The sequence below is a fragment of the Passer domesticus genome, chromosome 3 (assembly GCF_036417665.1).
Source record: "Passer domesticus isolate bPasDom1 chromosome 3, bPasDom1.hap1, whole genome shotgun sequence".
NCBI classification, from domain to species: domain Eukaryota; kingdom Metazoa; phylum Chordata; class Aves; order Passeriformes; family Passeridae; genus Passer; species Passer domesticus.
The window spans coordinates 35942160-36014188 of NC_087476.1; the positions used below are offsets into that span (position 1 = coordinate 35942160).

The 72029-nt window shown below is 42.8% G+C and overlaps 1 protein-coding gene and 2 long non-coding RNA genes across 6 annotated transcripts; 2 read left to right on the forward strand and 1 right to left on the reverse strand.

Annotated features, from left to right (window-relative positions):
- Window positions 1-8127: 8127 nt before the first annotated feature.
- Window positions 8128-9827, forward strand: LOC135296353 (uncharacterized). The gene is made up of 2 exons (XR_010358416.1): window positions 8128-8374; window positions 9662-9827. It is a non-coding gene; the product is annotated as an uncharacterized LOC135296353 (long non-coding RNA).
- Window positions 9828-25640: 15813 nt separating this feature from the next.
- Window positions 25641-59903, forward strand: HTR1E (5-hydroxytryptamine receptor 1E). Of its 4 annotated transcripts, none has more exons than XM_064412595.1 (5): window positions 26283-26584; window positions 41824-42037; window positions 42131-42185; window positions 42308-44052; window positions 56547-59903. In XM_064412595.1, the coding sequence occupies exon 5, from the start codon at window positions 56730-56732 to the stop codon at window positions 57822-57824; it is 1095 nt and encodes a 364-aa protein (XP_064268665.1). In that variant the 5' UTR covers window positions 26283-26584; window positions 41824-42037; window positions 42131-42185; window positions 42308-44052; window positions 56547-56729; the 3' UTR covers window positions 57825-59903. The 4 variants fall into 4 exon arrangements, with proteins under 4 accessions (XP_064268668.1, XP_064268665.1, XP_064268667.1 ...); XM_064412597.1 differs by having other exon boundaries at window positions 41912-42037; XM_064412598.1 differs by lacking the exons at window positions 26283-26584; window positions 41824-42037; window positions 42131-42185; window positions 42308-44052 and adding an exon at window positions 25641-25792.
- LOC135296355 (uncharacterized) lies at window positions 52846-56606 on the reverse strand. The gene is made up of 2 exons (XR_010358417.1): window positions 56495-56606; window positions 52846-53409 (listed from the first exon to the last, which is right to left on the reverse strand). It is a non-coding gene; the product is annotated as an uncharacterized LOC135296355 (long non-coding RNA).
- Window positions 59904-72029: the final 12126 nt, after the last annotated feature.

A 72029-nucleotide genomic window follows, 5' to 3' on the forward strand; every position in this document is an offset into this window, starting at 1 on the left:
CCATTCCAGTTCCTGTCCTTCCCATGCCTCATAAAATGAAATAATGATACAGTAAAGTGCAGCCTCACTAGGAGATGTCATAGCTGTGATAGCCTAATGAGCTTGAAATGACTGAAGAGTGTCAATAGATGAAATCTATTGTGGGAAAATTGCTAATGCTCAGCACAGCAGGGAAACACTTTCTGAAATCCCAGAATGTTCATCAGTGACAGTTCAGACTGTAAATTCATGCAGTATAAAGACATATTCAGTACTCTAATAAAATATTAAATAAAAGGAGTACTAAACAAAATCATGTAAAGTGTTACAAAGCAAAATGTACTTCAGAAACTTTGGGGGTTTTTTTAGAATTTTTCTTTGTAACATAGGATATTAGAGTAATTAAGTCCTCAGAAGAGCATCTAACAACTTCTTCTGATTCAGACACATGGCCAAGCTTTATATGTTAAAACAGTTTCAAATCAACTAAAAAACCTCCTGCACCTCAGTAGTAGTCCTTCTGAATAGGGGTGAAGGCATCATGGCTTGATTTTATTAAAGGTTCTTGTGTTGATTCAATTGCTTTTTCATAAAGAATCTAAGGAACATATGTTCAAGACTGTTAAGGGATGGATGCAAAACTAGGTGCAGACCCTGATCCAGGGGACATGCAATCCAAAATTTACCATCAGAATGAAGGGTTGGGAACTTACTGTTCTGCCTCTACCACTGCTGAATTCACTGAGCTGGTGGGTGGCAGGCAGGACACAGGGAACAGCCAGACAATCTATCAGAATTGCCGTTTCTTGTTGCCATAAAAGGCAGTAACATCACTGAATGCACAGACCCAAGTTCAGCACATGAGATAGTCTTAAGCTCTGCTTAGCATTAGAATGGTCCCATTTGATGTATCAGACCTGGTATGGGACCCTGTGCCCAGAAAAGGCTTGGGTGACTTGAAATATGCCAAGAAGACACCAGTGAGTATGGCAGGAGATCCAGAAACCCTGTTTGTAAAGATTTAGAGCAATGAATTGAAGAAAGATGGGAACTGTTGTACCAAACACAGTTCAGACACCAAGAAGAACCCAAGAGGAGAGTAGACAAGCATTGCCAGGGATTGACAGATATGCAGGTGAACCAGGATGGAGGTAAGAGTAGGGACCAAGAAGCCCTGATGATCCCCCAAAGCTAAGGTACCACAAAAGTGGAGCACCACAAAGGGCAGAGCATCTGCTTGCTCACAAATCTGCTGGCCAAAAGGCCAGACCAGCCCTTGTCCAGACCTGTGAGCAGGCTGTCCCTGATGAGAGGGACAAGGGCACGAGACAGTGGTGCTTTCCAAAGATCAAAGCAGAACCATACCATCCATGGTCTCAGTGCAGAAAAGTCAGTGCCATCCACCTGGGGGCTGGTACTCAGGATTAGCCACTTGATCTTATTGAAACTCGGAGCACACTACAAAGGCACTAAGAAATTACTCAAAAACCATTACTGCTCTTTTGGTGTAAGCAAGGAAAGGAATTCAAATTAGAGCCTGAGAACTGGGTCTTTTAAAATATCTCTAATACACACATCCTTCCTTCATAGGACTGCTTCACTTTCAGAGCTGTGTCTGACAAAAAAGCTGGTCTCCTTGACAACAACATGAAGCCTTTTAGACAGAGTGATCGTGCTGCATGGCTCTTCACAACTTCCAAGACACTGCTACTGGACAGAGAGTACTCACTCAAAATAGGCAGACTTCTATTGCATGTTCTTGGCAACAATTCCCTGTGCAGCTTTCCCTGGGCAGTGATATGGGCTAGAAACCAGGGGAATGTTAGGACAGTAAGCGAAATGTTTTTATTTAGGATCAAATAAAGCACCGTGGTGCACTGCTGCTTGTATTTTTTTTTAACCTAAGGTCCTTACCTGTTTATTGTTCTAACTAGGAGTGAGAAGCATATAAATACATTGTAAGAATTCTTTCATATTCATCTTTTACTAGCAAAGATCTGTGTGATTCCGTATATCACACAACACTGAGGTTCCAGCTCTTGGCTTTTTTTCAGACACTTAACTCTTTTTTCCTGCTTTTCATCCTGATGTAAAGAACAAGCATAAATGTTGGCAAATGGAAATACAGAAAATACTGAGAGCTTTAATCTGGATCCTTTAATTTCTGTCACCCAGTTTTGCTATTTGTGTACTACAATAATATTGATATGCAACAGTGGAAGTGGGATAAATTTAATTAACACTTTAACAGTGGAAAAAGAATAAATTAATTAACACTTTTCTCATTTTTGAGTGCAAAAAGCTCTGGAAGGGAATATTGTCATCTATGAGTTTAATTGCTTTTTTCAATTTTATTAACATGACAGGGTACTTGGAAAACTAACTAGGTATTCAACTGTTTCCACATTTTTTCAGCTTTTATTGAAATGCCTTTGTATCAGTATAAAACAGAACAGAATAATTTTTAAAAATTCTGTATTTTGCTGTGTTTGCTCTGAGAGGAAACCAGCTTTATAAGCCATAAGTAATTAGATCTCATTTTTAATAACTTGCTAACATCAATAAAGTCATCAAAATTTTTTGCCTAATTCTGAAAACTGCATTTGACATCAGGACTTGAAAGGTTTTGGAAACCAGCAGCCCCACAGATGGCACAGGCAAGCAGAATCTTCAACCTCTGCCTCCTCCTCCTCTTATTTAGAAGGCCACAGAATGGCTGTTCCCATTTGCTCAGCCTTGTGCTGCTGCTCAGCTCTTTCTTCTGTCACCTCTGGTCTCTCAGGGATGAATAGATATGCAGAACAGAAAATCTGGTGTTAAAACAAGTCTGTCATACATCCTCATATCGATTCCATCAGGACCTAACATTGCTGGTTAGTGACAAGATCAGGGCAACAGTTTTCCTTTGGTTACTCTGAGCTGGACATTGTTACTAAAACAGAAATTGGGTCAATGAAATAGGAGAATTAGCCAATAAAATAATTCAATGCACTGGGACATATATGTAAATAAAGATGTAAATTAAATGGTTTGTAGAAGAAAGAGCATGTTTAAGAAAAGAGTATCTGAAATTTGCTCAAGGTTAACATCTGCTATAGTGGCTGGCTATTTTCTTCTCCCAAACCAAGAAGGTGATGAATGCAAAGAGGATAAGAAAACATTTGCAAGATTTAGTTTCAAAAAGTGTTTTTCCTTAAAAAAAAAAAAAAAAAAAAAAGAACAAAACGAAAAAAGCATTCAGAACTCATTCCTCAATTTCTGCCCTGGTGAGCCTGGGACATGCTTTTGACAATAATTAGTCAGATCCAGTAAATGTAATGATTAAGCTTTATCTAATCTCAATCCAAACTCACATTCAACGCTGGAAAGAACTTGATCCTGACAACACAAAGTCCCTCCCAGGTTTCCATGCACAGCACAATGCAGTGCCTGAATCAGCCCAGCCAAACAACCTCCCCATACCCAAGGTGATCCATTCAATACAAACTGACAGAACAATTGTATGTCTCTGTTTAGGTCACTGCTGCTCACTGCCTCCCCTGCACCCCACGGGGCTCTTTGCCCTGCAGGTCTGCTCTCAGCTCTTCCCTCTATGGAGCTGAGAGAGTCATCAGGTACTGTCAATAAGCAAAGGATTCTCTAAATGCAGAGGCACTACAGTGATGCTGGAAGCTCATTTACTTAAGAAACCTGTGAAGGTGCATTTAAATGTGGTCCAGAGACAGCAGGAAAAAATCTCATAATCCAAACTAAGGGGAGAAATAGCATACTGCAGTGGAGACAATGAAAGACTGGCATGTGCATCCAAAACACCCAGCCCTACCCTGCCCCTAATGTTCCTTGTGGAGGAATGATTTGTACATACTCCTTTCTTTGGTCTGAAGAGTACAGATCCAAGAGCATTTCCATTCTTCCTGCATCCCATTGTTTCTGCTGTCACATCTCTTCTGTCATCACCCTGAAACTGATATCATGCTGCACTCACTGCAGCAATCACAACTGTTATTCTACTCTGAGAGCTGTATTCATCATCAAAACTTCAGGAGTTTCAAAGACAAATGTTCAGCTTGGCAGAGACAAATAAACCAATATCTCTGTTTCCATGCTTTTATATAAAGCTCCTGTTAATGAGAATGCAGAAGCAATGTTGTGATTTTTCTCAACATTGTTTCATTGCTAAAGGAGTTGGGTCTTTTTTCTGCCCTCTCTGCTCCCTTGCTTCCCAGAGGAGAGAAAAACAAACATACAGATTCCACATGTTCCCTATGGGATGGGGACCCTCTGAACAGAGAGCTGGAGGAGTCAATGACAGCAGTTTCCAGATATTGTGGCCCACACACAGATGTCAAGCTGGACAGTTTCCCATAGAGCTCTCTGCACTTACACTATTTAATCTGTGAGAGAAAAAAACACTCAAAATGGTCCTGAGGATTATTACCTGTCCTCACCAGTGCAACACAAATGAGAGTTTGGAAGCCATCACCTGAAGGATAAAACAGAAAACCTGAAGCACTAGTGAGCATGTGTCTGAGTACAGCTTCTCCATGTATTGCAAGGCCTTCAGCAAAAACTTAACTTCATTTATTTTTATAATCTCAGCACTTACAGACCCTTATACCTGAGATGTTCAGGCATATGGGATATGGCTATGGGCTGGATAGCCAGCTGACAAAGTGGAAGGTGAAAGATGTTGGAACCACTGGGTGCACCAACACACAAACACAAAGAGCAACTCTCATGAAGACCAGGAACTGACTCCTGTAGGGAGAGGATACAGGAATAAATGTGATGATGAAGACAGCTGGGTGCATCCCTTTGTTTTCCATCTCCATGTGCTGGAATCCTTCCTTTCCACTACATCATTCTGTTCCTCCTAGTAGTTTGAAGTATTATTACTCACCATTTTCTGGCACCTTTCTCATTTTTTTTTCTGTTGTGCACAGCATGGATTTTCTTTGTTTCAGTTCTTCTTTTTTGGCCCAGCTTTGTTCCCTGTCTCTTCCTGCATAAATTTACCCTGGTGGCTGGCCACTATATAAAATATTGTAGGAACAGGATGTTCCTTTTAAAAATAATTAAAGATAGAATGTGAACAGCTGATATTCTGGCATTTCCACCAGGAAAAGAAACGGGGGAAAGCTCATTCATTGCATGTCTATTTTAGATGAAAGTTGTGCTGGACAGAAGCCAGGTGGTGCAGTGACCCCATGTATCTCCCAAAGATTTCATTTTTCACAGGCTAGGACAAGAAGCATTCCCAGAGTCACCCTCCCACACGAGTGAGGGCAGAAATCAGTCTGCTTCAGTAAGGTCTTTCAGTCTTTCTGTGAAAAATTATATGCACTGCTGAGTCCACTGCAGCAACCTGGCTTCTTGTGGGATTTCAACTCATTCTCCCACCAATCCCCTAGCCCCCAGGGCAGTTGTGGTGTGCACGTGGGAAGCAGGACATGGACAGAAAATTTTCTATGAGCATGACTTCGACAAAGACGTGTGGATGGTGGTGTCATCAACCACCAGTGTGTGAAGTCTCAGGGCTAGGCAAAACCAAATATACAATCTTTGGATCTACAGATGGAAGAAAAGGATGAAAAACTGGACCAAGCCCACAAGGAATTATGAGTAGTTTGAAAGATATTGAGGTGCCCTGGGAGTTTCTAAGTTGTTAAACAGACGTTAAGCATATGTCACAAGCTAATCTTACCTACACAGAGAAGAGACACTCAAAATAAGCAGCTATTTTTAGCCTAATTGCAGTCAAATAGAAAATAAATGTTTACAAGTTTACTGCAAAGAGAAGCTAAGCACTATAACATTTTCCTAGTGTTAATGGTAGCTGCTCCAGGACCAGAATTTTTAAGAAGAAATTAAGTGCCTTTCCTTAAGTGCTGAATATTTCAAACAGTGATTAACCTAGGATTGCTCTCCAGTCTGTGCAGAGCAGCACCATAGGAGAGGTGATCACTGCAATCCTTTCAGGTTTATACCTGACCACCTGTGCTTAATAAAAGTGTATCCTCAGGCTGCCTGGTTGCATATGGTGGATGTCTTTACATGGTGTGCAAGATGTGTCTGCTTTTCAGTGGGTGGGATCTGAATCAGAAACAATCTGCCTCGGAATTCCTGAGGCTGAGGAGCAGCCTGAAAGCCCCCACAGGCATTAACATGTAAAACGGGGGAAAAGGCACAAGGGCCATGGACTGAAACACTGCTGCTCAAATGCTTCCTCCAATGGAGCAGTGAGAGCTGCTCTGAGGCCCCTCTGAGCCAGACTGGCACTTGGGATCCCAGCAGGCTGAAGCCACACTGCAATTCACTGTCACTGCTTTGCACAAGCGTCATGTGAGCAACCTGATGAATGGATGGCAAAAAGCAATTAGGCTGAGGGATAAGTCAGGTTTTCTTCTTTATCAGAGCATTCACACTCTTTGCTGTGTTTCCCCTGTCTTGTTAAGTATTTCATACTGTATGTTAAACAGGGATATTGGGAAACAGAGGTGCTCTGGTCTGTCTTTATAGAAAATGTATTAGTCATGAAGAACACAAGCAATTGTCATCATCCACTCCACTCTTGCAAGTTCACCTATTGTGAAAATGTCAGAGTAGGCTAATTTTATGCATAATGTATTTGACCTACTCCTTTTACTCAGATGCACTTGAAGCTATTCAGCTGATCCTAAGCAAATCTTGCAATGAGCACTAAATACCCAGTATTATTGATTTATGGTTTTATTGCTCTATATATGATTATAACTGTTGAACACTGTTCAATAGGTCAAGTACCCTCTTTGTTTAATTAATTTTTGCCATAACCAGTAACCTCAAGGAAAGCTGGTGGAAAAAATATAGAAATATGCAGGCTGCAAACTTCATGGAGCTAAGAAGGAATTTACACTTCCTTTACATCCTGCATTAATCTTCCATCATATCCTGAGACATACACATTGAGTGTTTTTCTTTGGTTGGAGAGAGGCACAGAATTGGAATGTTACAAAAATTTCTGTTTCTTTGTCACCTACAAATAACTGGATGTTTAATCACAGATACACACACACCACACGTAACACTCCTGGTGTCATTCCCTCAGTGCAAGCATCCACCCTCCACATTCAGGCAGCTCTGTTTTGCTTGCCCATGATACCAGCCAGTCATGCTGTATCCAGCCACGTGCATGCTTCCAAAAATGCAGCATCAGGCTGAGGAAGACCTGAGAGATTTTGCCCTATAGCTAAGTACACACCTGGGCTTCCTTTTGAACAAATACTGTGGCTTTGACTAGAAGACAATTGACAACAGGGCTGTGCCAGGAGGCCCCTGCACCACAAGCAGCGATCCCATTCCTGCAGCACAGCACCTCTGGCAAGTTTCAGGAGGTGTCAAGGACTGTAACAACTCCAGTGGGTCACCTAGTGCACCGTGCAATGTCTCACAGAAACTGCAGTACCCAGCCCTGTGGGCATGTCTGAGACAGTGGATTATGCACAGACATCCATTCCAATGTGTTGGAGGATTCATTAGCATCCTGCTGGGGTCCAGTCCCAATAAAGCTGCCCCCATGCTCACACAGACAGGGCTCCATTGGCAGGAAAAGCTGAACCGTGTCAACCCCCTTATGCCAAAAAGCAGCATGCCTCTCAGTGTGGACAGGACAATTTTCACATGGCAACCCTGAAACAGTCAGGTTAACAGTCAACTTATACATCTGATCTTTTGGAAGTTTCTCAAACACAATTTTTAAACTTGTTTGCTCTACAAGGCTGCAGTTTTTCAGTATACATTCAATTGCTCCACCAGTGAAAAGTGAAATGGCATCTTTGTTACATTCTGCAGCAGAACACACTCTGCATGCTTCCTTTTATTTATTTTCACAGATAAATTATTAGGTTTTCTACCTCTCAGGCACTATTCTGTTGCTGTCTTGTTGCAAAGGTTTCATACCTTCTCAATGATATGTCACGAGCAGCTCCTCACATCACTAACTCCTTCTTCTCAACGCAGCCAACAAACTCCATCTCTCTCTTTTTCAACCAGCCAACCTGCTCTTTTATAATACCCCCTTAACCGGATCCAGCTGTGGCCTGTTAAGGGCAGGCTTGTTCTTCATTCTTGATAATTAGCACAGCTGTAACTCTTTAGGGGTGAGATTACTTTCACCACTATCTCTAGTCTCCTGCCTTCTATCTATCCACACTATTCAACTTTAACTCTTCCTTGCAGTCGCCCAGCAAATTCTATTGCATTCTTTTCTTATTTATCCTTACTTGATTCTCCCTTGAATGAATGTTTAACAGCTGGCCCTGAGGGGAGTACCTTTCTTCTCTCTTTCTTCCAGAAAGGGAATGAGAATTAAACAACATGGAAGGAAAGAGAAAGGTCCAGACATCCTCTTTTGCAGGTAGGAAGGTCACTGTGACATATTGAGATTTGCCTCTTGTTTTATACCCTCCTTGGACAGACAATTCTTGCAAATCCATAAATCTTTACAAGCTGATGTTTCTTCCTGCACTCTGGCTGGGTTGTTTCAAGCAGGTGCCACACCATCCTCATAAAAAATATATTGGTGACTTTCAGCTGCAGGGATCTGCCTGGCAATGGCAAATCCTCCTGTAGTTTCTGCAAGTCCCTCTAACCCAGACTCTGGCTCTTTCTGTCCCCTCTGCCTGCCATGGCCTGACCATAGTGCTGCAGCTAGAGCTGTATTCCTGTCCTCCTCCTTCCCTCCATGATTTTTTTTTTCATTTCCTGATGCACAGATTACTTCAAATCCCATTGACTCTTCTATCCTTGTTCCAGGGTGTCCTCTCTCTACTCACATCTCTATGCATCTTGTTTTTCCCTTGCCCCTTCTATTACTCTTCTAAAATGTCCAACCCACTCAATTTTCCATTCTCTCAAGCTGGGAATATCTTTTCTTTCACCTTCTCCAGCTCCTGGGACATTTCTTCCCTCACATAGGGTCACCTCCTTTCTTCTCCCTTGCCCTTCTTCAGCCCAGTTCTGATGGCTGCAGCAGTAAACCCCATGCTGGTCCTTTGCCCCTCCATCTGCATCTTTTCCATCCTCTCCATCTGCATCCTCTCATTCTGCATCTTTTCATCCTACTCAGGTGGCATCTCTGCATATTGAAAGCATGGCCCTCCACAGCTTGATTTCCAATAGATTCTAGACTTTAGTCAGTCAATATTTTTCTCTAACTGCTCAATGCTGCCTCTGAATGGGCCTCTTTATATAACTTAATTCTGGTTCATTTCTTGAGAAAATTTCCTTCAAGCGAGTACTTAAAGCTTTAGGTTGTATCATGCTTGCTCCTGAGTCATGGTTCTGACAATTTACTTTCAGTGAAGTTGCTGGATTTAAGGATATTGCATTTCTTAGCAGGCCATGAGGCTTTTTTTCACCTTCATATTTTTACTGAATTTAATTGAATTTCTGAATTACTGAATTTCTACTGAATTGAATCAACAATTGATATTGTTGATGTGTTATTCCAAAAAAAGGCATTAATAGAACCTTCTAAGGTAATTCTTTTGCAAGAATCTCCTTCTTGCCATGAGAGGAGTTTGTGCTAACCCTGGCATCTTTCTCTGGTCTGTTACAAAATACACACATTATGAAGATCCTGTAATGAACACAAATTTTATTTTTTTTTAACTTTGTACCAAATACTTCTTTTTTTCTGCAGCTCTTGTATTTCTGTGTACCTGTGAGTGACTGTGAGCCCTCATCTACTACTAACTGCAATGGGCATGTTGTGAAAATACATCAGCATGTGTCTATTAAGGCTGAAAGCAGGAGGTGGCATTTGTCCCTGTACTTTCTAACAAGACCAGAACTCTAGTCCAAAAACATCATGTCAGGGAAAAACAGCATCGCTTTTCTAGCTGTTTTACTTGTTAAAACTTTTCAGCTAAAGATGCAGCTGTAAACAGACAGAGACTTTGAAAAACTCAAGACGACAAACTTTCTGAAAGTCAAAGGAAAAACTGGATGAAATATCACTAATATTTTAAGACTTTGGAGACAATAGTATTTGCTGCAATATGTTTACTTCCAAAAAGAAAAAGGATATTACTGTGACTTAAATAAATTTGGTTAATATACTGTTTAAAAGAACAGATAATAAGTCAGAGGGAAAAAAAACCACCTGAAAGTCAGGAAAGTATTCAGAGAGAGCACCAGTTTTCCTAAGGCAATGAAGTGTGCACAGGAAGTCTGGAGAGTGTGACCAAAATGTGCAGCTTTTTTTTTTTTTTTTACTTTACTAAATGCAGGGGTATATCAAATGGAAAATGATGATTCTTGGGGAATAAATTATGTTATGACAAAAAGAAAAAAAGAACTCAATTACTTGAGGTTCTTTGGACTGCAAGTTTATTTTATTCTGGTTTTCTCTTGTTCTGAGTGTTATGAGAAAGGGACTTGATGCAACAAGGTTGGATCCTGTGCAAGCACCATTTGTGGAGAAAAATACAGAGATCAGGGGAAACTCTTTGAACAAGACCATGAAGAACATGAGTGCCTGGTCCATGGATAACATTAGGATGTCTGACTGCTGTCAAAAAGGGAGCAGTGGAAATTACAGTGAAACCTGAGCCCAAGTCTGGAATTTGGAGATTTTCTCATGAGGTTGTGAAAGGAAAGCCTCCAGTTTTCTGGGCGCTGATTTGCTGGGAGGCTTGTTTGATAGAAGAAATGACAAAACAACTTTTCCTCAAGACAAGGTAGGTAAGCAAAACATTTTATTGCAGAGATTAAGAACTTCTTGGCCACAGGAGATGCCAAACCTCGTCCACTTTGTATTAAGCCTTTGAAAGTCTGACTTCACTTTTTTTGGATGGGCTTTTTTTACCCTGTAGGTACTGCAGCTTCTGACAGGCTGGAGCACAACCCACAAAATTTTGTCTCTCATTGGTCCTGGCTCCAGGAAGATTCAAGGGGAAGATTACTGGAAATGGGGCTTCAGGAGGCCAACTGGGCCCTGTGCCATTGGAGAAGGATGTCCAGGAGTGATATCCAGAAGCTGGGACTGCCTGAGCTTTGCTGCAATTCCACCCAGCCTCACATGGGGTAATCTCCCTGCAGATGACAGCAGGTACCACGCTGGCAGTATGCAGGATTGGGATGATGGAGGATTGCAATGCCTGTGGGTCTGGAATTCAGTCATCACTTTGATCCAGACTGATGCAGACAGCACAGCTGCACCAGAGGCTCTCAGCCACTGGCATGGAGGTGTTGCTGTGATGTGCTTGTGCAAGAAGCACATGCCATCTTCTGTAGTCCTCCTAAAATCTTAAGGACCTGTTTGCTGATTAACTTAAAATGCTGTAAGCTTTTACCCTCTTTAACAAACAGTAATGCAGAGGGTCGGGTTTCTCTTGGAGTGCCTAGAAACACCAGCTGCTGTATGTTTCAGGTGGCAAGGGATGCTCCACCTTTGCACTCTATCACTATTAGCAGCAGAGAAAGGATGGCAGTTCTCTGGAATGGGAATTCTAAAACAATCACCAGTTCATTAAACATAGGAAGAGAAAGGACTATAAATATTGACTTTCTTTTTTTAATTCTGTTTGGCTTATCCAGAAATATCACAGAAACCACCAAGTGACAATGGTAACTTGTATCCCATGGCAAGTCCACACCTTCCCACTACTGACAGGAAAAGGTATCAGGGTGGCTAGCACAAACCCAGCAGTGGCAGCAGACAGGGAAGCGATGAGAAAGACTTCACCTACAGGTTGACTGTAGTTCTTTTATTTGATATTTTCCCCCATTTTCCTTCATCTGGCTTCTGATTTATTCCTCAGCTGGATCTGAGGTGACCTGTCATTTCCAGGCTGCAAAGACAAGAAAATGTACACTGCTTAATCACACTTCTAAATGGACCTTGTCACTTTGCTGAACTGCATGCATTGAAGATGTCTCACTGTTGCAGCTAATTCCCTGCCCAGCACAAACAGCTCTGGCCAGCTGGCCAATGTTCATAACTACCTAACATTTATCCCATCTAATTCCCAAAGTGAAAGCAACTTTGCAGTTGGTGCAGATCACTACCAGTTCATTTCTAGCAGAACAGCTCATCCAAGTGCTAATAGAAGCTGTCTTTGATTACCAGTATAGTCATGGAGATTTAGACTCCAGTTGAAGTAATTATTTCCTTGACCAGCATAGACAAAATGAAATGGTGTTAAAGATTGAAAATGCATGGAAGAATATTTTCATTAAAAACTGAATATAACCATTTACCAATTTTAATTAGACTGGTATCATTTTCATTGCTCTAGTTAAAGCTTTACTGGTATTTCTGGTATAAGTAGATTTCCATTTATCATAAAATCTCAATATACATTTGCAGTGGTGAGATAAAACTTGACAGAGTGTATTAGCTTGCTTTTAAAATGTTTTTTTAATGCTAATTTAATACATATTCAGTGTAAGTAGATATTTAAACCCAGCTTTGTGAGGAATTAAATGTCCCTCCTCTAGAGCTGTGTTGTATTAGAGAATCTTTTTAGCATTAACCAAAGGAGTTTCCTGCCCTGAAAAATATTTTCTGAGTTTTTAGGGTTTTCACTACTTTCTATGTTATGATGAGGTCAAGACTGTGCCAAAGTTATTGACAATAACAAATACCAGCAGAATAATTCGCATTGCCTTCAACTAGCTGGAAATGCCAGCATCTGATTCTCTCTTTTGGTGGTGGAAAAAAATGTAAAATGTGTTTCTGATTCTCTGTATCTGTAGTCCCTGGCTCACTACAGTATTTGGGGCTCAATCCTCAGGACTTCTTGCACTGCTGTGTCCCTTGTTGACTTCCACACCAGTCCTCCCAGGGTCTCTTCTCTAGATTTGCACATGAATTTTGCCTGTGAACTGAGACCTTTTCCTGGCCTGTGGGCATTTGCCACCAGCTATGGTCCAGCCACAGCAGCTGTAGTCCAGTCTCTTCACCAAGGAGCTCTCCTCCTCATCACAGTCCTCTGCACACTGCTGGAGGTGTTCTCCACAGTTTCTGGGGAAACACCTCTCTCCAAGTGACCTTCTAATTGGATAAAAAAATTCCTATGGCACTTCATTGTGCTCCTTTTTGTCCACTCACACATGCTGTCTAGGCATCTCTTGCACTTTCTACAAGCACTAACAAGAGGCTGTAACTATTTCTGAGCACAGTCTGACTGTACCAGACGGCTCGGCAGTGTCCCAGGCTTCAGTGTGCAAGTGAGCAGAGGCTGTGCAGGTTCACCTATGAAGTAAAGACCAAATTTTTGTGTAAGCATGGTGATGGGCAACCCCATTTCTGCTGCACAAGGGTAGTGGCTGCACAGGTGTTGTCAGCTGCAGGTGGAGAGTAGAAACTGGTCTCCATGGAGTAAAACTACATGTGCCAGCCTTCAACTGAGCTGTGTGCAGAAAGACAGGAAGAGAGCTTGTAGAGCAACTGTCCAGTGTAGAAACATTTCTGAACTGAGGAAGGTGGTGCTCAAGGAGAAGCAGCAGACAAACACTGAGGAAGGCTCAGTCAGAAAAAATATCTCTTCTTCCTTTCACACATCTTGGCAGTCAGTGTCTTCTGAGTTTGCATTTAAAGAACACTTGTTTGAGATTTTTCTATGTATTTATTAGGAAAAGAGAAAACTTTGGAATTATGGCAAAAGCTCTCCTTTCATCAGACACAATGGAGTGAATGAAAATATTTTGCTCAGCTCTCCCAGTTTCTTTTCTTTGCAGGTAGCAGTGAAATAACTCCCACAGACTCAAGAGTGATGCCTATGCTCAACTGAAGATCTGAACCAGTTCCTGAGATTCCACTTAGATTTTATCCAGGTTCTCTCCTTTTTCTTGTAGATGAGACAAAAGGTGATTAAGTACAGGTTCTGTGTGCACAGAACCCCAAAAGCAAACAAAATTTGACTGCTTAGCTGTGTGCATCTCTTTTCAGGCAGAAGGAATAGAGTTGAAGGCTGATTCTGTACTTCTGAACTCTGAGTTATTTATCTCACTCCAGCTGTGACACTGCCAATGCAAAGCAGCTTTATCTTATCCATACTGACTGTCATAGAAACAAGCCTCACTTATTATCCACGTCCACACTATGGTTACATATTCCAGTACTAGGTGCTGGAGATTATTGTGAGATATTTTTGATTTCCTCAGCTGTACTGCATAAGTGATCCTAGAAAGTGTCCAACAGATTATTGTGGGACAGCTGCCCTTCTACCACCAACTTCAGGTACTGAAGCTATTTTTGCCTGACTATATTGCCAGATTGTCAGCCCTGGACAGCAGTGTGCTCTTGTGGTGGCAGCTGAGTCAGCAGAATTTGGGGGCTACCATTTGCTGAGAATGTCACCGAGCATGCAGGGGGGAGCCAGGCAAGGTGGGCCACCTCTGCTCACAATTTGTGGCATTCCCCTTCCTTTCTGCCTCCCGAGGACTGACTCAGCATAGCAGAGGGACCAGGGTCCTCCCAAAATAACATCTTCACCCATTGCTCAGCAGGCCCCCAGAAGTGCTGTACCTGTTGATCATGAGGGAGTAACAGCTAGACAAGCAGCTCCTCTTTGCTGAAAAGTTCCCTCCTATGCTACCAGGGATATGATGACCTCTTTGTGAACTCCTTTTTTTCCCTTTTAGTATAAGATCTCTACTATGATCCCTACATTTTGATCCATACTAAATAAAATTTTAATTACTGTTCTACATTTATCTTGTGATCACCAACTGTTCTGCAATTTAGTTTCTTCTGATTCACCTTCTGCCAGTCATCCCAACCAAATCATCACATTAAAAACAAGGAGAAGGAAAAGTTCTTTTGGCTGAGTGGCTTTTTCATTTTTTTCCTGTTTCCTTGAGAGATGTTTTGGGCCACAACAACAGAGCTGAAATGTATGTGGCGAAAATAGTTTACAACCATGTTCCCACATGCAAGTGAAAAATATTCATAACTTCATCAGCAATGCTGGAGAAAATGATCCATGTTAACTCTCCAACTTATTCATCAGCTGTGCTTATTTACACAATGCATGGAAGGAACAAATTCCGTGAATAATAAAAAATACATTCAAGTAAGAAAATGAAGCCTGAACTCCAAGTATCTAAGAAGAAGTCATTGTGTGAGGGGATTATTTCTACTTTTTGATGACTGTGATAAATGTGTATGTACAGACCTTCTTTCGATATTTTCCTTTAGAAAATATCACCAAAGAGCACCATTCTCCCTCTGTTATTTGTTCTTGAGAGTCGCTTTTCTCTGACAACAGCTCCATTTTACAAAAGCAATGTGAAACATCTGTGGGTGGATCTGAAGATTGAGCACATCTGCATTAGTGTCAGAGTGGCCAAAGACAACAGCAAAATCTCACTCATTGCTTCCTCTGCTGTGCTACAGTCCCTGAAATGTTCTGCTTTGCTCTTACCCAAGGACTTACTCCATTTCAAGCTTTGCCTTTAAGATGCCACACCACAGTGGCAAATACCTTTACCCACGATGTCAGGAGTAATTTGTTCACCATTTCTCTAGAAAGAAGGCTAAAGCTGCACTCTCTTTTGCTCCTATCTGGTTGAGCAAGGAGAGAAGATAAACTTGGGTTTACAATACCTTTGTCAGCAACAGGGAAGATGAGCGGAGACATATTTTAGAAATAGTTTGTGGGTTTGTCCCCCAGATGCTGCCATCCATTCCCCCTGGACTTTGACACCACGAGGCAGCCCCCAGCACAGCAGTCTTGTTGCTCTCCATGCAGGAGATGGCATCCAGTGGATGTGGTGAGGGTCATTTGGCCCCACACAAACACCCTGAAGTCTGAGCTGAGCAGTCAGATGACTTAAATTGGTGTTTCTATAACAAAAATCTGAACAGAGAGCAGAAGTGTGTGCGGGGGTGAGGGAGGGGGGGCTGTTCTTAAAATGCTGCTGTAACTTAAAAGAAAGTAAATGGTTACAGTGCTTTGTGCACTGCTATTTGCAGCATCATTAAACCTCCCCTGAAGCCTTGCTATTGGAAACTAGATTTAGCCAGGGCCCATTATGAGCCCAGACAACTGTACAAAATTGCCTGCTTTTTTCATATAATGATGCCTAAAATATTTAGACCTGGGTGCCTCAAATTAGGCATCTCCCTATTTACATTCCTAAATTAGAGTCCATTTGTTATTCATGACTTGCTTACCTGTGACAAATAGATTGGGTTGTTCGTACAACCCATCTTGTCCTTTCTCAGAGGAATTTATTGTCATTAAATATTCCTAATTTCCTCGCAGTGCACTGTATTTTCTGGAATGTAATCCATTCCAGAGGTTTTGACATTTCCACTTGTCTACCTCAGCTGGCACCTAAATATAAGAAAGGCACTGGGAAGAGTTGGGCTTTAAAAAGTCCTCCTAAATATTTATCCAAATGTAATAGATTGCTTTCCACATTTCTATAAAAAACTCAGTATTGGAATCAGTATGTGGTGTTAGCAGAAGGTCAGGTTATGAGTTTGCTGAGGGATTACCTGGCTGCATCCAAAGAGCACAGTAAAGGAAAATGCAAAACATGTAAAAGTATTGAAAATATATTAAAAGTATTTAAAATATATTTCAGAGATGAGGTCTCAGGATTTCTCTGGCTGATTTTTCCCAGTTACAGTCAAACACCACTAAAAATGTGCCTATAGCAAAATTTGATCTGCTTAAGCCACTTTGTTGGTAACGATATTTTTGTTGTTCACCAAATAATAATGAAGCTTTGAGGTAGGAATACATATTTTTGGAAGGGAGAACATATTCTGTCTTCCATGGTTCTGGTGCTCCCCAGGGCCCTGTGTGTCCCAGAGAACTCAGGTGAGCCATGTTGGCTCTCATCTGGATGCCTTTCCTTCACACCAGCATGGCTAAAGAATGCACAGCTGGGGAATGCACCCTTGAGCCCCCAGAGAAAAGAAGTGATGGAGGCTTTGCAGTCAGGGTAAGCTGTACAGTGCTGCTTCTGGGATCTGCAGATTCCCTCCTCTGCGTTTGGATACAATAGAATCCTTCCTAAGTCTCAGTATTTCCTCCCTGACCTGTGATGTCTGGTATTGGGACACAGATATGCCGATCATAAGGTCATCACAAGCTCCTATTGCTATGGGCTTCCCAGCCCTCTGCCAGCTACATCTCTCCCCTCTGGGAGATGCCTGCATGAGTTCTGTTTTGCAGGATGGGGGAAGCCTTCCATCTCCTCCCAGATGAACAGCCCAGGCTGAATTTCCTCCTCCCCATCAGTCCCCACATTGCAACATCCATACCCTAATCTGGTAGTTCTGATAGAGTGGATGTAGGCAAGCTCACCTTTATATGCTCTTACTGATTGTGTGGCTGAGGTGCTGCAGGGCTTACAAGGCTGTGCTTCCAAAAAGTCTCCAGAATTCCCCTTTCACTTACCTGTGAATTTCAACAACTTCACAGGTATTTCTCATCTCAACCACCTGCAAAACCCAGCCATCCCTTGGGGCGTCACCTGTGACTTGTGTCAGGTGCCTGTGCTGGCACCTGCCACATCCAGGACGTTCTCTGCTGTTCCCACCAGTGTCCCCAGCGCTGTTCACTCAGCCAGGACTGAGCTGGAACCCCATGGATCCTGCAGCTCTGCAGGGAGAGGGGCAGAGCTGTTCCTCCTTCCAGATGGGGCAGGGCAGCAAAGCTTAGGGTGGGAAGGAAAAAAGAGATCACATAAATCCAGAAAAACACTGTTGTTCCACAAAATGAATGACACATTCCCTTCACTTGAACAGCTGACAACAGCAGGATCACCTCCAGGCTGCAGCACACGACCAAACACACAGGGCCAGTCGTTTCTCTTCTTGGTCAAGCACATGCTGCTGTTCATACAGGAGGCTTGTTCTCCCTTCTTTGCAGCTGCACACCACTGAAAGTATGGGCTTATAAATATTGTGTAATTGAATCTTACTCTGTGTACTGTACGCTGTCAGTGGCCTTTTCTCCCAGCCACACGTCTTTCAGCACTTGCTGCTGTGATTCCACATTAATACCTCTGTCTGCTGCTGGAATGTGCACTCACTTCAGCAGCTCCTTCCAACAATAGCACTATTAAAAATAATGAAATGTCAGGTTGTGCTACTGTGCATCTAGATCCATTATGGAAATGTGCTGCAGGACGATAGCAGCCTGAGTCAGTCCTCCATTGGGCTTTCAGAGGGGAAGATTCAGAGAAAGACATCTATTGTTTTAAACAGCACCGGGGCTCCTGTCCACAGCTCACCTTTGCCTGAGCACTGCTTCCCCCAAAAGATGTACAGGGCAACACTTTAGTGAAAGAGGTGCCAAACAAATCTTGCTTTTCTTACAGTCTTTCTGTTGGTAGACAGAACCCCTGCTATTTTTATTCACCAGAAGCGTGTGAATTAAAATGAAATGAGAGGAGGTTGTAGGCTCTAGAAGGAGCAGACTGGCATAAGATTTCAAGAGATTGGGATAAACAGAACTAATAATGTAGGAAATTAAAATGTAATGGACACTGTACAGTCAGTTCTAACTACTGTTCACTATGCTGCCAGACAGATCAATAATATTCTGTCATTACTGATTTCCACTGCAGATAGATGGAGTGTTGAGGAAGGAGCAACTAAATTATGGGGAAGGAGCAACTAAATTATGTAGAAGATGCAAGGAGCATGAAGGGTCAGGAAACTGGAATTTCCATGTAACATATGTGCTTGAATTCTCTTAAAACAGGCTGGCCTGATTGCACAGACAAGTTCATTTCCATCTATATTAATCCTCTCACTGGGAATTCTCCACCTGCTTCCTCTAAATAATCACAGGCTAAATGAGATGAGCCTAAAGGAAGGCAGACTAGGCAAAGGAAACACTGCTTGGTAGTGACGGGGTGTGAAATGTCTCCAGAATTACATGCAGAAATGTTCCGCCCATCCCATTTGATCTGAGCCTGTGCTGGTGTTACACAGAAAATAAACCTGGCTCTCCCTCTGTGATCCCACAGTGTCTCTTGTGACAAGGATGCCTGGGCTGTGTCACCTACCTGTGTGTTGTATCAAATACGAGTGCACACACACACACACAGGTGGACAATAGAACCTAGCAATGGGGTATAAAATATATAAATGGCATAGACAGGGCACATAAAGTTGTTTCTGAACAATCTGGGATTCCAGAGGGAAACATCTTCAGATGTCTTTGTACCTCCTGGACCATGCCCCCCTTACTGAATAGGGCTGACTCATTGCCCATTCACTCTGTGTGTGTGTGTAGAGACAAAACATCAGAGCAGCACTGTCCTGCATACACACTCTGTATTCCCCAGACATAGCCATGAGTAAAACAGACTGATCACATGAGGGCCATGAGAAGGAAGCAAAGCTGTCAACTTGTCAGGGATTGTGACTGAGCAACACCCCTCAGCAGCTGGGATGCACCTGGTAGCCCATGCAGAAATCAGGCAGCCACCAGCAGCAAACACAGCGCAAAGCAAACATTCCATGTGTGCTTGAGAAACACATGATCCATAAAAAGCCCCATTCCTAACAGTGACATAGCCAAGCTTGGCTCTGTCGTGTCAGAAAGTTTATAGAGAAGAGTCAGCTCAGCTGAGGGGTGGGGGGGGGGAGGGCAGTGCTATCACAAAGAACAACAGAATCACAGCAGGTAACTTCTTGCATCATCTGATGGTGGTGGGAATTCTTATTTGACCAACCCCAGCTGCTTGATTGCTTGCAGCTGCTGTTCTAAAAACATTAGAACATACATGTTCTCAAAAACTATGTATACCTCCTTGACCCATAAATTTTTCTGCACTGTTAGATCCTAATAGATCTTCAATTTTTTGGCGTTTTTAAACCCCTGAAATTGAGTGACCCTCTAACTGGACGTCACCACCTTTGTTGTGTTTTAGGTAATGTGAAACATGACATAAATATTTATTACAGAAAAAGCAGGAATAGAACACATCATGTCTGAACAGAAATGGTCTCTGCATGACTTGTTCCAAGCGTGTGATCCACAACCCCTCAAACTGAGCAATTTTCTTATCAATTTCAGCAGGCTTTGGGCGCAACTAAAACTCTTGCCATAAAAGCACCTGAAACTACTTCAAATTAATTCAACACAGGCAACTGTATCAAATGTCAGACAGAAACAGAATTGTAGCCATTAAGTGTCACCTTGATTTCATCTTTTAAACACATAATGAGACACATCCCTATTAAAGGATCATATTATCCCTTCCTCTATATATCACCCCTCAACACCACCAGTTAATCCTTTGATATCAGCAATGGCAGTGTTTTCAAACAGCATCCCAAATCAGTGGTCCATCCCCATTACAGTCAGGCTCAGAACCACACAACACCCCCAGCTAACTTAAGCTGATGTTGCAGCAGCAGCACAAAAACACTGTCATAAAATTCACAGTCATCACAGACACACGCTCAGGAAGCAGGATAGATATAATTAAAGAGCTGCTGTAGGATATGATAGCAAAAATAAGTCAAAGTTTGGGGGAGTTCTTTGGGAAAAGGGAAACACAATGACTTTACTCATAAGGATTTTATCAACAGTAGCTATTGCCTACAGACAACTTCAAACATGAGCTGCTTTTTTTGAGCACTCAGCATGAGTGCTGAGAGTGAAACTGATTTTGCTTTTCACCACTTCAGCCACATTTTTTCTTTTCTGTGTAATTTCTTCGTGTTCATATTTCAAATCATAACAGCACACTATTATTTGCTTGATGTCTCTGCAAATGTTTGTTATTAAGCTGAGAAGATACAGACTTCCAAGGTCTTAAGATAGTGTTTCAGTCATTTCTCATCTAGAAACATGAAAATTATTTATGTACATTTCTTTGTGGTTTGTCAGAATAACACTAAATTACAGAAAAATAAACACAGGGGAAATCACCCAGTCACTGTACAATAAGGGACTAAATTGCATATTTAGCGCACTCCTGTTTAGAAGAAAAATTCTGACTGTGTTTAGATACACTGACTGCTGTACTGGACTCTCCCCATACATACAAAATCACTAAACATCTGATAAGGAATTTGAATGAATTCTTAACAAACTTGGAGTTTAAATATTGACTGGACAGTCATAAGCAAAGGGTTTGCAGGACACATCCTGTTCTGTTCACTTTATTGTGAGTAAAAAAAGATCCCATAATTAATTTTAGGTAGTGTCTAAATAAGAAGCACTTAGTTCTCTGTCGAGGATAGTCTGCGTTTTGTGTTTGATCACAGTTTAATCAACACTGGGGTCTCTTATCCAGTCCAGGCAGGAGCCCACAACAACTCCTGTGCCAATAGTGAGTAGACCATTGAAAATCAAAACTAGAGGTACATTCTGTAGAATTTTGAAGCCCCTTAACCACATTTACATTTTTTTAACATCTTCTTCCAAATATATATGCCAGGAAAATTTATATGATGGTTCACCAACTTCTCATTTTTTCTAGGAAACCCTCTAAAACAGCCAGCAGAAGTGAACACAACTTCTTCAGTCAACATGCAGCATCCTCACACAGCACCTTTGGGTGATCTGAGCCCTCTGCCCTGTGAAAGAAGAGGGGTCCTCAGGCAGTGCACAGTGCCTGGAAAAAGGCACTGCAGCACCATGGCCCCAGGGAAGCTGGCCTGAGGCAGGGTGTGACAGACACCTTGCAGAGTCAGAAGGTGAGATTCAGGGGACTTGAAGCTTGTATGCTGTAGAGCACAATGCCAACCAGAGAGGTGTAAGCAAGCCAAAAGCCTGGGACAAACATCAGCCTTGGTGGATCATTGGGTGGGATATATCATACTAAGACATCACTAAAGCATTAAGCACAGCAGAATCCATACAACCTGTGAGCAATACATGAACTGCCTGTGCAAGAATGAGCTACTGAGGTTGGGGAGGGGCTACAAGGCAGCATCCTGCTAAATATGCCTGCAAAATAACCAGGTGGGAGTGATGGAGTAAGGGGACATTTGGTGAGCACTTACCAGTGCCACTGAGAGAGATGGCAAGAACACGCCCCGAGTAAGGCACATACGTAAGATAATACATTATTATTTTCAGCACTGCACAAATAAACAAGTCACAGACTTTGCTCCAGCACAGCAGAACCAGAACATGCTGTGCCCATAGAGTGCCACAGATATTAACAGTTTGTCTGCTCGATGTGAGTGTGTTGGTGCTGTGTCCTCTGGGCTGTGCTCCCAGACTGGCCTTTGCTGCTGAGCTGACACTGCAGTTGCTCTGCTTGGAGCAAGAAGACATCACTGACAGCACCAGGCAGCACAGCACAGCTCCAGGGTGTCTGAGGCTGCAGTACTGACATGTAGACGAGGAAGGACCAGAGAACAACAGCAAACTAACGACCAATTGACTCCTCCTTGCTGAGGTGTATGATTCTGCCAAGTTCTGAATTTCAGCAGATTTATTAGGACAGAATTTTTTAAAAGGGCAGCTCTGCTTTTCCCTGCAGAAATAGCATTTGTTTATACCTCAGAGTCCTACCAATGGCCAGGGACCACCCATGAATAACATAAGCCTGAGAATATTTCTGAGAAGCTCAAACATAAAATTACACATTATTTACACTAGTATTTTTGGTATCATCTGTCAACTGTTAACTGCAGAAGTTAATCCAAATAAATGAGGATGCTGTTTTGTTAATTTGCTTATGAGAAGTAATTGCAGTGCAGTGGATTACTGGTTACTGACAGCACAACAGATCATCTGTTCAGAGGGAATTATCTCCTTAGGAAGGTAACAGGGTGTCATGCAGAGCTCAGAAAGAGGCAGTTTTGAGAAAAGGACTAAAAAGGACTATGGTGAATCTGGTGAGTCTCTCTTACAGCATCTCATCATAGCCAGCACAAGGTGCTTCAGAGAGAGCTGCAAGAGCGTTTTAAATGGATTTTGAATTACTCTAGTGCTGAACAAGAACCTGTTTTAGAGTGGTTCTGTAGACACCTGTTTCTGAGCAGCCAGCCACCAGGTAAAGAAGGACAAGTGGGTGGGAGCAGCCACCTGCCAGTGCCAAACAGCACCTCTGGAGCCTGCTTGAACAACATTTTTCTATTCCCTCCTAGATTAGCATCATCCTCATGCCCTGGGATTAAGCCAATTGATCAGCACTGTTTTTGTTTGCTAGAAAACTGCAAAGCAGCTCGGATTTGCCCCCAGTTAGGATTTTATAGGATGTGCAGGAAATTCTCAAGAGGTTTTCAATCTCCACTAGGTCATGGCTACCAGAATTACTCAAAAGAACTGAGATTCATTTCACTTTACTGTACATATCTAAACGTTAATCATCTTTATCTAAGCAAGTCACCCTGGGCTCCCTTCTGACTCAGTGGAGAGAAATGGGCCCCTCCAAAAGGCAGCTCATTTCATCTTCCCGCAGAGGATGCCTGAGATGGATGAGAGGAGTTGCCTTCTGGAGGTGTCTATTTCTCTCCATTAGCTACACAGAGAGCCTGAGGTGATGTGCTTGCACTCTGGTGATTAACTCACAGTGTCAGAAGCTAAAGGCAGATGAATCCCATGTGCAGTGCATCAGCATTTGAGCAGCCAGCCCTGCAGACAGAAGGGATGGGGTTACAGAACACACTGCTGGTAGAGCCACTCTGGTGGCTCCTTCTAGCACTGCAGAGACCTGGTGATGTGTCCAGTGACCATCTAGGAAAGAAATAGCAACCTAAATGCAAAGAATGGATCAGGAAAGGAGAAGGGCAATACGTTAAAGAACGACAAAAAGAAATGTGTGCAGATAGCAACCAGCCCATAATTCCCTGCTGGGTGTTTCCTGCCCAAAACATCGTGGCTCAGCACGATCAGCTATATTTGAATGACCCAGAACTGAAGTAAGGCAGACTGTGGTTAGCTCACAAGATGGTCCACGCTACTTTTCCCTGTGCATCCACAGTCCTGCCATGATGGAAATCTGGTAGACTGAACAGATGCATGCACACATACCTGAATGCATATGAAGCCTTGTCTGAAAAGCATGTTCCTTTCCATGGGAAGACATTTGTGATATCTGAAAGGAAGAAACTCATCATCTACCTACAAATATGCCTAGAAAATCACTGATCTGTTTGGAGGAGTATAGCTGGGAAGCAGTAAGAGACGATCCAGTTATAGTGATTCCTCCCCACCGTGCAAGCTGAGTACTCATGCCCAGTATCACTTTATAGAAATTAAAGAGTCCTCTTATCACCACTCAGAGCTGGGCCGATAAGACACAAAACTCTCTTGAGTACCAGCCTGGTGCCATAATTACTGACTAATGCTGCCTCTGTAGCCTGTCACAAGAACAGTTTTTGGCAGTCATTTCAGCTCCTTTCACAGTCACATGAAATTAATTTAATTAGTTTTTAAAATCTAAAGAATAATGGGATTTAATTGACTTAATGTGAAACTTTCTGGGCTGTCACTCCACCCAGCTTCCGATCAACTTGAAATCATTCAGCTGTGAGTGACTGATATTTGTGCCTTTCATTGAGAACACTTTGTTTCAGTTAAAATCCTTCCTTCCATCCTTAATTTTTCATAATATTGCTTTTATTTTTCAGTCTCTGTTTTCATTTTCTGGTACCCTGGATGAAGGGCTCTCCGTGTGGGATTGATACAACCAGCTCCTGCTCCTGGAAGTTTGTTTTACCTGTAGCTGCAGTATTTTAGGGGAATGTATTTTAGGGAGCTCTACATTTTAGATGCAGAGTTGCTGCCAGTGACACATGTCAGAATGGAGTCAGACAGCAAGTTGTTTTATACCACCATGCACATATCTAAATACACACTAATCATGATGATGGCCCTGCTGAAGATTATGGCCCTGTTGTGGCTGATATATGAGTACATGTCGGCCTTATCATCCTCCTCTAATGCCCAGACAGAAGAGATGTCAGTAACTCCATGGAAAGTCCAAGACAGAAGTTTTATTCAGCACTGATGACCATAAAAAATGCTTGGGAATCTCATTCCTTTGTTGTTCAAAATTTGAGAAGTGTATTAGCATGTCATTAATGAGATCCAGAGATGGCTCTTTATCTGTGCCATCTTCCACTGTCCTTTTAGATCATGGAGCTCTCCAGCAGTCTTGGATGCACTTCAACAGAAAGCACCAGGACAGATCTCCTGTTTTTCTGTCCCTTTGGTAAAGTGCAAGAGACAGGAACAGAGAGTTAGTGAGCAGATTTTTAAACCAACCCTCCACATTAAAACACAAGTTTCTAAAGCTGTGCATAATAATACCATTTCTGATTAGAGACAACCTCATTAGAATAAAACAGAGGTTCTTTTACTTTCCTTCTTCTCTTCTTGTTTTCCTAGTATCCCATGCATCCTTCCTTCCTTAGAAAAGTAGAAGCTTTTTAAGACTCTCCTGTGGGATTTTTATCCAAATTATTTGGTATGTGGGGAAGCTTCCATCCTACCTATTTTTGTAGAAAATATAGCATCGAAGTTGCATTTGACAAAGTTTAAAATTACTAGTAGAATTCTGTCATTCTCAGAGGGAACAACTACTTGATTTGTAGTCATTGATGGCCTCTAAACTCCCTCTATGGTACTTCCATGGAATATCTATCGCTCTGTACAGTGTATACATTGCAAAACTGAGCGACTCCACTCCCGTTTGTTTGGACAGCGGGGACGCAACGTTACAATCCCAAAACACGCTCGCAAGCCCACATGGTTCTCACTCCAGCTCCGCCTGCTCCAGAAGCTCATCTCCGGCATCGGTGAGCACCGGGAGGCCAGGGACGGACTGCGAAGAGCGGGCAAGCCCCGAGCAGGCTCTGCCTGTTCCCAGGCAGTTCCCGCACCAGGTACCAGCCCTCGGAAGGGCCCTGCCCCGGACACAGCTCTCCCCGTGCGGCTGCCCGCTCAGCCAGGGCGGGCTGAGCTCCAGCCGGGAGCGGGCTGAGCTCCATCGGGGAGCGGGCTGAGCTCCAGCCGGGAGCGGGCTGAGCTCCAGCGGGGAGCGGGCTGACCCAGCTCCGCAGCTGGGCTCCGGGCAGGGCGGCAGCTGAGCCGCCCCACGGCCCCACAGGGCAGGGACAGCGCCCCGGCACGGGCCCAGCAGCGCCCCCGGCACGGGACAAGCAGGGGCAGCGGCAGCAGCCGCGCCGGGCAGGAGCGGTGCCGGTGACTCGGCCAGCGGTGCCCGGCCGTGCCCAGCGGTGCCCGGCCGTGCCCAGCGGTGCCCGGCGATACCGGCGGTGCCCGGCGGCGGGCGGGCGGGCGGAGGTGCTCCTCGGCGGGGAGGGGGCGGTGCCGTGTTGCCGCCGCCGCGGAGCGCCACGGAGCTGCTGCATCCTCATCCTCATCCTTATCTTCATCCTCTCATCCTCATCCTCATCCTCCCCTCCCCTCCCCTCCCTGGGCGCGACCCCGCCGGCTCCCCCCGCCCAGGGGGCGGGAAGCAGCGGGCTGCCCGCGGTGGCGGCGCGCCCCGGAGCGGCTCCCTGCGCACGGCGTTTCCCCCACCCCGCCGCTCCGCCGATAAATCCCCGAGCCGGGGGCAGCGCGGCACTCGGCGGCTGCCGCGCTGCGGGGAGGCGGCGGAGCTCGGCCCCCTCCCCGCGGCGGGGACCCCGACACGGGCAGCAGGAGCTCAGGTGAGCGCCCGGGGCTGGGGGAGGAACGGGGCCGTGCGGGGCTGGCAGGGAGCAGCGGGAGTGTGCGGGGCGCTTCGTCTGACCTGTGAGGGGACCGGCTGCCAGGGGAACCCCGCTGGCACAGCGGCGTGCTGGCAGCAAGATGCTGCCCTACGGTTTCTGCGTGAACCGGGAAGTTTTCCTTGGTGAGCTTTGAGGCGGGGTCCCGGAGGGCTCCCTGGGGCTCGGGGCTCTGCCCAGGGCCGTGGCACCGCGGGAAGCTCGCAGAGGGGCGAGCGGCGGGGGTGCGCACCCAGCGCGGCTCCCCCGAGGCGCCCGGTGAGCAGCGGGAGCTCCGGGGCTGCCCGGCATCCCCCGTCCCTGCCCGTGCTGCTGGAGGTCCTCTCTAAAGTACCCCTCAACAGGTAAAAAGGTCAGTGCTCTCCCCTTGCTTTCTCACACCGGAGTCGGGGCTGAATGGTGACATGATGCACAGGATGTGAAAATACTTATTCTCAGTACTGTGCGAGGTAGACTGTATTCCTTGCTTCGGGAATGGACCTCCAGGGGCATGGAATGCAGGTGTTGAGCTGTTCATCTGCCTGGTAGTCCTTGTGACTCAAAACGAGCAGCAGGTGGAATCGAGACCTTCATTTGGCTAGAGGCTGTACGGTCCTTCAGTGTCTAGGCAGATGGCGAGCAGAAAAGAGGGTTAGTTAATTTTATTGTTTGTAACCACCCTTACACTTCAAGTTTGAGTCCACGGCAACTAAATGGCATGCTATTAACAGCATAAGGCATTTAATCTGTGTTTAGTTATTTCCTAGTGGCCGGGAATCTTATAGAAAAAATTCTGAAATGTTTAGTTTCAAAGGATTGGAATTGCCATGAGATCATACATTCAAAAAATTGGGGCTCTAAATTAAAAAAGAAAAAGAAAAAGGAAAACCCCACCAAATCTGGACCTCTAATGATGCACTAATTTCCCATAGAGAGACATGTAAAAATAGCATCAACCCAGCAAAGTGCTTGTTAAATTCAAGTGAGGGCTTAAATACTGTGAGCTTCAGTGGAATTACTCAGAAGCTAAAGGCGAGGCTGAGGGCAAATGTGCTTCTGTGATTCCCCAAACCAGGGCTTAAGTACTGTTCATTGAAGTGTTCAGTTGCATGAATCACACTCATTCAAAAGTTCAAGGCAGACCAAATCAGAGAAAACATGGACTGAAAGCATTGTCAGCTCCTCTGCACAGGAACCAGGTAATCACCAGCCCTGTGGATTTTTCTCGGAGTTTTTTAGGGGGTCTCTAAGTATAGAGTGAGCAGATCTTGACTGTCTTGAAATGCAGATTCCAATCTCCTAGGAGCTAATGGCCCTCCATGATCATGGGTTGGCTTCAGCCTATCTTTGCATTTCAGTCATGTCTCAAACTTTGGGACTTGGGAGGGCACCTTTTATGGTATCTGCCCGATTTAAAAGAATACAAGCACACAGAAAAGCTTTTATTTCTAAAAACCATCATTTCAAATTCATTTATAAGCACCAAAAGCATAGATTATTGTGCACCAGATACAGAGATAATTTTGAGGAACCAGAGCACTTGCCAGCATGAAAAAAGGACAACATTATATAATTAACATGTCCAAAAAGTAGCATTTATTTCTAAATATCTTTGTTCTTCTGCAAGGTAGTCTTGGATTCCTATGAAATTAGAGAAAACTGTACTTAACTGTTCCCTGTTTTTCTTCTATTGACAAAGTCCTGTGCATGCTGAAACAATCTGTATCCTTGGATATCTTCCCATTCTTTTCAGGATGCATATAAACATACCTGTGTTAAGAACTTTAATAAATTTAAGATGTATGTTTGCTTGTATTGTTGTTTAACAACTTCAGGAGTGCACAGACAGAGGCAGTGTTGGTTTTGCTGTTCTGAGCTTCAGCCTGTTGCTGTTGATAATGTGCCTTTGTTGATGTTGGGGGCAGTTTTGGGGTTTTGCTTTTTCTTTTCTCTGTAAAACCCACCAGCTTCACCAAGTGGCCACATAAAGACAGTGAATGTCAGCTTTAAAATCTGTGTTTCCCTGATCCTGGTATTTCTGCTGAAATCCTGGTGCCCCTTGCTGGCAATTGCATTAGTAGGCAAAGAGGAAACTGGCAGACGCCCCTTTCTGACTGAGGGGTTTGGATTTAGCATAACTTCCCTGTAAGAATGATACTTAAGACATAAGAATCTCTTCCAGGACACAAAGGAAGCAGTCTTGTATATTAAAAAAGGAGGAAAAAAATTCCCAATGCAAACAACAAGAAAAGCCTTAAATCAGTTGAAAGCTGTTTGGAGGGTCATTGGGCAAACACATGGAGCACACCAGGAGAAAGGAAAAAGGTCACCATGCCAAACTCAACTCCATCTAATTGCATTAAGTCTGTCAAATTAATCCCTGGCACAACTTGGCTGAAAATATTTCTCTGTGTCTCTGTAAGTGACTCGTGTATTAAAAAGGCAAGCACCTATTTCTCCACATGCTCATGTAAATGTGTCTGTTTATGAACAGCCCTCTCAACAGCATTTGGCCTGGGTAAAATGAAACACCTGCCCAAGATTTTACTTCTGCAAACAGCTGGTGGATTAGCCCTTCTAAACCTTTTTACACAGAAAATTTTGTGCTCTTGACGGTCCTGGCAGTAATAAATGTGGGGTCTGTGGAGGTCAGTGTGGTGTTAAGTTCAGCAGGTAGAGATGAGGTCAGAATTTGAATGTAGCTGAGGTGAAGCAGAGATGTGATCTGCAGAAATGAGTTCAGGAAGGCCAGGTAGGGAGCATCATGCTGAGCTGGGAATAATCTGCTGCACAAATGTAGTATGGAAAGCAGCTTGCCTGGTAGCACTTCTACCAGTAAAAAAAGCAGGGCTGAGAGAAAGCCAGACCTTTCACCATGGTGAAAAAGGAGGACTGCAACCTACAAAATATGTGGTGGGATCTGGTCCCACAGCTCGATGTTGGTGGGGTCTTGGCTGAAGGAGTCTGCCACTTGGGACACAGCTGTCAATTACCTGGTGAGGGTGCAGGGAAGGGCTTAAAAAACATGGCCTGGAGGAGATTAATCAGGCTCTTTAACCTCAAGGGTGAACTGAAGCAGGACGTGCTTGTAGCCTCCAGATTTATAAAGCTGCTCCCTGTGCAGCCAGTATGGACTCAAGCGCCCCTGGAACCATGGTGTTGGACCTGCTGAGAAACTTCCCACAGGGAAGCAGCAGTTGTACTCCTATCCAGGCAAGGAAACACCCTGAAAGACCCACAGGGTATATCCTTGGATATCCTGGGCTTGGGTAGCACTTGGCAAGGGTGCCTTTGTAACAGGGAGCTACTCCTACAAAGGGGTATTTTTCTTTAGTCTCATGGACAGCAAATTCCAAAGTGGAGTTTTTGGTAGCACCCAAACCATCATTCACTCTCTGCAGTACTATCAAAATATATCCAGCAGTACCATATCAGCAGCTCATCAAATACAATTTAAAATGTTTGGGGGGCAGTGTATTGCAAGTCCCCAGCATTGTCACTTGGTTACTACCACTGGAAACCCTGTTCCTTTATGCTTCTGGCCAAATGCCATGGCTTCAGCCTGGCAGGGAACAGGATGCACTGAGACCTTTAGCACCACACTTGCAGAATTATCTCTTTTTCTCTGCAAGACTTTCCAAGTACAGATATCCTGGAGGAATATCATGCTGACAGCTTCTAATTATGCTACTGGTTGATTTACCAATTTATGCTCTTTTAAGAGCTAGAAGTCAAGGAAGGCCAGGAATGTTCCCTTCCCTGAGCCCACATCTCAGATGAAGTGGCATCTCTTTGGCAGAGCCTTTCAGAGGAGGGGAGTAACACACATCCAGTTCTCCAGGATGACAGCCCCCAGTCCCAGCATGGGCTAGCTGAGCCTTTGACTGTTTCCTGTCCCTCCAGACACTCTCTTTTTACCTCTGGGCATTTTTGCAACTGCCTGTGCTGTGGCAGTATCCCACAATATTTGACAGGGCCCAAATACACTGACTAGCTCCAGATCCACCTCTTTTTTTAATCCGTTTGGAAAGATTTTTGTTTATACTTATAGCATAAAGCAGCACAAAAAGGCAAGATAGTTATAGACCTACACATTTATTTTCTTTAATGTATTCCTCCCCACAAGCTAAATTAGACAGATATTCCTATTAAGGTTTTAGTGGTTCTGGTTTATTTTGTTTATTTCTTTTTTTATAATCAAGCAGGCCAGGCTATCTGCTACCCCAGACAGCGATTGCTACCTGCCCTGCTGTTCTGCTCTTTTGTCTTTTTTTTCTTTTCTTTTTTTTTTAATACCCATTACAAATACTCATATAAATACCCATTTTAAACTAGGATAAGACCATACAAATGGGGTCCCACATAGCAAAATGCTCTCATGAACTGTGTCTCATGGACTGGACCCTGTGCTGCTTCTGTCTTCCAGTGTCTTGCCTGTAGGAGACAAATTTGAAGCCAAGCATAAAAAAAAAAAAAAAAAAAACTGAAAAGCACCATTCAGAAAGATTTATGATCCTGTTTCATTAGGGATGCATATGTGGAATTATTCCCTGCCTGAAAGCACTGACTCAGAGCTCACATGTAAATTGCCAGGATAATTCCACTATTCCATGTTTCACAGAATTCAATGTTCCGTGCTTTGCTTCAAGTGTTTTGTTGATAAAAATCTTTCCATTTTCTCATGGAGTTTTGTAGACTGTTGAGCTGTAAGTATGTTGTCCTGACTTACAAACACAAAATGACTGCCAAACAAATTAATATCTTAATTTTAAACTGGACAGCTTCTGATCAACACCACTCTGTTCTTGCAGTAATGCTTTTGAGTAGTAGCATTTCTCATATGTGTGAAGTTCTGCATGAGGGGAGATACTTGGAACTCAGCAAAGCTGTATTCATGTTGTGTCTTAGCTTCATATTCCAAAACATCCAAAGGTGCAAAACCTAAGCTGGCTGCCAAGCAAGACCCTGTCATGAGTGTGGGTGATCATAATACACAGGCACAATTCACATGTTTATACAGCAAATAACTTAATTTTGATCTATTTACCATGGCATTTCATTAAAGGATATTAAAACAAAGAGCTTTTTAAATTGCTAAAATAGGTTAGTATTTAGCATCTGGTTTGGAAAGTGAGTGAGGTCTGAAATGGGTTACAAGCCCGCACACATGTGTTTTGTTTATTAGATATTTTCCAACTGATCCTGCCAAACTCATTAGGATCAGAACAGTCTGACCAGAGTGAAGCAGCCCACCTGGGTACACTCTGCACCCAGCTCTGTTTGACACAGCTTGCTGTGTTAGCTGTCACTGCTCAGGTGGCTTTCCATGCAATTCATGTTTCCCCGAGTCGTGACGGTTAAGTATCCATTTTTCTCTTCCTGGGGAGACTAATGCCTTTCTAGCTGTTGTATTTCATAGGCCAGCATAAAGCAGGCAAGTGGTCTGGCAGAGTGGTAAATATTTGATAAAACTGCTTTGCATGGTGTGAGTGTGAACTTCACAGTGTGGAGACAGCTAAAAACCAAATTATGCTGTGCATAATCTTCTTGAATTAAGAGCCCAGATTGTCACTGGTTTTGTTCACTGGACTGAAACAAAGATCCCAAATTCCTGAATAATTGGAGAAATTATACATTTGATCCTGTATGAATAGGAACACTCACCTGAATGACAATTGAACTTTCCTGCTGTATGTGTATCTGAGCCTTCCACACAGCAACTGTTTGCTGAGCCTTAAGAGAGCTTTCAGGGATATTAGAGCACACTGTGTTCCTCTGAAAAACAGCAATCATCCTGTCCATATTGGAATTCCTCCCATGGGTCCTCAAAAAACACCCACTGAACACAAGGAAGGGCTGGGAGATCTCATTAGCTCTTTGAGCCTTTTGCTAATAGGGAGCCTCTGGTCTCCTTCTTTGGATATTTTCCAGTTGTTGGGTAACACATGGACATAGAAGAAAAAGACCCCCTCTTATAGGGGAGAACAAAACAAACAAACAAAAAACTTAGTAAGAAGTAGTTATAAACTCTTATTGTAGTATGAAAATAGTAGTTATCTAAAATCTTGACAATTTGATCTTGAAGAAGACTTTCTGTGATGGGACTGTGCTGCCTGACTGAGCCTCTGTGGGATCTGAGGGGTCCAAAATGCTGTTTTGGCATAGGGACTACAGTCCTAGCTGCTCCTACTTGTGGAGAAGTTTGGAACAACAAAGCAGGGAAATTTCTACACAGTATTTTTATTATTATTAGTGTTAAAGAAGTGAAGCCAGCCCTGCATTTAACCTCTTAGTTGTGTTGATCTCTGTCCTGAGGAATTTGAAGCAAACACAAACTTTCTCTTCTCCCTGGTAGCTGCAGAAGTATTTGTGAAAGACACATGAAATAGAGAGGTCTTCCATGAACAGCAATTGTGTTAAACATGCTCTGAAACCCTCTCATATTAAATGGAAACCGACACTTCTAAATGACTTAGTGTAGTCCAGTTGTCTCTTAGAAAATCCTACAGTATTTAGTGTCAAAATATCAGTTTTCAGTCACCGGTTTTAGGTTCTGGCTTATGATTAAACATACATATTAAGCTGCTAAGAATAAATACATATAATACAAAAGTAAAGCTTGCTTGTTTCCCAAGTGTTTGATAACAGAAATGTTTGCAGACACATCACTAAAAAAAACCACACACACACAAAGAAAAAAGGAGAATACTTGACATATTTCATAGAGGAGGAAAAAAACATGTAAAGAAAACTAGATACACTAGAGACTTAAGCACAGCTTGCTTTGAGATAAGTTTGATATGTGGGTAGGTGATAAATATACTGGGATTTACTGGTGGAGGTATTTGTAACTGTTCTTACTTGCTGTCAAAAAGCACAGCATGGATGTTTGGAAACTTACAGTCCTGCAGTTTCTACTAACTGTTCCTGTTAATAAGTGCTAGCAGAGAACCCTGCCCAGTGCTGATGAAGAACAGCCAGAAGAGCAAGTGAGAACATCCTGGACAAGCCTTAGGGACATCCAAGCTCAGGGAGTGAGATGAGCTTGAGGCTCATGCTAAGGCACCATTTTGCATTACCAGGAAAGCTTAAATCTAGAGCATGGGCAGGTCCAGGCACCAGGGCCAGGGGAGAAGAAAGCAAGGACTTGACCCAATCACAGCAATATACTGGAAGAAAAAAATCCTGCCAATTTTCTTGAGTCCCTGCTATCTCTACAAATTCACTGCAAGTGCTTTGGGGGTTTGTCCATGTCCACTGGAGCCAATAGAGGTCTGGGAACTGCTGAACATGTAAATGAATTTTTAATATGTAATCAGATTGGGAAGAAAATGTTACTTAAGTGTCTTCCACAGCCTATTAAAACACTTAACTTTTCTTAACACTTAATTTTTCTTTGGTTGTGGAGGAAGTTTTCTAAGGTAAAATTCTATTAACCTGTCTCCTTTATAGTCTGAAGAATTCCGAAGGTGTGACTAGACCCAAGTGCAGGCTCTTCCCAAAGTTATGAATATGTAATGGAGCTTTTGCATCCCCTGTATATGAGATCCAGGCTGTCACACTTGAAATGATCCTGTAGCTTTTCCTTGTGGACAGAGTGAGCTGACAACCATCACAATCTGCTGGCCACACTCAACACCATCCAGTAAGGTTTGTGACCAGGGGACAAGTATCTCATTGATCCCTCTCTGTATTCACCCTGGCCATCCCTTGCCAGTGATTCTGCTTGGGCATTAGAAGAGGATTGGGAAAAAAATGTTAAAAGGGTGGTTCCAGAGCAGCCAGACTCAAATGATGGAGAGAACCCTGAGAGTTTGCCACCTTGACTACAGCAGTTTCCAACAAGTGAATGACATCCAGTTGCATCCATCTCCCGAGCTTTATGAGTGTCCAGGTGTGACCAGCTCCTGGGGCACTGATCAGCCCCACACAGGAACCTTCCTTTATGCACACACAGGCATGTCCCTTGAAATGCTCCTGGCTGTCCCTGCTGTGCAGCTGTGCCCTGGGACCTCCAGGTGCACGCTGCAAGAAGCAAGCAGCAGAGCTGTTACCACACAGGCTTTGGAGCTTGAACCTAGAATGGAAAATGTAAGATGGGTTAAAGTGCAGATGCTAGCATTTGGCTCATCTTGTGCTTTAATTTTTACAGCACAGCTTAATTTGACGTTCTCCTTTTCATGTATAGCACATTCTAGTCAGCCGTTTAATAAGAAATTCACCCAGCATTAAGAGCCAAGTAATACAGTCCTTATTTACTGATAGATTTATAGCCCAGAAGCTTGCAGACAGCACTCTGTCAGATGTGGGATGATTTTAATGTGCAGGCAGCATTTTCATGGATAAAATTTCCATTATTTCATAACCAAGCTATTGCTTTCTAACCAGGCACACAATGGGCATTATTCACAAAGGGGGAAAAAAGATATCTATCTTTCAGAAACCATATTTTGGATGCATGTAAAATCTCTCTTCTCTGTGTGTTTAATTCATTATACTGATGATATCATGGTTTATTTTCAGAAAAATGGGGTTTTTTTCTCTGAAACTGGCTTATAAAATAATGTCTTTAAAATATTGTCTTCAGCAGAAAAGCATGGTAATTTTATTTTTAGTATTTTTAGGCATTAAAAAATTGATTCAACAACACACAAATTAATGGGACTTTTAATGTAACAACCTTTCAACAATTTCATCATCCAGTACAGTAGTACCAACACTGATCTAATTTTGGCCCATTTTAGATAGTGTACTTTTATGCTGTTCCATGAGGCATGAAATCCTGCATGTGTGGTTCAAACTGTGTGCAGAACAAGGCTGAGCAATTCTGCGTGATCATGAAAATCATTCTGAAAATCAACCAGTCTGAATTTTCACTTATGCTAGAATGGTTTCTGGCAGATAAAGGGCAGGGGGAGGGGGAGAAATAAAAAGGATGTTACAGGGTTGAAAGGAGCTTGAAGTGCACAGTGCATGTAAAAGTAGACCTCGGGTAGCGATTACCAGCCAGATGATGGTAAGAAAACCATCAGCAGCTTATGGCCACTGATAATTGCCACATCCTGGCCATCTGGCCATGCCTAAAATGGTGGAGTTAAACAACCAAAATTCCTTGACGTTTCCATGCATTCCTGCACTAAAGTGTTGATGCACAGAGATCTAGTTGGTCATTGGAAAGATCTAGATGGTCATTGCTTCTTGTGGAATCAACATTGCCTTTTAAAATATCCCTGGACAACTGACTATTAATAGGTCTCAAAAATGATGTCTCTTTACCTAATACCATCATTCCCTCAAAAAATTATATCCAATTTCTCTTACAAGCCTGTCAGATGTGGTAAAAAATAGTGCCCTAAATTGCTGATTTTGTCAGCTTATTTAGGCATAAATTTCCCTTGAAGCCATTTCCAGCACACTTTCTATCCTTCATATTCAATTTTGGCAGAGGTGTTGATGCATCACCTACTTCCAGTTACCCTCCAGTGTTAAACTTTTTGTGCCACCATTTATCCCTGGTTGCATTATCATTTGCACTGAATTCACAAGCGGATAGGGATGTAGCCAGCATCTTTGGAAAGAACCAGAATATCTCTGATTATGTAGAGATCTCTACACCTTCACCTGTAGACTCTTTTTTTAAATCAATGTCATCCTGGCAAAGAAAACTACTTCCTGTGACTCAAAACAACCTTACATTTTTCTGACATTTTGTATTCCAAACACACCCTAGCTAAGAAGAAAACCATGACTTATGGTTTCATGGGGGATGAAAAGTGAGGTCTATTCTTTTAATGCCCCCTGCAAACTCTGTTAATGTCCTCAGAAGTGAGATATGTTTAACATCAGCTATTTTTTTCAATGGCTGTTGTTCCAATTACTAGAAAGTATTGCTGTTGTTTATACTGCTTCTGGGACTACAAAAATAAAAGGACCTGGGTTTGATTGAAGGAGAAATCCTGCTGGTGTACTTCAGTTGGAGCAACCCTCTGGTTCTGCTGTTCTTGAGGTTTCTCAATGCATCATCTTTCCAGGATGCTCAGATAGATGGCAGGGAGCTCAACTCTGATTTTCTTCAGCCTTTCCAGAATTCTGATTTTGGTGAGACTTTCAACCACCCCAGTATTCCTTAAATGTTGTTTTTTGGGGGGGTTGGTTATTTTTTTTCAATTTCCCCTAGTCCTGTGATGCCTGGTCACTGTTTGCGGGCAAGCAACAGCACCACTCGTCCCCAGAGGAGGGAACTGGTCTTGACACCCAGCCATGCTGAGAGGAGACACAACTAGCATTCTCTCTGAAAACTGCTCATCCAGTTTCTCTCTCATTCTTTGCAGAGTAGTCAGGGAATGTGCACACTACCACAAAGAAACACTCAGGAACAGGGTAAAAATTCAGTAATGGAATATTGCTGGAACACTTCAGAGCTGCTGTAGTTGTGTAAATGTTGTGCTAATGCCTTTCATGTCTAGCTGATGCTTTCTCTTGAAACACAAGGTGATGTTTCTCTTGATGTACTCCCTCCAATAGCCGAGCACATGCACCTCTCTTGCCTTAGCAGGCTGAGACACTCAAGGGAGGAGGTCAACTGCTTTCCTTTAGTCTTGGTGCCAGGACCAAACAGAAATGTGTACAGAAGCCATATGAAGCTGTAGTGAGAGCACATTGCCCCTGTCATGAGCTTGTGACAGTGAGACAGGAGGGGAGAGAATTTTCCCACCAGCAAGCAGAGCCTCTGAGCTCCCATTTTTAGCCCATTGCATTTCCCCAAAGCCCCACGCAGGAGTGTGGAGATAAGATCCCTTGCTCTCTGTCCCAGCAGTGAATAGTCAAACCAGCAACCACCACTAGACACCAGCTTCATGGATGCTTGCTTTCTTCAACCTGCAAGTTCCTTAGAAGGAGCTATTAAAGACTGTGCAGAATGTTTTTACATGTTCATCTGATTTAAGGGCCACTCTTGCTTAGATAGTGCTGGTTTTGCTATTTCCCAGCAGAAATTAGGCAGAGGATCTGGGATTCAGATATTTGAGATTAATGGGATTGCTCAGTCGAAGCAGTGACAAAATAGAAAGTTATTCCTAGTAGAAAATGTAATTAGTCCCCTTCAGATCTTCAGTTTGACAGTAGCACTAACATCAATTATTCTCTGTTGGGAATATTCCATTTTAACAAGGTTCACTGTAATATCATCCTTTCTCAGTAGTAATCGGAAGAAAGAAGGCCTTTTCAAATCATTGTCTTGCTACCTTGAGATTTTTAACATCTAAGCCTCCCACTTATCAGCTGATGCCTTGCGTTGACTTCAGCACCTGAACAATTCCAATACTCTCAAGTGTCTGGAAATGAACTCTTTTTTTCCTTCCTCTTCTTTTTCTGGCAAGAGTCAGCAGAGAAAAATCAACACTGTTTCCAAGCTAAAAGGTATTGTAGAATTTAAAGTTAAAATCCTCAGGGTGGAGAAAATATGTCAAAATAATCTGGCAAAGTTATGAGCCCTGGTCTCAGGGAGAAAAGGTAGCTCTACTGTATTGGTTTCAGTTTAATCATGAAGCTCTGGGTCTCAGCTCTGCTCCTGCAGGTGACAGCAGTTCTTTCAAGCAGAGCATGCCACCAGCAGCTTCTTCCAAAGGTATTAAATTATCAAACTCTGAGCTCCTCAGGTGCAAAATACACTTTTTGGTGCTGCTGTCCTAGTGCACGCATCTTGGGGAGTTTCATGGAGCCTGATGCAGTCTGTGCTGTTTGGTTTTCCCAGGCCAAGGAGATCCTTCCTCCAAGCCAGCATTCCTGATGAAACCTTGCAGCCCTATGCAGAAGTCACACTTTTGCTTACTTTCTAACCTTGGTGCTCCCGCTCCCATTTCACCATCTCCAATCCAAAAATCCCATCTCCAATTTAGCATCATGTATTTCAGACTGTTGAAACATGCTTAAGGAGATTTAAATGCACAGCTGTGTGACTCAATCCCCTAGATAGGTTTTATAATCAGCCTTTATGCATAGCTCCAAGTTATTTTGAATAGAGTACTGCTGAAAATAACCAGAAAAAGAATTAAAGAAATTTTAAATGATCTCTTTTCCCACACCTCCAGATTGAGATACTCTCTGGTTAAATATCTCTGAATAAAGCTGTTCTAAATTAAATACCAGCTTTGGTGGTATATAAGATGAAGCTGGCAATAAAAAGTACATAATATCCCATCAAGATGCTGAAGTCTTAATCCAGAACTCAGTGGGAATGGTGTTCACTGCTGCCAGCACACCTGGCCACAGTAGCTGTCTCACAGAGTGCTGTACCCTGAGCTGGCCCATTTCTGCCTACCTGGATTTGCTGTTCAGATGTCCAGGGCAGATTGCCAGCTTCTTGCCCAAATGACACCTTGGGAGGCAGTGGGACAAAATTAAATCACTGTTGTGACTCGGACAAAGAGTAGTGAGGGCATCATGAAACCAGTGAAGGGTCTGGAGCAAAAGAGTCTTAAGAAGGGTCTTAGGTAGAGCAGTTGAGGGAGCTGGGGCTGTTTATCCTGGAAAAAAGGAGGCTCAGGGTATATCTTATCACTCTGTACTACATGAAAGGAAGGGAATGTTGGTCCCTTCTCCCAAATAATAAGCTAGAGAACAAGAGGAAAATGCCTCACATTTCATCAGGAGAGGTTTAGTTTGGATGCTGGGAACAATTTCTTCACTGAAAGGGTTGTCAAGCATGGGAATGGGCTGCCCAGGGAAGTGTGGAATTGCTGACCCTTGAAGCATTTAAAAGACATGTAGATGTGGCACTTAGGGGCATGGTTGAGTGTTGGACTTGGCAGTGCTGGGTCAATGCTTGAAATGGATGACCATAAAGGGCTTTTCCGTTTTCCAAGGACTAAACCATTCTGTGATTCTACCACAACTGGACAACATCCAGCTTCAGTCCCTGGGGCCTCCAGAAGGGTTACAAAGTTGGGTGTTCTTTATGGGCTCTCAAAAAACCTTTGGGTTCAGCAGGGAAGCTGCTCTGCCTCTGGAAAAGCAGAGGGGTCCTGCAGAGATGCTTGCTCCTGGCTGCTATACGGTGGAGGCAGTCCAATAATTGTAGGGCCTTAGATGAAAAATGAAAAGGTATATTTGAATCCAGTTGCTCTGAATACTTTGACTTCATAATTTGAAACACTTATATGATTCTATTGAAACCCTCATTTTAGTTGATGGGGTTGTTTTTGCAAATTGTTCACAATTTCAGGTCACTTTTGAGATGGAAACATCTTAGAATTACTTGTAAAAGCATTTTAAAAGTAACTCATGTCTTATTTACTTTGTCACCAGATCATTTCATGTGCTAATGCACTGGGAATGTCAAGCTGTGCTAATAAGAACAGTTTTCCTTCTATTTGTTTTTTACACCTATGTAAACATAATTAAGGCAAAAAGTGTCTGAGGGGTGCCTGATCACATGCATTAATTTAGCTTCCTTTTTGCCTCCTAAGGCAAACACACCCAGAGCTGCAAGGTCTCTGGGAGAGACCCAGGGCTTAGGGCAGCACCTTGCCTGCTGGCCCCTGAGCCCATATCTGGGCTGGTTCTATGCAGCAAATCATGGAGGGTGATTCACTGGGAACTAAATATGTGTCTCATCTTCAGCATGACAACAGATCCAGTACTGTCACATGTCATGTTAGGCTTGTGCTGAAGGTTTGTGTTGCAGCAAGACTCCAGCAAACATGGAGTCTTGGGAAAACTGGAATTGGAAGATTTGGGAGTGAGTATTCCAAAATTTGTGTGAAAATTGATATTTTTCCACTATCTGCCAAGAACTCTGTGTTAGTCTTATGATAGAAGGGTATGGAGTGATCTCAAGGTCACGTGTCTGCATACCTGGAGAACATGAGCCAACATGACAGCAAAGCTTCCATGTAGTACAAGGGTAAGTATACAAGGGCACAGTGGAGACATCCAAAATGCAGAGGAGGACAATCTTTGGACACAATTAGATCTTAAGGGTAAACTTTGAAATTTGCTAGTTATTCTCTAAAGCACCACAGGGAATTGCAGTATTCAGGGGAGTTCTGACTGGGCATGAGGCATCCAAAAGGTAACTTCATCCATCTGCTGGAGGCTTCAGTGTGTCAGAGACCAGGCACACAAAAGGGTGGCTTGAGCCCAGACTACCTAGCAAGCAATCTTTTGAGGTACTCTCACTGTACAGACAGTCATTTAGCCACTGCTCTGTGCATGCTGATGACCCCTAAAAACCAGGCTGGTTTTGATTAAGTACCCAAGAGTGGTTTCAGATGCCTGATATAAGACCTCTTCAGATAAGGAGCTTAGTGTGACTTGGTCAAACCACTCCATCACTACACCATATAATTTGAAGCATATAATTTGACACTGTGTAATCCATCAGAGTTCATCTATCTCAACTAAAAATGACTTTTGTACATGAATATATGAAACCCTAATGCTGTCCCATTTTCCAGTTCCCATAAATTAAATGTGTTCAGTAGAAGACTGAGAATATATAAATGAAAGGATCAACTCTCTGTCCTTTTACACTGGCAAAAGGTTGTAGCAGACTACAATTAAAAAGTAGTCATAACTTGTGCCACAAAAGAACCTGAGGTGAACACCATTAGAAAAAGAGAAATGATGGTACGTTGTCTCCATATGATGGAACTGCAGATGGACAGTGAGTGAAGTGTCAATAACTTGAAGTGAGACTGGCTGCTGTTGTTGCTAATTTTTTTTTTCAAACTACTCCAACATCCTGTGCCAAATAATTTCAAGAGCTTCCAGCGATGAGGAAATACATAGGCAAAATTTATTGCTGTAAGCACATATTCAAGAGGAGGATGGAGTAATTCTCTGTGCTAATCACTGTGCTGTCAGCACACTGCTGAATTGTGAGTATTTACTGGATGATGAACATAATGTTAGGAAAAAAACATTGTTTTTCTGTTTACATGGCTTTTTTATATTAGTTTCACCATCTTAACAAAATGTCAGATAGAGTTGCCTTACATTGGTTTCAGCAGAGAGATCAACTGGAATAACCTGTCAATACAATAATGCTCACAAAGATGCAGGGATGAAGACAAACTATAGTAAGATTGGTAGTGTAGCAGCATCGTTAACCTTTTTTTTCTTTCCCACACTAAATTTTCCACAGACAAGAGCGTTAGTAATTTTAACTTTGATTGAGAACTGCTATTATCCACTCACAGCATGTGGGAGCAAACAGGCACTTGGATAAATCACAAAAAAGAAAACCACTTAGCATGCTGCTTCCCTCAACAACACCTTTTTGTGAAGGTGCAAGGCCGAGTGCTGCAGTGAGAGCACATGTGAAAACAGAAGCAAGGCTGCAACAGCCCCCTGAATCATGCTCAAGGTCAGCCCCTCTCAAAGAAGACCAGAAGGTCACATTTGACTTAAAAGGTATTCTGATATGCTTTAAAAATTTAAGTAATTAAATAATTCAGTGAACAAAAGCCATCAGGATTCTAATGCAGTGTTAATGGGGTCTTTCAGAAGTCATGAAGATGAGTGACACAACTGGAGCCATTAGCACACTCATCCATTAAAGGTGAGTGCCTGCACCGTCTCAGTGCAGAGAAGCATGAGGAGCTGCACAAGCATTCCTGTTTGTGACCACTGCAGAGAGACACCTACAAATAACTTCTGAACTGCCTCACTTTGCTCCTGCAGGCACTCAGCCCTCGGGCGTGTTTGTCCTTAACAGATGAAGCAGACAGTGACTCCACCAGCATGAGTATGCAGGAGGTCATCTTCTCTACAACCAGTGCTGCTGCAGCAGATTGCTGGGTGAGAAGCAAATCAAACTGATTTGAAACATGGAGTACTTCACACGTGGTCATTGGAAGAGCACAACTTGCTGGACAGCCTCCACAGAACCTCAACACTCTTCTGGAATGGCGTTTCCTGCCAAGTGTGCCAACTGTGTCAGCATGACAAAAGACAACTAGTCCTAAGGGCTACAGCTGCTCCTTTGGCATGGTTGGGACAGCCTCCAGAATAAACTTTCAGCTCCTGCTGGCTCTTACTGGATGTATCTTTGACACCAAGGCCTCTGCAAAGTAACAAAATCAGAGGATGTTTGGAACTTTATCTGTGCTGGGTAGAATCCAGCAATAAATTATTCTAATATAAAGGTCTAATAGAGTTAATAGAGCATACAAAACTGTCTACTATGTTTCATCATATTTAATTTGCTGCAATAACCTGGAGATGTCCAGGTTTCAGCCTCTCTTTTACAACCATCGGGTTCTCTGAGAAATGCTGTGCCAGCTGAGGAGCCTCTGTGTCACCAGCCCCTCTGCATCAACAGGCAGTGCAATGCCTCCAGAGCATTTGGCTGCTTCTCGTCTTCCATTATGGTCCCAAGTGAAGCAGTGCCCTCACCTCTATGGGGAGAGTCACAAGGGACCTGTGGCCTGGTCATCCCCACAAGAGTGGGTGTGCAAAAGGGGAGACCCAGCCTTCAGCCACCCACAGATAAAACCTCTTCTGGGACATGAGCTTTGGGGCTGCCGCGTGAGAGTTTGGTGCATCTCACCAGGAATTTAGCCAGAGTTATCTCCCTGTTGAGTTTTGTGGTTTGTGAAAATGTGATGCACCACCCCAGCAGCTTGTCCTGCTGCCTGTGCCCTGTAATAGTGCTTAGCCAGAGAACAGTGACTCACTGGTGTCCCCCAGCCCACAGCGTGGTGGGACCTAGCTTCTCACAGGAGCTGGGGCATCACAGGATGCAGTCCATGTCTCTCAGCCTTTGGTCAGATGGGCTTACATGCCACAGCAGGTGGCTGTGGCAAAACTCGTTGTGATGTAGGGAACAGACATATGTAGCTGAAGCTTACCTAAGAAAAGCCAATTACCAAGGATGCTGCAGCTGGAGACAAAGGATAATAATGGATAGACACCCCATGTCAGAGTCTGCCTCTGAACCTCCCATCTCCTTCCTCAGAGTGTGCAGGTGGTGCAGGGCCAGAACCACATCCCAGCAGAAAGTGCCTTGAGCTCACTGATGAAGCCCTCAGCAGGACAGGACAAACAGAATGCCCTGAGCTCTGGGGCAGGTGTGCTGATGAGATGTTCCAGCAGGGATAGAGCACTCCTGAAAAGGCCAGTCAGAGGTCTACGTTCCTTTGTATATATTCTGTTTTGGTGACTTCTGAATTCTAAATTCTGTATCATAAGTGGTACCAAATAAGCCCAGAAATAAACCCAGGCAGCAATGACACAGAATCACAGCAGCTCCTTTTCTTAACCCCAAGTCTGCTCTGTTTCATCGGTACAATGCCCTAGAGACTCTGCTGTGTGAAGGAAGAATACTCACCTTGCACAAGTTTTGACAGAGGAGATTTCTTTCTGTCTGGATCATCCTGAAGACCATCCTGTTCAGAATTTAACTGCATCCAGTTAATGTCACCCAGGTCGGTACATGTTTGCTTTAGAGACAGAGAAGTGTTGCCTAGTGAGCAACATGCACATTTCACAAAGCAGGAGGGTGTCAGGCCTGGCAGCCTGTTCAGAAATGATTAGAGCTGTTGTCTGTGTGGATGCTGCCCAGCATCTCCCACTGCAGGTAATGCTGGGCTGGGTATCAGCTGCAGAGCTGACAGAACTAGGAAGTGAGGCAGGCATTCTTCCCACGTGGGCTGAGGAAGCCTCAAATGCCCTGTAAGTGTTGTTGCAGCCCTTTCTGGGGTGAACAGAGATCATGCAATGTCAGCTCCTTTCCTTTTGTTACCTGGGGGCAGATGAGTCAGCACAGCTGTGGCACTCATGATTAGAAACCAAATTCTCAAACTTCAGGTCCATGGACTTTCATTAAGTATTTAAGGAATAACATACTAGTTGTACACTAATACTGCATGGACAATACATACACGATGCACACATTTTTAGTGCCTCTAAAAGTTAGAGAATGTATGCTGCTTTAATGTTATAGAACTGATGAATTTTAAAACACTTTGCTATATTCATCATTGATCCCACAATAAGTTCTACCCAAGCCTCTATCTACCCAAGCTTCCTGAAGCAGATGTGTGGTAAAGCAAAAGAGACAAACACCTTCTATTCCCTCATCTCCCCCTTAATTTCTGAGGCAGAGTAAATCAAGGCTTCACTTGTGCTGCTGACTAAAGTACTCTGGTTTAATCCAGAAATTCATATTTTTCTTAGTGAGAAAAAAATTATTTCCCACAGTAGGTGTGAAATATATTATGCCCTTGAAATCAGTCTTCTACCACTGAGAGAAGCAGCTGGGGGAGCAGTGTGGGAGAATTCTGGTTAATTCTTTTTTCCCATGGCCCTGTCCTTGTTAGCATGATATTAATATATCTTAATTGTTTTGAGTAAGAACTGCTGCAGCAAAATCCAACCCAGGCCAGAACAAATGGTCACATATGCATTTTTTATGTTAAAAAGGCTATGATGTGCTAGTCATCATAGAGTGTTATTAGCATGAACCACAGTTTTCTGTATTCAGTATAATCAATTCACTACAGAAGGGGAAAGTATAAATTTGGTATATGCAGTTTGTAGGTGAAAAACAGGGGCATTGCCCTTTCTCTTTCTGCATCACACACCACAATCCCTGCTATTTTAATGTATACTACTTTTAACAGACTTTGATTCATCATATTTTATTGCACCTGCTAAAGGACAACTCAGTCTTTGTAGTGAGTGAAATTTTGTAACACTCCATATATGTGTTGTATCTGTGGGCTAATTTTAGTGTGCCTATTGTTTTTGACAGCAAACTATCACTAATTCATATAATGACATGTCTGAAAGAGTTGATAGAGTAGTTTTCATAATGTTTTTTGCTTATTCTGTATTTACATGATGCTCCAGATAAGTAATTAAAGTGCCAGTCATGTGAGGTTATTTGCAGCTAAAAGTCTCCAAAAGTAGACACATAGTTTAGTTATTCCAAGCAATGCACAAAAGTAAACATTTTAGCTTAGTTGTGTGTATTGTAAGGGTTTCAAGGAAAAAGGATATCTTCATATGAAAGCTACAGCTAGATATAGCTATTGCTAAGGCCCTGAATTATGTAACTGCAGTGGCTATTTTATTTGGGAAACCAAAAAAATCATCTCTATGTGCTGTCAGCTCAGCTCATGGCTTCCACTACCAAGAGCAAAGTTCTGGAAATAAAAGCAGGAACTCTTTTTCATGGGATTTTTCAGGATCTACTGACCATATTTAGCTGGAGATTTTTGCTCAAATCACAGGTCAGGACCCAGCCCCTGGAGCATTTGCCCTAAGAATGCAATGGTAGCTTGAGTTCAGTTCAAATACAAACTTATACTGCCATAAATGTACAGCAGCAACTTTGGACCCTCTTCAACTGGAAAACTGAGAGTGCATCAGGCCACCATGGAAGTCAGAGCTCAACCAGTGTAATATCTGAATGCCTCTGCCTCAGCAGGATTTGCACCTAGGGCTTGTACAAGAAGTGTTTTCTCACGCTAAACTGTCCTTGCCCTTTATGTTGCTGTGCACCACGTGTCAGTAATTCATTTCTGGTGTGCTTGCAGCAAGCACACTGCCCAGATGGAAATCCCACGCTCACAGTCCCAGGCAGCAGGCTCATGCCATCAGCCCAGTGCTTCTCACCAACATGAGACATTTTTCTACATGATTAAGGAGCCACAGCACCTTCTGCTACAATAAAACTATTTGTTCGCAGTCACACAGAATTTTCCCTTCAAAGCAAGTCTAAAGCCATTGTGTGAGTCATCTCCTTTATTTTGTCAGCATGAGATAGGGTGTATATTCACTAAGGCTTAATCTGGAATCTTTTTGCTCGTAGTGGTAACATTTCCATTGATTTCAAAGGATCTCAGATCAAGCTTCAAGAATTACTACGTTTTAGTCTGTCAGATTTGTTCATTTGAGGCCTTTATGAATTGCAGAGCAGTTGTGTACAGAACCAAGTCATGTGGAGATTAAATAAACTCCATTGACATCAGTCTCCTGACTGAGAATAGCAGCAAGAAACAAATATTGACTAGAAAAACAACACATGTACAGTGACATTTAGCTTGTATAAAGTCATAGTCTCCACATAAATGCAAATAGCACCATTTCCCCAGAGCTGAATAAATGATATTCATCAGTAAATATTTGTGTGTCTTTGACATGTCTCTAAGCAGCAAGATGAGAAATTGAGATGGAAAACACATTTGCAGGTGAGAATTCAGTGCAGATTTTTCTTAAAGTTTTTCTCTCAATGCATTTGAGAGACCTTGAAAAGCAGATGCTTCCCTTTCTAGTTAGTCACTTAAATGCAAAGCATCAGAACTACAACAGAACACAGCACACTCAGCTCCTGTCAGCAGTTTCCTGACCCTGCCACTCATGCTGTGCTACGTGGCAGGGCTCCAAGCCTGAGAACACTCCTCAGAAAGAAACCCTAAAGCAGCTAATTAATTTAGGAGCCTCATACCAATACTCAGAAGGGATTTATGCACCAGGAAGCTATTGTTTAACTATCTTTATACGAGAGTTGGGGATTTTATGGACCAGGGTTTCAGTGACTTATGTGACCTAAACATCTTTAATAATGTATCACCTGCATAAAGCACGTGCAGGGGCTTTATCCTCTGTATGAGGAACAGCAGCACAGTTCATCAGTATGAGGAATGCATGCTCAGGCTCTTCAGTTAGTAAAGAGAAGACTGGGAGCCCAAGTCATTACAACAGAGGTCTTTAAAGCCACAGGTGACACAGGAAATGTGGCTAGGTAGTAACTGTTCACCATAGGGAATGAGCCTTCCCTACAAAGTTGCACTCTTAAAGTCATATTTAGGTTTACTTCAAACCATAAAACAATGAAGATTAAATAGGATTTCAGGCATGTGCCTAGAGATGGTAAACCCACTTCATGAGCACGTTACAGTGCTGCTGAATTTCTAGAACTGACTCAGCATTCAGGCAGCAGGAGCTGCAAAAAAAGTCAATCCCATTGTCTTTACATGGTTTCCCAGTCACAAACTGCATTTGCCTCCCTGGAGGTGTTAGCAAATGGGGCAGTGGACTGTGCCTCCTGCCAGGCCTGTGTACAGTGTGTGAAGTATTATGCTTGCAAACTGAGTTGGGACCTTCAACTTAATGAAGTAAAAATAGGATTATCAGCATGTAAGAAAACCCAACTGTTCCCACAGCAACTCTTTCCAGTTATATTGGACATACTCTTCTTATTCTTCTCCTCTTCAATTTTTAAAATGTTCCAGTGAGGTGCTTTAATAGTTTGCAAATTAAACAGACTTCTTTCTAATGAAAGATTTTTTTTTTTTAAATATTTTTCCCACATGGGATTTTGCTCCAGCAAAATGATCATGGTTTACAACAATTTCACAAGCTCTGCATGATTTCTGTTCCAAAAGACCATGGGAGGAGACTCACCACAAGGCAGTTTTGTTTCTAGTTACAAAACAAACAGAACATCATTAGTTCAAAAGATACTAAACTTCAAAATAACACATACTATTTAAGAGCTACATAGAGGTCTATGGACATGGAGTTGTCTGGAGGTCTGGAGATCTGTGGACAGTTCTTCCATTCTCCACATAAATGCAACCAGGGGAAGTCAAGAATTCTTTTTTAAGAGTAAACATTATTCAAAATGAGTTTGAATAATGTTTTTTGTTTCCATTAGTCTATTCAAAAGGAGAAACAAAGATTTTATTTACTTAGAGAGATTACTATGTTAGGACCAAGGGGACACTGAAATATTTTGTCCCTGATTTCAGTTTTTAAAGACTTTTTTCAGAAGAAACAGAGGGAACCCCTCTCTTTTTGAGTCCTCCAGCATCTTTTCTGTGATTCTGTATTTCCTTCAAACCAAGATGCTGTCTCTGCTATTCCCAGCTAAGAAACAGGGGATCACTTCAGCACCAGTCTTCCAGTGCTGTGACAGCTGGAATTACTGTGGTTTTGTTTGGGGATTTTAAGGTGAATGTGACTGCTCTTTATTTTGCTTTGGCAAAATGTTTCTGGGAGTTGTTATGGGTGGATCTTCATCTTGGTTGCTGCCTGGCAGTCTGAGTTGTGGCTGCAGGAAGAATTGCAGGTTTGGGGGATGGACTTGCCTGCTCAGGACCTTTCGGATGTTGTGTGCCTTCACTTTACCATTAAACCTTACTAACCAGCTATCATGAATGCCTGGGCCACTCATCAGTGAAGCACCACCCCAAGTGTTGTTTTCCTAAGGAGGGCTGTAAGTGCTGGTGATGGTGCTGCTGATGGCACACTTGTCTGCCCTCTCCCCTTACAAATTACAGGGAGCGATCTCGCACAGTTTAGCTGCCAGTGTCTGATAGCGTATCTCATTATCCAAGCTGTCCTCCCACCTGTATTTTATCTGATTGCAGGTTTTAGTCATACAGTCAATGAATAAATAGTCTGAATGGAAGGTTGAGCAGTAGGAGGAAGGTTTATGAAGGGCCCAGGACCCGCCAATACCCAGTGTCGACGCTCTTTTCTTTTGTGCCTGTGTGCGCCTTGCTGAAGCATTCAGTGGAACAAAAGGGAAGAGCAGAACAAAACAGGCCAAAAGTAGCTGTGGGTACCAGCAGCAGCACAAAACCCGGGACAAATGTCTTTCCTTGCCATAACTGCTGGTCCAGAGCCAGTGATTTGGGTCTGTCACCAGGTCTTGGAAGTTTTCGTGTTTTCCTGAGGCATGAAAACATCCATAGCAGGGATCAGTGACATGGTCAACTTCATAAAACAACATTTAAAAACAACTTCATAAACACAACATTTAAAAAAATTAAAAGCTTTAAAAATTTGCTTAGAGGAGAGGAAATTTTGGTGATGCAGCATGTTGTAAAGATGAATGTACAAACTGAAGTAGGGCCTAAAATACAAACAAAAAGTCTTTAGTAGTGAAAAACACTTAGAAATACGAAGTTCAAGAAACACAGTCTTAACCACAAGTTTTCTAAAACAAAAAATTTATCAGATAATAATATCTCTGTGAGAGTGACTGCTAAGCACAAAGGTTGCAAGGGTCAGTAACAGGTACAGATTGTATTTTTCTTTCCAGATGAGAGGTTAAGTGTGTAGGTTACGTCTCTTCCGGGCCTGGCTATTTACTAAACCAGGATATCAGCAGGGATCAAGAGCACCTGTGCATTGAGAAAAGATCAGGTGAGAAGCACAGCTCTGGAGTAGTGAAATGCTGCTCTGGGGCAATCAAACAAGATTGCTGCCTCTGTTAATATAGATGTCATGCACGTACCAGGGGAGAGCATGTCAGCTAACTCTAATCAGGTTAACTCCTGTAACAAGGCTGTCTACCTGTGGGAATCAGGAACTCCACGACTGAGAATTTACAGTTCTTGGCAGGGTGACTTAACCCATTCAGCACTCCATGCTAGTGTAACATGATATTTCTGTAGCCAAGCTAGCTCATTTCAGCACTTTTACAAATGCTGTCTGCAAAACAAATGGAGACAAATCGAAACATCTTTTCATTTTCTGTTCTTTCAGACACAGAATTTTAGTGAAAGGAGATTTCTATCTCCATAAATCATCTCTGGAGGAAGAATAGGTACAGGGAGAAGTTCTTTCTGCCACAAGGTGGTGGAAAAGGCAGCATTTACATGTTTTGACAGTGTAGGGTAGTACAACTGATTACTATAAATTCTACCCCAAAAGATTTTGCAAGATCCAGCTACCCATGATTCTTGTCTTTATGGTATGGGAAATTAGAGCCTCTGGTGTCCATAAGTTAAACATCTCATGAAAAGGGTATAGTGAAATGAACCAGCAAGAATGAGCTGAATTTTACATGGGTGTTTTGTGTAGTGTAAAACAAAAGAGACTTTTTACAAGTACGGTGCTAAGGGTCTAAAGGGATGTGATGATGAGTTTTGAAGTTATTTTTTCATTTTATAGTCTCTTGAAAGCAAATGATTATAAATTTAGATTGTTATTTATTACAAAATATTGCAACTAGACTAGGATGCTACTCTAGATTTTTTAATGATAAATATGTGTGTTTCACTACTCCAGAGAATTTTATTTATGTCTGATGAAAACCAGGATTCAATCTGTACTGAGTCCTAGTTTGTATCAGATTGCAGCTCAGCAGCATCTTGCGAGTATTCACTGCCTAAGATTTACTAACTTTCATATTGAAAGTAGATAAAAATGAGTAATCATCTGTGAATGATAATTATACCACTGCTTGTGGGAGGGAGCATGGTTTGAAGATCATCACTAATTATTATTTCTCATTTGCATTTGCCAAGATCTGCACCACAAAAGCTTACCTCTATAGGGTAATGCTGGTGGAATTTAGCAACCTTCTAGATGAAAATAAGCAATGCCATGAGGGTTCCTGCACACACACACAGCTGGCCTGCACTAACACTTGGTTTTGCTCTTGCAAGAGGACAGGAGGACAGAGACTCACCTCTTTGCCCTGAGGATGTGATGGGCAGCTTCCAAAGCCGTCAGGTGCAGGCATCAACACAGCAGTACCAGAGTGCTGTGTCCCTCTGTCCCATGGGTCCTATGCTGGTTATGGGAATAATCCAGATTTCCCAGCCTCCCAGCAATGGTGTCAGGTTTGACTCATGTGCTCTTGACTGAGCAACAAGTTGGGTTATTGCCCTGATTTTGGATGAGTAAGGCATACTCACTTTTTTCCTTGTTATCTCTTCTTCCACTTCTTGTCCTTTTCACCAGACTTGACACTCCCTTTCTCCATCTCAGCCTCCTCCCAAAAGAACAACTCTGGCCAAATCACCTCCTCATTGGTCCCAGTTTGCAGCAAGCAGTGAAATCTGCCTTCTGATAGAATTGATGCAGGCACACTCAGCTTCATACGTGATTACTGTTGGAGCCACTGAGGTGCTGTAGGGCTTACAAGGCTGTGCTCCCAAAAAGCCCCCAGTGCTGCCCTCCACTCTTCTGAGAATTTCAACCACTTCTCATGTAACTCCACCTGCAACCCAGCCATCCCTTGGGGCATCATCTGTGACTAGTGTCAGGTGCCTGTGCTGGTACCTGCCGTGTGCAGCATGGTCTCTGTTGTGCCCAGCAGTGTCCCCAGTGTCCCCAGTGCTGTCCACTCAGCCCATCCTCTCTGGCCAGGACTGAGCTGAAGCACAGATATCCCTGCATCCCTAAAAATCTACATTACACAAAGACCTGTGGCTGCAGGCCACTATATCCTTGATTACAACGTGCTGTGCTTTGGCTGTTTATGACAGAGTCACTACATGTATGAACATTAGGAGGATGCAAACTCACAGCTATGCCTCCACACACCTTGTTTGCTGCTGAGTCCTTCCAACCTGTCTTTCCGTCACGCTGCGTGTTTCAGTGGTGTGCACAGGGTGAATCTTAACTTGAAGGTCAATTTTATAGGTCAACTCATATAAATTTCATAGTCATTTCATTCCTGGCCTCATTCAGTCTGTGTAGGAAAAGGTTGCATCCTTAAATCTATGGCTCCATAATGTAACTAGGAATTCCTCAGACATGTTCTTGTAAAATTTGGGGTTTCACACAAAAATAGTGATTTCCTTTATTGTCCTTTCCCATTTATGCTTCTGTAAGACAACCCCAATGCACCTTCTAATAGTTTGCTTTCATTTTGCCTACAAGTGGCATCAAAATCTCATGCTGTGGCTGTGAATATGAGCTGCCTGGTGACAATAAGATTTTGTTTTGCTGACAATTTTGCCACAGGTTGGTGTGATTCTGACCATTTTCACTTTCTCAGCTTTTTCATGCTGCTTTTCTACATAAAACATGTTACAAACAGCATCAGTGCCTATATAAATCCATAACATGACCTCTGCAGCACTGACATCCTTAGAAACCCAAAGAAGCACCAGAGTACAATACTTAGTATTTGGAAATTTATAATCTTCAGTTATACTCAGCTGTATCATTTGCTTACCAAGGAGCCATGAAGTCCAAGATTTGTTGACTCTACAAAAGCAACACTAGAAAGTTGCAAGTGAAAGGCCTGAATTTCAGGGCTTTTTAAATAAAGTTGGAAGAGAAAACCTCTTTGAAGGAAGAGGAAGAGCACTGAAAGTTTAGCATCTTCTCATTGTTTGAAATATTAGCATTATCATAAACATGCTAAGTCATATTTTTCATAAACTATTTCACAAATCATGGCACAGATTCTTGCCCTTCAGAGCTCCAATAATGGAAATATTGAAAGTGAAAATCACTCAGACCAATTCAGGGTTTAACAGAGTCAAACTGATTTATTGCTGTCAAAGGCACAAAGATGTGGCAGTCATACAGTGCAATAATTGCTTAGAGGAAATGTGAAACCATGGATGTAAAGGAGTTAAACTGCCTTGTACATACACATGTGCAATGCCAGTTGCACTTGTTTGCTCCAAGTGATATTATTCCATTTGTTATGAAATGGTGGAAAGTTCAATGGCCAAGGAGTGGGAGTCAATCTGTCCATCAGAAATTCAGAGTACTTTGCTGCACTGTGGTCCTCTGCTGAGAAGAAGGAGATTGTTTTTTTTTTTGGCAAGAGGAGACATGGACATTGCCATCTCACAGCCTCAAGCTGTCCAGTTCCTTTTAAGGAACAATTAATCAAACTCTTTCCCCTTTCTTCCTCCTAAACAACACTCAAAGCCATTACCAATAATCAGCTAATAGGAAACTTGATTGATTCCCATTTGGAGGAAGCCAGATGAGTTTCTTGTACAAAATGTGGGAAATTAGTCTGTGTGTGTAAAATCCTCTCTGTAGGAAATGACTGACAGCCTAAAGCGATGCAGCTGCAAAACATAAACACAGCAGTGCTTTTAGTGAGAGCACTTTAGATAACTGTTATTAATGTCCCTTCCAGGATGTCACTTAGAAAACCACAATCAATTACTATAGTGATAGCAATACTATATATAGGAATTGTATGCAAGTGATGGAGATGCTGGAAACCAGTTATTATTGCTTAGACATAGTAAAATTCTCCTTGTTAACATTCATATTATGGCCACAAACACACCTGCATTTTTAAAAGATTGATGATATGTAGCATTTCAATCCTGCCCTCTATTAATGAGCAAGGTCAATCACTGGCATCTCTTTGTAAATCACTTCCCAGTTTAAAACATAATTTCTTTACTGGGCCACAGTACTCTATATCTGTGTCTTCTAATTCAGATTTAGAGAGAAGTCAAAAGTAGAGAGAAGACAGTTGGACAATCAAGGACAATGGGAGAGGGCTGGAGAGGAGGCACTGCAGGAGAGTGGACATGAGCCCTGGAGGCAGTGCTGAGATGGCACCAGCAGCTCAGGAGAGTCTCAGGCTGCTCTGGCTCAGGAGGTGAGCTGGGACGTGAGCAGCCAGGGCTACAGTCAACTAATTATAACTAATTAGTTATAATGCCAGTGTGTATCCTCATCATGTGGGTGAGGGAGGACAAGAGGCACAAACTTAAGGTGTTGAAGAAACCTTCATCTTTCAAAAACTCCCCTGTTATCAGTGGTATCCTTTGTCCTAAAGTAAACCTGATGTTTACATCTGATTAATTTTGTTTAAATACATGTTAATTAAAGAAAACAAGAATTTCTTTTTCAGAGTATCCTTGAGGCACAGGGAACAGCTAGAGCTCAGAAAGGATTTTCCTTGGGATACATCAGTGGAGGCCATCTGGGGGGAGAACCACAGCAATTCAGGTCTTACTGGATTAAATGTGTATATAGGCAGAGAAAATGGTGGGGGCCACACAGGGTGGGGGGATGTCCCAGGGCCATGAAGCTTCAGGGCCCCAGAGGAGTGAAGGACAAGCAGAAAGAAGTGCTGCTTGCATCAAGAAGCATCACAAGATCCCCTCTGTGTGTGCAACAGATCAACAAGTGGCTGTGGAGATGTGAATTCCGTGGTGTCTCCCCAGTGTCTTTGGGTGTGCTTGTGGGCTGGGGTACACTCACTAGATGTGAGTGCTGAAGAAAGGATATGGATTACAATTGGTTTTGGTCTGTGCTCCAGGAGTGCAGAGAGGGAGAGAAAGCCTCTTTGTTTTATCCTCCTATCAAAGCATCAGACATAATGAGGGTGCAAAGGAAGGAAATGAGAATCTGGCTTGACAGAAAAGACTCCCATGAACAATTTATGAAGAAGGTTTGAGCTGATATTTCGGCTTTAGGCCTAAACAATCAACTTGACATTTCCATGTGTGGTAACCACATGAAGACTGATGGATGGATTTCCATCTGGCTTCTCCAGTCAATTTTCAATAAGCAGGCCTAATATTTCCTCCAAGGCTATTTGTAGTTTAAAGCTGTTTGAAGTAGTTTCTTAAGAATGGAGTATGCTTTGGAGGAAAGGCAGTTCTGCTGTTCCTTGAGAGGAATTAAACTCACATTTTGCTAACCCAGAGACTACAGCAGTCCGGATCTGCTTTCCTAGAGCTTATCCACAAATAGAAGTTTATATCTAAAGTTTCTATTTTTAATTTTTCCTCATTCAGCTCATTCTGAAATGGCACTCCAGTCTCTGAAGAAGAGCATATGTATGCAGAGCTAAGTAGTCAACTAGCTTTAAATGCATAATTCCTCATTCAATTTCTTAATTCCTCATTAGCTTGCATGTGCAAACCCAGAGCCTAATCCAAATCCCACCGGTGGCAGTGAGAATGGGTTTCACCTCTCAGATTTAGCCATCTAAAAATCAGGCATGTATGCTGAATGAAACTGTGGAGGAGCCACTTGTAGTGAAAATAGAGAAAGATCAGCATTTCCAGGATATGATTCATAGCATCTTCCTTAAGGGCTTGTCTTGAGAGGGGACAAGTGTATTTCCAGCAGCCACTATCTTTCTCCCCTGCTTGTAAAGGGAGCCTGTACAACTAACCTAGAAGCCTCCTTACACTGATAAATGAAGCCAGGGGAAGGAATCTTTCTGTTTATTTCAGTGGATAAGGATTCTGACTTTCAGTTTTCCACATCCTTTATGCCAAGATAAATTACAAGTGAGTAAGCAAGGTCCCAGAGGTCATCCCAAGCTGCATCTCATGGGCTGTTAACTCTGGCTTCAGTTACCTTTTGGGATCTATTGAAAAGACATGTGAACTTCTGAAATAAAATTAAACTTTTTGCTAATTATTGTTCCTTGCATCACTCTGGACTCCCTGACAGGGAGCACAATTAGATGGAAATCTCAAAGCAATGGCAGAAGCTTTTTGTCTGTCTCCTCTAAAGACACTCACAGTGGGATATGTGAAATGTCAGGAATAATTAGACAAAACTATATGAGCTCCTAGCAACACTGATGTGCTGTGTAAAACCAAGCATTTGCCATAAAGCTTTAAACATTGTTGAAAACCTTCGTGATAAAAGTAACCCGAATAATTTTTAAGTACCATTTCTAATATAATAATAAAGACATGGATATGAAAAAGCAGAATAGAAGGGTATGAAATGCTGGCATGCCTTTGCTCAGGTAGGCTGCTCTGCTGCTTTTTTTACAAAGGTGATATATAAAAGTAATTGATGCCTCTCATATAACAATTAAAATGAAGAGGCAAATTCCCTCAGCTCTTCATCCGCTGGAGTGTATTTTAACAAGCAGGAAAAGGGCTAGCTCCTGGTATCAGTATCACAAAGATCAGAGACATGTTTGTGAAAAGGGACTTGTGGAGGTCCCTTAGTCCAGCCTCCTACTTTAAGTAAAATCTCCAAAATGAAGAAGGAATAACCATTTCACATCAGCAGGAAATCTGGCCCAAATTACCCTTTAGAGAAGAAAAAAATGAGCGATGAATGCAGAGAAAAGGGGAGAGGAAAGGCAAGAGAAGAGAAGGGAAAACAGACCAACATTTTATTTGAGATGATAATATTAGAAATGCAAAACTTTTTTACCAAAAGTTGGGATTATCCTAGATTGACTAACAGATGTGTTTTTATCTTCTAGGAAAAACAATGAACGATGAACATCTTCTTTCCAGGAAGAAACCTGGAAGCTTTTTTGCTGCTCTGTTGAATATGGGATTATAAAAAAGTTTTTTAAAAATTGCACCTAGAGCATCTCTTTCAAATGGATAACTGCTGAACCTGGGACTCTTCATTACCAACTTCTTGCATCCTGGAGGGGAAAATGAATTTCACAAATTGCACCACTGAAGCCAGTGAGGCTGCAAAGCCAAAGACAGTAACTGAAAAGATGCTCGTTACCCTGACCTTGGCCACAATCACAACCTTGACTATGCTGCTGAATTCTGCTGTAATTGCAGCAATCTCCACAACCAAGAAGCTCCACCAGCCGGCAAATTATCTCATATGTTCACTGGCTGTGACAGATCTCCTTGTTGCTGTTCTCGTCATGCCCTTGAGCATCACTTACATAATGATAGATAAATGGACTTTGGGGTACTTCATCTGCGAGATCTGGCTCAGCGTGGACATGACCTGTTGCACGTGCTCCATCCTTCATCTGTGCGTCATTGCACTGGACAGGTACTGGGCCATCACGGACGCCATCGAATATGCCAGGAAAAGAACGGCAAAAAGGGCTGGGCTGATGATAGCCACCGTGTGGACTATCTCTGTTTTCATATCAATGCCCCCCCTGTTTTGGAGAAATCACCACAGCATCAGTATTCCCAGTGAGTGCCGCATTCAGCACGACCATGTCATCTACACCATTTATTCCACATTCGGGGCATTTTACATCCCCTTGACTTTGATCCTGATCCTGTACTACAGAATTTACCACGCTGCAAAGAGCCTTTACCAAAAGCGGGGCTCAAGCCGCCACCTCAGCAACAGGAGCACCGACAGCCAGAACTCTTTTGCCAGCTGCAAGCTCACACAGACGTTCTGCGTCTCGGACTTCTCCACGTCTGACCCAACCACAGAGTTTGATAAAATCAACGCATCCGTGAGGATCCCTCCTTTCGAGAATGACTTGGACCCGGCTGGCGACCGGCAGCAGATCTCCACCACACGAGAACGAAAGGCTGCTCGCATTTTGGGGCTGATTTTAGGTGCTTTCATTTTGTCCTGGTTGCCCTTTTTCATCAAGGAACTGCTTGTGGGCCTCCACATTTGTACTGTCTCTCCAGAAATAGCAGACTTCTTGACCTGGCTTGGGTATGTCAACTCGCTCATCAACCCTTTGCTGTACACGAGCTTTAATGAGGATTTCAAGCTGGCCTTTAGAAAGCTCATCAGGTGTCGAGAACATACTTAAAAGTACTGAGAGAAGATGATGCTGGCATGACTCCTGGCCTTAAAAATGAGCAAAACTATTTGACTCTGCCACTGTTTCCCTTTATAAAGGGGATTTTTGTGTTTGTCTATTTGCTTGACTGTTCTTCAGCCTGTAATTCATTATGCCATTTTTTAATCTCTAGTGTTATTCATAGTAAAGGGTTTGAAATAAATTTATTCTACAAAGGAAAAGATTTTTTAGAAATGAAACAACAAAAAAATATTATTAGTATTAGATACTCATGTCTAAGACCTTTTGTGTAATCAATGATTCAAGAAGCAAACAACAATATTCACTTTTATACTTTTTCCATTTAAGAATCAAACATCTAAATTATGTACTGTATAAACTAAACCCCATAAATACATATTCAAAAATTAATAAACACTTCATGGTCATGACAGCTAAACAGCACCTCTTTACTCTGGCATTGTGAAAAAGCTGTAACAGCCATTTAGGAGGAAAATTACCATGATTTCCAACTTGGGTTGAGGCAGAATAAACTATTCCTTTCTTCAGGAATACACTCCCAAAACAGAAAGCAAAGTTCAGTTCATTGCATCTAGAAATGATCCCATTTCATAAGCCAAAAGAATTTTAAAAAGTGTCTCTCTTTGTGTAATATTCCAGACTTCCATTCAAGGTGTTGGGCAGACAGTTGTGCAGGTTGTTTGGCAATTGAGAGGATGCAGCTAGCAAGTGTCATACTTGTGAAACTAACTGCACATCTGAGTGGTCATACCTTCAATACCACTTACCTTATTTCTTCAGGCTTCATGCCTTAATCAGTTTTGGGGTGGTATTTTTCACTTGTGCCACACTTCACCTGAATGTTGTGGTGCATAGCCCCAAGGATATATGGATCTTACCCCCACCAACTCAGACAGCTGGATAGCTTCTCAGCAGGCCAGCAATATATAAAAATTCAAAAACATCAGTTAAACCTAATTATTTCTGAATATCAGGAAAAAAAATCAGTAAAATAATTTATTTCAGATAGTAGTCTGCACATATGACTTGTTGTCATCCCACGATTTGCAATGGCAATCTTGCCAACTTAACCTATGGTCAGGTGCTCTGGTAGGATTTATTGCTCTGGGAGGCCTTAACAGACCTACTTCCCCTGTCCTGAGAGACAAAAAAGTCCTTTGTATCCTACCTTTTGTGCTTATGGAAGTTAAAATTTTCTAATTAAAATATTGTAGAAATCAGTCTGGGAAGAGGCAAAATCAAAGCTGAGAATTTGATATTGTCCATTAGCAACTCCTAAGCACCATTTAAATATTTATTACTGCCTTGTACCCTAATTTTCTTCCCTGTCCATTTTTATGGACAAATTCTTTTTGAATTGCAGCAATACACAACAAAGGTAACACCACGTATGTCAACCTGACATCCAATAACCGTGAAAACTATAGTATGGTGGTTCCAAATCCATCAAAACAAATACTAGAGGTAGTAAAGTGTTGTAACAGCACTGGAAGCCATCTCTTAAAAATGTTTTGAAAATTTACAAGATGACAATAATTTTTCTTATCAAGAGTCAAGGAAGTGTAAGTAATATGTGAGTAATAAACTGCAAATGGAACTGAGACATGACATCCTCATTGGTGAGAGAAAGCATTTGGCTGGAAAGATGCAGTGCCACAAGCTGAGCACAAACCAAGTCTGAAGGTGACAAAAGCATGACCTGCTGCTTACCCACATGCAGTGGGATTCTTCTTCCAGGACTCCCTGCCTGAGTTTGGGAGGTCCATCTCCAGCTGTCCTTCTGGAGCTACAGTTGCAGTTGCCTCCACCAGATGCCTTTGAGTTCCCTACTAGCAAACATTAATACCTAAAAAGAGAGGAAAATTATCTCAGCCACTGAAAATTTCTTTTAGTGAGGAAGCACAGACATCCACTATGTTTTTTCCTTTTTGCAGCTTGCTGGAGGTAGAAATTGTTGATTGAAATCAGGGAAGTGTGTCCTGACCCTGCTTATCAACAAAGCTTCCAAAGCAGTTCTCCAGATATGCTATTAAAAAAAAAAAAAAAAAAAAAAAAAAAAACTAGAAATTGAAATTGAAATCAAAATGTGGTATTTGTAAGTGCTGCAGAATAATTTTTTTTTTTTCAGAAAGCACAACAGAATTTATTATTAAAGAAGAAATATTCAGCACAATTTGTGAAACAAGTTGACTGTGGCAGAGAAAACAGGACACACAAGCAGTTATGCCTAGAAGAGAGTAGATTTTGATGCCCCTTGGGTGCACGAGGGTGCCCAGCTGCTGTGATGACCAGAAAGGGAAGAAATAAAAGTGCAAGAGTGCCCCAGCAGACTGTCTGAGCCACCCCAAGGAGCTCAGCTGAGGCAGAAGCTGCACCCCAGCCAGGTTCTTTGGGGCTCTCTCTGGCTCAGCTGTGAGGTGGGCTGCACAGGGGTCTTTGCCAGGAGAAGGAAAGGGGTGGAGTGACAGTGCTGGTGAAAGGTGTTTCAGAGGGGAAAAGCAACAAAATGAGAGATGTCTCCAGCTCTGACTGCTGCTCCTAAGGGCACATGGAACACAGAGTAATTTACGTCAACAGTTTCCCTGGTGGCCAGCTAGTCCAAGCCCCCTACAAACAGCAAACCTCAAAGTGGGAGCAGCCTCACAGCTCAGCACTGCTCTGGCATGCTGTGTGCAGTCATGTTTCTCCTGGAAAAACAGCTCAATTGACTCTGTTGCCAAGACTGACACTCATTTAAAGCTGTAAGTGTGGCTGAAGGGCTGGAAATGCTGAGTGTGACCTCCACAGCAGCTGTCATAAGCAGGTAGCAGTGCTTCAGAAACGTAGATGAAAGCCATAAAATACAGGAGCTGCATCATCTTTATTTCTCCTAAAGGCTTCCTTTTAGTATGTGAACACTGCTATTACCACTCTAGCTACCAATCAGGTTGAAGGCAGTATTCAATTTTAATATTTAGAGGTAATTAACGGGAAAAAACAGATGGATGGCTAATTTCCGTGCTTTCCTGTTAAATAAAGACTCACCATTCACTGCCAGCAGACTACTGATTTTCTAATTAAGTCATTAGCTAAACACAGAGAATGTTTTCCAACAAATGCCACTAGATTGATGAAGATGTATGTTTTCCCCATGATCAGAAACAAAGTCAGGAACAATACAAAGGATTGGCTACTTAAAACAGCTCAACTTGATCAGAAATTACCAGTCTTCTCATGAAACTGAAAACTTTTGCTAGTCTGACACCGCTGTTTGACACCACATATTTTCTTTTTTTTTTTCCCTGTTAAGTTTTTGCTGCTTTTACAATGGGTTTGGACAAATTTCTCGACCTGTCCATGGCAACTCTCCATTCACACCTATCCTGGATCAGGCCCACCCTCTCCATGTTGTGTAATACAAGATCTTCCCAACAAGCCCTTAGTGATGTATTCAAGACCTACAGACTACCTCCATCTTCCTCAACCTCTCTAAACCATCCTGCAACCTCAAAGCCTTATTTTCTCTAATGCTGCCCTTGTAAAGGTGTCTTGCTTTACAACCCTCACTTCCTGCCTGTCCTGCGTTTGGGTTTCTGACTCTCTCTAATCCCTAAATTCATTGTGGTCCTACTAGATCAAGCCCCTATTCTCCCTGCCTCTCTCTGAATTATCAGAATTCCCATGACTATGGCTGTTCAAGTCTGCAAGATTTCACTGTCTTAGATGTATCCAGGCCATATCCAGAAGGTTTTTACTCTCTGTAAGCAGCCGGTGCTTTGGAGTGAGTTCATACATCCCTGAAGATTGCATCAGTCAACAAGTTGTGCTCCCCAAAAGACAGACCCTTCAAATGGTATTTTGCCTATTTTTTCTATCTTGTTGCCTTTCTTCTGTACCCTATCCTTTTGTTCCCTTTCTTCCACATTAAAGTTGACCCTTGTATTATTCTTTTATGGACCTGTATCTTTGCTTTTTCTTATCTTCTTATCTTGTCCCTGCACAAGTTACTCAGGTTTCACTCAGCTCCTGTTCTTCTGCCTGTGCCAACCACAACTCTCTTCTCTGCAAGCTTTGTCCTCACCACCTCCATGATCTTTCCACATCTCTCTTGTTCCTTGCAGCTGATGGGCTTTTTCCCTTCTCAAAACCACTTCTGATATGGTAAAACTCCTGAAAGAAAAGCACTCACCGTGGGCAGTGAAGGAATTAGTATGAGTGTGTGTATAGTCTGTCTTTTTTTCTCCATGTTTCCCTTACAGATCACATCCTCTTCTGAGGTGAACAATCTCTCCTAATGCACAGCATACACAGACACAGCAAAAACACATTGAGAGCTGCATATGGCCTGAGCCACTTGCATTTGGCTCATGCACAGTACTTTAAATTTGTGAGTTCCTCACTACATGATGTACCAAGTTGCTCACAACACAAGCTAATTTTATTGATCTTCCTGTATGGAGAAAGATGATGGGATTGAACTTCCCAAAAGGTTTAAAACAAAGCCCCTGCCTCACCAACCTTACATAAAAGGTTGTCACTATTCAGACTTCACTGCTGCGTGCCTGAGCTGTCCAGCTTTCCTGTTTTTATCACTTCTTATTTCTTTGTCCTTTGCATGTGCAAGGAAGGAACAAAAAAAAAAAGAAAAAAAAGAAAAAGAAAAAAAAAACAACAAAAAAAACCAAAAACAAAACCAAAAAAACCCAAACACACACACCAAAAAAAAAAAAAAACCCAAACGGACAAAACACCAGCTTAAAAAATTTGGTTTATCCAAAATATAAAAAAAAAAAAAAAAGAAATATTTTCTAAGGACTCTCTTTCCACTCCTCTGTTTTGAATTCCAGTTATCAAAAGGTAAAGAGCATTAGAGTGTTGAGGGGAAATACAAGCTTCCAGCTTAAGTGCAAAGATAGTCCTTGTGCCTGGGTATTGTTTAACCATTACAAATATCAATAAGAGACAAGCTGGTTCATGTTCATCCTTTACACACCCAAATGGTTTCTATGAAGAATTATCTCAAATTGCTTTATTGCTTAAGTAGACACAGTAAATCTTGTGATATATTTTATTGTTCAAGTAGTATTTCATAAGAGTCCTATGCAATAAATAGTCAACCCTGGTTTTCACTTGGGGCCAAAATTATTTTTTTTTAATCATCTGACTTTGGATAAATTCCAGGTTCATCAGCTGTAAAATTATTCTTCAGCATTCTCTATTTTACTCTATGTACATTTGCAAACATTGCTCCCTTCTTTTCTTACACTGCCAGGGGATCTTTACTTCTTCATTAATCCCATGCAGGTAATCACCTATAAATGAAGTTATATGATTAAATTACTCCTTCCTACTCAGCTAATTTCTATGCTTCTATGAATCAGTGCTCAAATATAAATTTTTGATGTTGCTGCTGTGAGTAGAAGATGTAACTATGAATGAGCTGGGGGAAAAAATCACAATCAGAAAATTATATTAACATCTTCTCAAAGACCTAAGGGAGAGAGACTAATTTCAACTTTTTGCCTTCTAAATCACTTTTCTTTCCTCCTCATTTCACTATTTCCTGGTCTGTGAATCCTGTTTATTAATTTTTCCCTGTGTTTACCTTTCCTTCTTTTCCTTGGCAGCCTTCCTCAGCACCACAGAGGCATCTAGTAACCTGTAGCAAGAAGCAAGGTGTTGTTGTGCTATGTTGATACACATCACCTAAGCATCTGCTCTTGGTTTTAGGAAATCATGTTGCAGGCTATGTTCTATGGAACTGTTCTGCACAGCCTCTCCTTCAGCTTTACTGCAGTTTTACTACAAATCGTATTTCTAATGTGCACTGAGATTCTTCCAAGTGAAAGATGTTTGTACTAAACCATGGTTTCTTCTCATGTGTCACAATTTTTGAAGATATCTTTTTAATAATTCCCCCTGTCTTCTACACAGCCATGGGGCTTCTATCAATAAAAACTAAAGCCACAGCTAGCATGGTTTCCAGATGCAATAAGTGGTGCTGAAAATGCCCACTCCCCTCCTCCCACCACCCCTCATATTTCACAGTCTTCCAGTTGCTTCCACTGCATACCTAAAACACATTAGCATATAGAGAAGCTTTCTGAAGTTTTTGTGGGTTAATTTCCTGCATGACAAGTTCTGAGCCTCATTTCTATCCGGTGCAGGATCCCTTGTCACTGGGGTACTCAAATCTTCTAATGCACTGCATCTCGCATATTGATTTTGTGCTGCACGACTGCAAACAGCACACACTTCTACGAGGTGAGGCATAAAACACTGCCTCCTTGCAACTACACTTTATAAAAGATGCATGTTTTGTCAATTAAGAAATAAAACATAACTTTCAGGAAAAGGGGGAACAGAACTCCTATTCATTTGTAAATTGTTTTGTGCACAATTTAAAATTACTTCTGAATATTAGTTTTAAAAAAGAGCACCAAGAAACAAAACCTAAAATCACATGTGTATGCCTGAACAACTTGCAACATGCGAAGTGACCCTCCAATGGATTTTATAATAAAATATTGTTTATTTCCAAAGCTTTCTACAACGACCTTTCCAAGGGAATAAAAAGTTCCACACAAATGACTTCCACCATTGTAATGCCACAAGAAATATTACCTCAGTCCTTTATAGGAGGAACAGCCCACCAAGCTGCTAGACTGCTGGATTAAGCCTCAACAAGCTTATTTCTTCAATAAATAGCAAATGAGGCTAACACCTCCAGCTTGAGAGTTTTAAATTGAATTGACCACCAAAATAAAGTCTGTCAGCTAGAGTTTTCCTTTTGTTCATACATATTTCAGTGCAATTCCTCATTTGTTTATTGGTAAGCCTGTATATGAGAAATTAAAATAATCACTTTTTAAATTCAGAGTAACAAGAAAATACTCTTGTATTTTTCTGATTTCAAAATATTTCTGTACTATGACTGGAAAGTCATGTTGAAGCTGGTAGAAAGAAAAAATTAATCCAATTAGATTCCCAGAAGTTAATCTAGGACTACAAAATTAAGCATGGTTGTCTTGGTCTGCTGCTTGCATATACACGCAAGTCACAGATCAAAATCTTTTAATTTTTCAGTACAGCAGTTTCACTACTTGCTGAAGAGCAGGCTATCTGTGGTTTTAATTAGGATCAGTAGGACGCTGTACCCTTTCCTACCACGCATGCAGAGCCCACAGCAGGAAGGGGACTGAGACCTGGGGTTTTATGGCTGGCCTAGACTGTTCACTGGTGTCAGCACTGCTCCCTGCCTTCCTCACAGCCCAGTCTTCCCCCACACAAACCATGGCTTCCACCTTCACCCAGAGGACTCAGAGCACCTCTGACCAAATAAAAGTGTGAAGGACTGACCCACGCTTCCTCCTGGGCTGTGCATTGAGCACTTGGCTGGAGTTGTGTTCCCCAATACCATCAAACCAGCAGGTGACAGAGCAGGACAGGCATCTGGAGTGACAGACTGCAAACAAGCCACCTGCACAACCACCACACCCTGGGCACCTCTCAGCAAGGCACTGTCCCCAAAGCTGTCGCTGTCCCTCTCCCTGCAACATGGTCCAGCACACCACATGTGCTCCACAGCAGCAGCTCTGTTCAGACCTGCAGCAGGCACTCCTAGGAGAGCAGACCTGCCTGAGCAAGCACATGCTGCCATGTTCATCAAGCCCTTCTAGCACATTACAGCAGGGCACACAGCAGCCAGGGCTCAGCATCGTCCCTCAGCAGGGCTGTGCTTGTGTGTCAGCCTTGCTAAAGCTTGGGCTGCAGCATCCTGACCAACAGGAGCCTGGTTAGTGCAGAAAGGACACAGCACATGTCACAGGGATGCCTTCATCTTGCTCAGCTGGACTGTTTTTCACTGCCAAACCCTTCTTTGTGTGGCAGGCAGGCACACACCCCTAGGGCAACACCAGACCAGCTCATGGGGTAAAACAGTCACATGAGGGACAGTTTCTAAACCTCCCCTTTCCCTAAAGCAGTCTGACAGTCTACAGATCAAAACAGTCCCAAGAAGATTCTACCCTCCTGTAAAAGGAGACATTGTTGTCCTCCACATCCAGAGGTCCTGGCTGGAAATGAGCCATGTCTCCCCTACAGACCCTGCAGTGACTGCTCTGGCTGACAGTGCTGACAGTGTTACTGGGACCAAACACAAAGACAGCCAAGGCACACAAAGACACCGAGACAACTGAAAGGTTGTGTGGGAAAAACCAAGGGAAGGGCTGATAAAACCCACCATCAGTGGTTAATGTAGTGACAGCATTAACCCCCAAGATCTGTGGCTGGGATTCCTGACACCTTGTACAGCAGCCACCAATGTTCCCAAAAACAACGACTGCCAAGGCCTTTGTGGTCTTTAAGAGTCTCTTGAGGTGACAGCAACTTCTCAGTTCAGTGCCCAGCTCGAACAGCTGAGGAAATGCAATGGAAGACACAAAATGCCCTTTTTTGTTGTTGTTTTTTTTTTGCCCCAGGCTGGGCAGCAGCAAGCTGCTGCCACTGCAGCCCCAGAGCAACCACAAACTTGTGACTTTGCTGCTCTCTACCCTCAGGATGGGCACAAGCATGGAATAAGGCAGTTTTGGTCCCTAAAACTGATAGTTTTGTTTGCCCTTAAATGTGCCACGTGGCAATCACCAAGGGCAGCCCTGGCACTCAGCAACACTCAGGCATGTAAAAGCTGGTGGGGCACACAGAGCACTGAACAGCTCCTGCTGACTCTCCTGGCTAATTGACATCCTCGTCTCCTTCCACCTCTACGTTTGTTCCTTTTCCTCTCCCTCTTTTGAAGAGCAGTCATTATTGATGGATCCTGCTAGAGTCAGCACAGCTTGACATTGACACATAAGTCTTACTATCAAACCCCTCAAGGTTTGAATCAAACTTTGCAATATTTTTAAAGTAGCTATAGCAGGACAGTGGTCATTAAGCAACTGTGTCGTGAACATTGTATGCTTGGCTAATCTTTTGTTTTAGGGAAGAGGAAAGACAATTCCAAGATTAATGGGCTGCCTGTCTGGGAGCCACCAGGAGTGAAGTCAGCAGAACTAAGCATTAACTGAGGGAAAGGTAATTCTGGCAGTGGGAGATTGCAATCATTGACTCCTTGACCATCTACTCAAAACAGACCCCAGACTCAAATGGAGGAGAAAACTGCACAGGCAGGCTAATTAGCATGAGAAACAAGAGATTTAACTAGCAAATAGGGATTTGAGGAACATAATCTCTAACCAATGAATGTTGATGCCTATGTTATTAAAACGTAAGAGTGTAAAGTTTTGATGCCCAGTAAGCCAGCCTTTTGCTCACCTAGCTCCCTACTTTGCACAAATGAGAATGAAAAATGGAAATACCTCACTTTGGTGTGTAAATTGGTGCTGTGCATCAGCTAACGAGCCTACATTTGGGACAACAGTCTGACACTGACACCCCAAGTCAATGGTAATGACTAACAGCACACAAAGTGTGGAGGTCCTCTGAGGCAGCTGCACTTCCTTTGGAGATTACAGTTCTTTCCATACTAAAGAAACAGCTGAGGTGTCTGCTAAAGGAGAAATTTTTGAGATGACAAAGTACTGAGAAGTTCTGGAGTGTGGTGGTCTGTCACCATGTTTATGTTTCATATATTGTACACCCATAAAATTTTGGAAACTGGATACAAAGTCAAAAAAGTCAGTGTTAGACCTAGTACAGCCCTCAACTACCTTCGAGTGAGTTACTTGGTGTGCAAAGTTGGGAGCTATTTTCGAAAGCTGTTTGAAAACTTGCTTTATAATCTGCATTTTGGAATTACAATAACCAGTAATGTCTGGATGCTGATTACCTTAGATGAGTGGCTTTTTCTTGGTGGTCTCTATTTTGTCCCCCTTCCACACATTCCCCCATTATACTGTTGGATTAATATTTTACTGTGAATCATTATCTTCAATCCAGTGGGTCAGTTTGACTTTGGCAGCAGCACAGAGATTGGAATGTGCATTCCTCAAACTTTAACCAACAACAAACAAGAGAAGAAGGATGTTAAACAGCAGCAGAGGTAGGGAATACCTTGGATGAGGGCTGATGCACCCTCCAATATGCTCCTTACATGTCCACATTGTATTTCTCAACAATTTTGTATCTTTGCAAGGCACTCTGCACTTGGTGGCACTCTGAGATCCACCCTTCTGTCATCATCATGACAGGGGAAAACGCCAAGCAAACTGAAGAAGTGACAAGTGAAATGGTTTCACATGTATATGTGCACCATGAGGGACAGAACTGCCATCACCAGCATGAAACCCACAGGCTTCTGTCATCCGAGCTAAAAGGAGTGCTTTCCTAATAAAAAGCCTTGCCTCCTTGGCAGGCCAGCAGCTGGAGGCAGAGGGAATGTCACGCCCCCACACAGACCCTCAGAGCAGGAGGCAGGGAGGGCTGCCCAGCCCTGGCATTAGGCTGTCAGCGAGCAGACTTGCACTGCACTGCCACCCCCACGGCTCTCACCGGGGATGCTCTGATTGAGCAATGACACAGCTCAGGTCTGGGTTTAATTCACAGTTGCTGAGTATTGTGTTCCTCTGCACAGGAGTGTGATTGCAGGGTGGAGATAACACATTGCAGGGAAAACAAAGGTATGGAAGTGAACCTCCTGCCAAAGACTTTCCACATTCATCCAGCTGTGATGGACTTTGCCCAGCACTTGCTCCTGAAATTCCATTTCTCAGGATGGTCATAAGCCATCTTCAGAAACACTCCTAAACACCCAGCCTGCCTTGTAGTGCAGACAAGTGTCTGTGTCAGAGCTCCAGTACCCTGAGGGGAGCTGTGTCTGAAAAAGGAAAGTTACTGCTTATTAAGGTAACTAGTAAGTTCTGTTTATTAGAAGGGTGTATTTCACAAGCAGGCTTCAAACATCATTTGTTACACATGTAACTTTGCCAAAATGTTATCAAAATGAACATGCACAAGCCTAATAATCAAACAGATCCTGAAAATCATTATTTTTAAAGGAATTTTGAGCTAAGTAGAAGGAAGCAGCCAGGGGTGCTCCAGAGATGAATCTTTCCTATAGGCTTTCACTTAGGTTGATGAATTGCCTCCATGCTTTATTGTTCCCTGTTACTTTACACTGAATATTTTCCAGTGATAGTTTTCTGGCTTTTAACCAACTTAAAGCACAAGTTGTTTCCACAGCTCATCAGGTCTGCTAGTCACACAATTCTTCACATAAGTCTTTCCATTTTCCCTGGTAACCCACCATTTCATGATCCTTTTAACCTATCTACCATTATATGTAAGGTGATTGACAAGTAAGCATCTTGAGAAGCTACATTAATTAAAAGCAAAAATCAAGTACTTCCATAGATGTAAGACCTCTCTTTGGCTCTAAAGTAGCTTTGCCACTTATCTTTCAAATTCCTGCCAATGTAATTGCTACATTTTGCCTTACAAGAAGCTCATTTTCTTGCTAGCACAGGAAATGTAGTACTTGGCTTTCTTGGGATTCAAAGTTTTTGGTGTCCAATTTGTGAATGCTTTGTTTCCTAAAGGCAAAAAAAAGGAAAGTTATGATCAATTCACTCACCCTTCTGCCTAAAAAGGAGAAAGCTCAGTTGCTCTTTGCCAGCAAAACAAAATGTATTGAAATACCAAATTGTCAAGGTTGCATTGTAACCCCAGCTTAATGAGGCTGAGATTGGGAGCACAAGAGGGATATCAGAGACTGTCTGGAATGGAGACAGATGGGACAGGATGTGGCTGCTTATGAAAACACAAAATTTAGATGCATAGAAATACCTATATGTGTGCTGGGTTTGCCTGCTCCCTTTACAACCAAGAGGGATTTTTCCAACACAGCCTTTGGAATCAGGGCCTGTGATTCACTTCATCCTGGAAGATACACTTGCACCCAGGCATGACACAGGCCTCACAGACCTGCAAAGCAAGGATACTTTAGGGCACCTCAGGTGTCACTAGATGCCTACCTGGGGCAGTGGAGTTAAGCCCTAGATTTTTAATGCCTCCAAAGGGAGCTTGGACTCCTGCAGGCAACTGCACATCAACTACACTTGAACACTGAAACACGGTCATGCAAGAATAAGTCTTCTACTTTGACCTTTTAAAAACAAAATTTTTTTAAAAATACCCCACACTCTCTGTGAAAAGCCCATTTCTCAGGTAAAAATAGTTGTCTTCTTTTTCCAGCTAAGCACCTGCTTTGCTCTGTCTTTGAGTCACATAAAAGAATTTTTTACTGCACATTTTCTAGGTTGTCATGTGTAGATCAACAGGGCGCTGGAAACAGCAAGGCTACCCAAGGAAATAAAGGGGAAAAAATATGTTTAGAAGAAGGAAATAGCCACCTTTTTGTAATGAATACATGAACATGCTGGAGAAAAAGATGCAAACAAGGCCAGTCTTTCAGGTCACCTAATTCCAAAACCTGGAGATAAGAATAAGTTTCTGAACATGCACAAAAAGAGAGGCTTAAAAATAACTGTTGAAAGGTAAGACAGTACAACTTCTCTGCTCACAAGCTCATGTGATACATGTGGGGCCATGTTAACACAATTTTTATTGAGTCCATTTTTTAATCTGATAGTGTATCTGTGTTGTTGAAATATTTGATAATGATCTTTTGGCAGAGGTAGGAAATGCAAACATGGTGGAAGCTCCTTGCCTTGACGATAGCCATGAATCCACATGTGAGCTCCAGCCTGCTGCCCTCCAGGGCAGCCCAGTTTCCTCAGCTGCACAAGAGGGAAGCACCAGTGCTTTGGGGAGCAGCATGGTTTGGGGATTTGTCTCCAGGTCCATGGCTTCACCTGGTTCTGTCAGGTCTTCAGGACTGCATCAACACTGATGTGGTCATGAATGCATGATGTGATCATGCATTACCACAGACAGGGTAATGTCATGGTAATATCAGAAGCATCCCCACCGGTGTTTTTAACATTCCACATAGTTCCCATCTTTGTCTCATCTCCATTCAGAGGCTTGTGCCTGCCCACAGACTCCTGATCTTGCTGTGTTGGCCTCCCCACCTGCTCAAAAAGGGAGAGAAAAGCAGCAGGTGCCCCTTGCATACCCCAGGTACAGGGGGCATGCCACAATGCTCTGTCATCTGCATCTGTCATCTGGGTAAATGCAGATATCCCAGGGCTATTTTAGGAGCTGGAGCTCCAGCACCAGCACACATTAGAAGCACGGCCCATTGACGAGAGCTGTTGCCATCAATTGTAAATCTACTATGTCTTGACCACTACGGACAGCACAAGCACCCTGTTGGGAATGCCCTGTGCTCCTGATTCAGAAGAGTGCCAGGCTGCCCACCTGAGGATGTGGATCTTCATGGTCTTGAACTCAGAGCAGAGCAGCCAGCAGCTTTGTAATGTCAGTTCACCAATGGCCAGCCTCAATCCCCACACAGATATAGGTAACTGCTTTCTTCTGAAAGCTCACATCAGTAACCCATCCCCACTGCCCCATGTAGGTGCTAACCATCCTTACCACAGAACAGGTCATGCTGTCATCTGCTGCCTCTGCAGCTCGCTCCCCCTGTCCCAGCCCAGGCCTCTCCTCCCCCTCCCATGTAAGCAATATGTCTGGCTAGTTTGGAGCTGTTGGGACTGGACATTCCTCCAAGTGGTTATCACAACCACGATTTCTTCTTAGCCTGAGGCCTCAGCAGTCACTGCCAAATTCACTCACAAAACCTTTCACAGATACAGCGCTGGCACACTCTGGAACCCCGTTCTTCCTCCAACACGTGTACCTATAGTGACACCTAGGGTGTAGTGATGATGACACTTGCTGATTCCACCACCACTTCTGTCATCCCAGCAAGCATCATGTTCCCTGGGAGACCAGCCTTGCTGTCATTTCCCAGCTGATGCTGCAAGCACAGATTTTGGTGGCCAAAGGCCATCTGGCACTAACTACAAAACCACAGAGAACTGAGGAGGCTGCCCAGATCACTGTGACCAAACTGCAGTACACGCACCATGGGAAACTGTGGGGAGCAGATGCTGAGTGGGTGGAAGCTGACTGGATACTGGGAATGCTATTTGCCCAGACAGATGACAACCCTGGACACAGCTTTGGTCCGGGTGGCTTCTGTAAAAGACATACATCATGCCACCTTGGGCTCTGTTCAAAAACCTAGTGAGAGAAGGAGAGACAGCAAGGGAAGCTCAGGGAGCATACAGGGAAGAGGCATCGTGCACC

Coding starts and splice junctions, on each gene's coding strand:
- HTR1E (XM_064412598.1), top strand. CDS start 56,730: ATGAATTTCACAAATTGCACCACTGAAGCCAGTGAGGCTGCAAAGCCA.